The sequence below is a fragment of the Gossypium arboreum genome, chromosome 6 (genome assembly GCF_025698485.1).
Source record: "Gossypium arboreum isolate Shixiya-1 chromosome 6, ASM2569848v2, whole genome shotgun sequence".
Taxonomy (NCBI): domain Eukaryota; kingdom Viridiplantae; phylum Streptophyta; class Magnoliopsida; order Malvales; family Malvaceae; genus Gossypium; species Gossypium arboreum.
In genome coordinates this window covers 4,960,553-5,032,641 of record NC_069075.1, presented here as the reverse complement: position 1 = coordinate 5,032,641, position 72,089 = coordinate 4,960,553, and the positions used below count along the sequence as shown (strand labels likewise).

The following is a 72,089-nucleotide window of genomic DNA, read 5'->3' as shown; positions in this document are numbered from 1 at the left end:
CCTATTTTATTATTAGTACATGATTTGTTTTTATTTTGTAAATATCATTATTATTGTTATTCTAAATTCTAGTATTCCATGTTAATATTTTTCATTAATGATATCATTTTTTTGCATCCTTTATCTATTTTAATTTCTCACTTTAGGAATATTTTTCTCATGTTTTAATTAATTTTAAAAATAAGGCAATGTACCAATTTAATATTAAGCCATCGATTTCATCGCTATGTTGGGTGAAATTAAATTAACTTGTGTTAAAAAACGGACACCCTTTCTAAAAAATCGAAAACTAAAATTCTCATTTTCAATCGGATCACGATTAAATATTATATTGAACTCGTATTTTTGAAAATCAAGTCAACACATGTTTATGAGATACCAATTTTGGGCGTCGCGAGGGTGCTAATACCTTCCTCGCAAGAATCGACTCGAACCCCAATTTTTCTCTGGACTTTCACGTAGACCTAAATTTGGCCTTCTTTTTGTTTTAAAATAATTTTATTAGGTGTCCGATCACACCTATAAAAAGGATCGGTGGCGACTCCCTTTGTTAATAAAATCGAAAGTTGATTTTCAAATGTTTAATAAATTGCCACAATTAGCGACCAAGCGAAACTAAAAAAATTTTTTGCGTCGCTACATTGACCATGATCGATCTATTAATTAGTACCCACTTATCTAGTTTTAACAAATATAAGATGCTTTCTAATGCTCGTAGACTTATAATGTCAATTTTGTTGGATTATGAAGGTAATTTTTCATTTCTTCATCAATTACATGCAAATGAAAAGAAAACTAAACTCATAACTCAACAAAGTCAACATTAATTTGGCTCTCAATTAAGGATGAACTTTATTAGATAAACAAACTAAATTAGTTGAGAGTGACCTTGATCCATTTATTAATTAGTACCCATTAATCTAGTTTTAACAAATATAAGATGTTTTCCAATACTCTAGCCTTATAATGTCAACTTTACTAGATTATGAGTCTGGTTTATATTGTTGAGAGAGATAATCTAGCAAGGTCCACGTTTCCTTGGCTCTCAATGTCCATATTTACGGATTTACAAATTCCAATTCAATCATGTCAATATTTTTTCCATCTCAGAGACAAATATTAACTCTATCCATCTTCTCCATTATCTCTATCACTGCAACTTCTTAGCTTCAATCTAATCAAAAAATCATGATCAGGTTTAAATCAAAAATTATTGTTTAAATCAAGAATTAAATCAAACCGAGGATAATCAGGAAAAAGCCAAAATTGTCAAATAGTCCTTGAAAATTCAAAATTATTTATATTATATCAATATAATATTATAGACAAAAGTGTAAATCAATACTGTTATATAATAATACTATGTGCGCCTTCCGATTTAAGTTCAGGAAGGTTATGGGAAGAAGTAAATATTGTATAAAAAAAAATTATTCCATAGCTTTGTTTTAGTATAACAAAGTTATTTTTTTGTCTATTTTACGGTCTATAAAGATTAATCATTTCAGTGTTCATTGATGCTCTCTCCTAATAATATTGTCCTCAAGATTTGAGCTTAAGTTCTTTCTCTGAAGAGAAATCTATCAAGCTTTCACTCAAAAAAAAAAAAAGGAAAATTTGCACAAACTTAAAATAGAATACGTTTCTTACAAGTTTCTTACAGGTTTGAAAGATTGTTGATTTTTGCCTATTATTTATTATTTCAGATATTTATTAAGTTGAAACTGGATTAAGTCACTACGTTTAGATATTATATAATTTTCAGATATTTTTCTTTCCTTTTACATATTATATAATTTATAATATATTATTTTTGTTTAGAAATTTGATAAACATATATAATAGCAAAAGAAATATATTCTTTTTTTCTACTCGGTAATAAAATTTAGTTAATAAAAAATGGGTGGAGCAAAATGAAATTAAATTAATAATTTAGACAGAATCAAAAAATATAAAAATCATATATAAAATCGTACCATATTTAGAATCTGATATATGAAACCTCAAAGTGTGAGTTCATATCATCTTAGCTTTTAATCTTGGCCAATATCTCTGACGAATTCACAGATTTTGAACAAATAATATTTTAAACTCAATCATAAGTAATGGCGGAGGTAGAAAATTTTTTTGAGAGATGGATTTAAATTGTATATTTTATAATAGTAAACAGGTAATTTCATCATTTTTAAACGACTAAATTAAATTTTTATCATTTTTAGACTAAAGTATAATTTTGCCATTACTAATTTATAATTTTATAAATTATAAAAAGCTTGAATTTAAATTTTACTACTTTAAGAGGACCATGATTCCCAGTCTCTTAGTGGCTCCACCACTAATCATAAGTACTTGTTTATGATATTAAATTTATAAGATTAAATCCTTAAATTAAAAAATCGATAATAAGTCTAACATTTATCATTGAAGCTAAAACATGGATTTTATTTTATTTTATGAATAGAAAAAATTTGTCGAATTCATAAAATAGATAAAAACTCAAACAAAATTATGAAAATGTTTTAAACTAATTTATTTATAAAAAATAATTTTAAACTCTGAATTTATTTTAAAGTATGTACAATTTAATAAAATATATTCTTATTTTATATTTATTATACTAAATATATTCTAATATTTTTTAAAATTTAATAAAGTCTCCTGTGGAATTTTAAACAGAATTTGTTTGAGGAATAATTTTATCACATTGCTTAAAGTTTACAACAAAAAGAAGCTGACATCCTTAACATTGTTGGCCACCCAACAACCATATAAATAAATAAATACACATTCATAAAGTAGTACTTCTCCTGTTGAAACTATTTCGTCACAATTTTCATTTTTTATGGGATGAAATATATATTTAATGAAATTCGCTTATAATTTTCCATATATGATGGGAATAGAGAACAAAGGTTGAGCTAAAAATATATAGGAATGGATGGAGTCTTGGGTGGGATCCGATTAGATCGAATTTTTAGTTTTTAAATTTGAATAGATTTGAGACCTCATGTAGAGGTTTTGTACAAAAACTTATCAAAAAGTAGAGAGTGTAAATTTATGTTTGGGTTGTATCGTAATTCAAAATAGAAAATTTCAAAATTAAATGGATTTAAAGGTTTTAAATTTTAAAGAATTTTATTATTTATAACTAAATTTCAATAAAACTTATCTTTTATTATATAAATAATAATTCAGATTCAACAAGTTTTTACCTTATTTCAAACTTGAGGAAAGATAAAATTTGGAAGCAATCTTCCGATACTTGAAAGGCATCTAACATTACATTAAGAAAACAAAGGTTGCTTGAACTATTTTCCAAGTCAACTATCAAATTTCATTTACTATTTAATCCCAACCTCAAGCTTTCAGTTCTCACAACTTTTCGATATTCCATAATTACAATAACATTCGTTACATCTACAATCTTCCGTACTTTTTCTTCAACATCTTAACATCAATGGCCAAAGTTAACAAGAGATTGGCTGTTCTAGTGGGTTGCAATTACCCAAACACCCAATACGAATTGCACGGATGTATAAACGATGTGGTAGCCATGAAAGACGTGCTGGTTAAACGATTCGGGTTCGATCCAACAAATATCGAACTCTTGACCGATGCATCGGCGGCGACTGGAGAAGGGTCATCATCGGTGGTTTTGCCGACAGGGGAGAACATTAAGGCAGCATTGAGTAAGATGGTGAGACAGGCTGAAGCCGGTGATGTGTTGTATTTCCATTATAGTGGACATGGAACAAGAATTCCAAAACCTGCCCACCTTTTCGGACACGATGAGGCAATTGTGCCTTGTGATTTCAATCTCATTACAGGTAAACTTTTTCCCACTATACTTTTAATTTTATTTTATACGAATCTCGAAATATAAAATTCTTGACTTCACCTAATACGCATGTGTGATTGTTGTAGACGTGGATTTTAGACAATTAGTTAACCAATTACCAAAAGGAGCAAGTTTCACGATCTTGTCGGATTCATGTCACAGTGGTGGTCTCATTGATAAAGAAAAAGAACAAATTGGACCTTCTACCTATAGGGCAGCTTCATCACTTTCTTACAAGGCTAAGAACATCCCTTTTGAATCCATACTTGAGCACCTAACAACACTAACAGGGATCAACACATCAGACATTGGTACTCATTTGTTAGAATCCTTTGGTGCCAATGCCAGCCTCAAATTCCTCACACCTCAGCTCGAGTCCGAGTTATTCGACTTCTTGAAGGCTGATGAGGGGATTTTGTTAAGTGGGTGTCAAGCAGATGAGACATCGGCGGACATGAACCCGATGGAGAGCGGTGGAAAAGCGTACGGAGCCTTTAGCAATGCCGTCCAGATGGTATTGAAAGAGAACACCGGAAGATTAAGCAATAAAGAGGTTGTGATGATGGCTAGAAAAGTTTTAGAGGCTCAAGGAATTGATCAACACCCTTGCCTTTATTGCAGTGATGAGAACGCCGATGCTACTTTCTTATGCCAGGCTGAGGCCGAGCCTTACTGATACCGGTATCGACAATTTAAATATTGATTGCAACGTGATATTACGATCGTTATTTTACGAATTCGATTCTTCTAGTTACTAATGTTTAACAAAATTCACTATATCCGAAAATATGTTGGCAACAGCAATTTAAATTCCGATTTGAATATATGTATTTGCTTTGTGATTCATTTGCAATAATAAGATGTAATGTCAGCCTCTTGAATAATAAATTCTTAATCTATATTATCTATGAATTTGTGAAACATTTCTTGTTAAACTAATTGCTAAGGACCATTATTTATGTGTTCATTTCTTGACTATGATATAAGTAACAGAATGAATTTTATGGACAATTTTTAGCAGATCCGTGTCCGCCTAAATTCCAAGGAACTGCTTATGAGGAGGAAAAAAGATTTACCTTGCTTGGAACTGTTGCAGTTTAAAGTTCAATTCATGTTTCTGTGTCGACAGATTATATCGTGGTGGTGGTTTAGCTCTTCTCTGGAATTCTAAGTATAATATTTCAATGACCGGTTTTTGTGGAAATCATATTAACGTGGTTGTTGATGTTGATAACATGATTAAGTGGCGCCTTTCTAGGTTGTATGGGTACCCCGAGGCCGCTCATAAGCAATTGCTAGTTGGGAGTTACTTTGTTCTCTCGCTCGGGCTTCTAGGTTGTCGTGGGTTTGCATCGATGACTTCAACTATCTTCTTTCTTTGAATGATAAACGAGGTGGTGGTCACTACTCAACTGCTTGGTTAGACAGTGATAGAACCAAGGTTGTTCATCACTGATTCGATTTTTGTTCAACATTGTTTGTCAGTTTAAACACTGTTCACACAAGAATTTTAGGACAACCTATGTGAGATGTTGGTATTTTTAGTTGGGCCTTCACAAGTATTTTCTTTATAAGCAAATGAATTTCAAAACGCTTTTTATTTCACTCCAAATAATGGTGGTCAACTTTAGATGATTGAAAGAACTATGAAATTGACATGTCTTAAGGCTTATTCTTATCCTTATTTTTTAAGTTATTTATTTGGTAATTTATTTACTATTTCACTTGGTTAATAAAGATTTATTTTAAGTTTTTACCTTGTTAAGACTACCTAGAGAAGATGTCGATTTTAGCTTATAAATAAGCTATTGTGCCTCACATTTGGGTGTGTTTTTGGAGTGTTTTTGGCTTGTTATTTGTGTATCTTTTATTTTTTTTGCACTCTTATGTTAAGTTTTATTGGAGAATTTATATTTGATGAATTGTTATTTGCGTAACAATTGGGATCGGTGTTGGGGCTACAACTACTTCTTTATGTAATGGTAGGTTAGGCTTAAGCCAATAGACGGTATAGAAAATTATTGAATAAAAATCATTCACCAAATGGGACTTTACAGAATAGAATCGGTGAATCTGAATTGCGTTAAAAAATTTCTTGTGTTTATATCTCTCTTTTTTTATTTTACTTACTGTTTGTGTTTTCTTCGAACTCGTATCATTCTTCAAAAATAATTTAATTTTTGTAAAAAAATATTGTTTATAACTATATTATATAAATAATAAATCAGATTGGATTCTGTTATTGAGTTGGAGGGGTTATCATAGCCGGATAAGTTTAATCATCAGCAAAGATTGAATGTTTGAAGCAATCATATCCGACGCTTGAAAGGCATCTAACATTACATGAAAACAAAGGTTGCTTGAACTATTTTCCAAGTCATCTATCAAATTTCATTTACTAAATAATCCCAACCTCAAGTTTTCAGTTCTCACAACTTTTCGGTATTCGATAATCACAATAACATTCATTACATCTACAATCGTCCATACTTTTTCTTCAACATCTCAGCATCAATGGCCAAAGTTAACAAGAGATTGGCAGTTCTAGTGGGTTGCAATTACCCAAACACCGAATACGAATTGCATGGATGTATAAACGATGTGGTAGCCATGAAAGACGTGCTGGTTAAATGATTCGGGATCGATCCGACAAATATCGAGCTCTTGACCGATGCATCGGCGGCGACTGGAGAAGGGTTGTAATCGATCGTTTTGCCGACAGGGGAGAACATTGAGGCAGCATTGAGTAAGATGGTGAGCCAGGCTGAAGCCGGTGATGTGTTTTATTTCCATTATAGTGGACATGGAACAAGAATTCCAAAGCCTGCCCATCTTTTTGGACCAGATGAGGCAATCGTGCCTTGTGATTTCAATCTCATTACGGGTAAATTTTTTATACTAAACTTTTAATTTTAGTTGAAATACAAAATTCTTGACTTCGCATCTTTTAATTGTAGACGTGGATTTTAGACAATTAATTAATCAAAGGAGCAAGCTTCACAATCTTGTCGGATTCATGTCACAGTGGTGGTCTCATAGATAAAGAAAAAGAACAAATCGGACCTTCCACTTATAGGGCAACTTCACCACTTTCTTACAAGGCTAAGAACATCCCTTTTGAATCCATACTTGAGAACCTAACAACACTAACAGGGATAAACACTTCAGACGTTGGTACTCATTTGTTAGAATCCCTTTGGTGCCAATTCCAGCCTCAAATTCCTCACACCTCAGCTCGAGTCCGAGTTATTCGACTTCTTGAAGGCTGATGAGAGGATTTTGTTAAGTGGGTGTCAAGCAGATGAGACATCGGCGGACATGAACCCGATTGAGAGCGGTGGAAAAGCGTACGGAGCCTTTAGCAATGCCGTCCAGATGGTATTGAAAGAGAACTCCGGCTGATTAAGCAATAAAGAGGTGGTGATGATGGCTAGAAAGGTATTTCCTGAGGCCGAGCCTTATTGATATTGGTATCGACAAATTAAATATCAATTGCAACGTGATATTACGATCGTTATTTTACAAATTCGATTCTTCTAATTACTAATGTTTAACAAAATTCACTATATCCGAAAATACGTTCGTTGCTGCACTTTAGAATCTGATATGAATATATGTATTTGCTTTGTGATTCATTTCGGGTGAAATTGTGAAAGAAACTCTTAATGTATATTTTATATGAATTTGTGAAACATTTCGGGTTGAGATTTTTTAATTGTTATTAATAAATGTTGGGTATAATAATAAGTTATGTTGTATTTTTAATAAGAGAATTTAGATTCGAATATTAAATATAATATTATTGAAAAAGACAAGAAGTACAATCAGATAATAAGCCTGTAATAGCAAAAACCTTCACTAACTTTATTCAAAACATAATAATAATAACCCTAAACCCTAATAAAAATTAAAGCCTAAGGGTCAAATCGATTTCTGAATCATCATTGTGATTAGTTGCTGGCCTATTGGCTGCAACATTTGCCTGAGAATTACGAGCAAAGCTCGCAAGTGAACCACTTCCGGTAACCACTCTTGAAGAGGTTGAAGGCCCTGAGATTGCAATTCCACCATTGTTGTTGATGCTTAACCTGCCATTAAAACTTGGAGGAAGACGGTTCCTCATAGCTAGCCTAGGGTATCCATGACCGGAAAGATATCCACCGGATCCAAACAGTGTCCATGAATGTGAAGGCTTATGGATCATGGATCCTAGCCTAACCCCAAGGATTGATCTATTCAAAGATCCATGATAAGGGGTTGAAGATAAGGTTGGATAGGGGTAATGGGGATAGGTTGGAGGGGTAAAAGTTTGTGTTTGGATCTCTCGAAGCCTTTTGGCTAATGCACGCTCTTGCCTGTGGGCATTTTGGTGTCCCCCTAAGGCTTGAGGACTAGTGAACTTTGACCTGCAATAGTTGCAAGAGAAAGTCTTTTCGGGTTCAGGTTGGTTTTCGGAAGAAGTAATAATCGGGTTCGTAGGGGTGGAAAGATTGATTACAATCTCTGATTCGCGCAATGAACGATTATCGTTGGAGAGGTTGCTAGATTCAACTCTAGATGCATTGGCAGCTTCACTAGCCATGATTTTTGGTGTGAAGGTCATAAATGAGGGATGTTAAATTTATAGTGAAGTTGAGTTAGTAATATCGGTTCAATTATGGAAAGAAAATCTCATTTTGTAGTGTCAATGTGTATGAATTTTCCATCTTTGAGATTTTGTGACTTGGAATTTCTTGCCTATTAGGCACTAATTTACATACTTAGTAGGTAGATAAAAATCTCAAGTGGCAGATGCTGCAAATTCATGCATCACGTTTAACAAATTAATGTTTACACATATTCATTACCATAAAAATAAAGAAAAAAAATCCAGAATATGAAACTGTTATGGTAAATACAATTTTATACACTTATAGATAACTTTGAACTTCGCATAATTAACATTACTTACGCTAATTAGGCGTGTTCATAAATCGAGTTATTAATTTATCTTTTGTCTAGTTTGAGTTAAAATCGATTACGATCGTATTTTATAATTTATTTTAAGATAAATTTCAATTATACGTTATTTTAATTTATTATGAAATATGAAATATTAATTTGATTTTGTTCAATTGTATATAAATTTTGATTTAAATTCAATTTTTATAGATGATTAACACATTATCAATTTTTACTTAATACGTATTCAATTTAATTGTTATTCAAAATAAATATAATTAAATTAAAATCAAATTTTAATTATAATTGAATTAACTATGTCACATTATTTTATTTAAATTAACATGTCACATTGTTTATTAAATAAAAATAAAAATAAAAATATATAATTTTAGGATTTAACCGAATTACAAAAGTTTATTTGGATTCGATTTCAAACTAATTTTTGTTTTATAGTCATTCAAGTTTTAGCATGTTGTTTTTTAATCATCAAATATTTTTGAATTTAGTCGCTCTTATTAAATCAATTGCAATTCTTAATTACTTCACCAATAAAATGTCTTTTTGGTCACTAGGTGAAATGTTGATGTAGGTAGATATAATAATGAATTTAGTCCTTAATATTTTATACATTCTATCAATTTGGTCTTAATTCTAAAAATTTAGTTCAATATTTACACATTATGTCAATTCGATCTGATTTTAGAAATTCATAAAATTATTAATTAAAAAATACATAAAATTTTCAAAATTATAATTTTAATATTTTTGAAACTTTTTTTGTAATTATAATTTTATGAATTTCTAAAATAAAGATCGAATTGACATAATGTGTAAACATTGTAGGTTAAATTTATTGAATTTTTAAAATTAGGATCAAATTGACATAATGTGTAAAATATCAAAGATTAAATTTGTTATTATACCTAGCCACATCATCATTCTGTCTAGTGATAAATTTATTTTAATGGTGGAGTGACTAAAAGTTACAATTAATCTAACAGGAGAGACTAAATTAACCAAAAAAAAAACCTCTAGTGACCAAAATAGAAACACGTTAAAACTTAGGTGACTATTACACTAAAAAATAAATGAAGTAGTCAAATTTTGATTTAAAAACAATTATAACATTCGATATGGTTCGAGTACGCTAAAGCGCATTATCCTCATATTTATGGGTTGGGGAGGGGCTATGGGTAGTTCTAGACATTGTGTCAAAAAAGAACAGACATGATCAGAATCTATAATAATATTATTCAAAAAAATAAAAAAATAATTGTAACATTTACGATAAACTCTTTTTTTTTAAATATTTATGATAAACTTTGTTTCGATACTCGTATGGTTCTCACCCATGCTTCACATTGAGTTGATTATTTGTTTTTTTTTTATTATGGATTAGAATTTTGAAGTTTAAAATATGTTTTAAGTCCCCATATACTTCGTAAATTTGGAATTTAGTCTCCTTACTTTTATTTTTAAAATTTAGTCTCTCTAATTTTTTTAAATTTAAAAATTCAAGTTATATTGTTATCGCCATTAAAATTCTTTTATTAAATTCAGGGTTAATATTTGATACATTAACAGTGTAATTTTTTTCCACTAGCAATCTTAAAAAATTGTCATGTATCTCTCTTTTTTTTAATATTTGTTTCTTTAATAATTTACAGTACTCTTATAGGATACTTGTCAATCATTTGGCCCTTACAAGACACTTGTCAACTCATTGAAAATAATTTAAAAATCAATTGAGCCCTAGTTGAAAAATGTAATCGATTGTGTGTTTAAATGAAAGTTAACAATTAATTGAACCGTTATAGTTGTTATTTCCATTAAGGACCTCGCAGGTTGTTAACTCTTTATTTAATCTACACGGCGATATGTGATTGGATTAGAATTTATTTTAGTATTATGTTAATTAATGACATGAAAATTTAAAATTAAGGAAATAAAAATTACAAGCAAAAAATAAAATAAAATAAAAACATTTCCTTCTCGCTACTATTGACTCACATCACCTTGTCGTCACCACATCCTAGCATTTCGCGTCGACGCGCCATCGAGAATAAATAAATTATAATTGAATTATCGAGTAATGGAATAAAGTACATCAATATTAGTAGAGGAATGTATTGGATAATAGAGAAGATTCAAAAATAAATAAATAAATAAATTATAATATAATATAATAATATACAATTTAATAATATACAATATACAATATTATCATTACTTTAATTTATCATTACTTCCCAAGCAAGGATGGAGGTTAATTAATTTTCCGAATTCTTTGCTTGCTCATACGATGAAAGCTAAATATTATATGGATACTGATTTCTTAAGTGTAAGTTTAGGAAATATACCTTCCTATACCTTATAGAGTGTTTGGGCGTTAAGTGGCTCCTCCAAATCAGTCTGTGTTGGCGTGTTGGGACCGAAACAAAAATTTCAGTAAAGAAAGTTGCGTGGGTGCCGGGAGCTGTGGACTACAAAATTCAAAATGCGGAGAATTGCTCGGACACTATTGTGGTGGCAGATCTAATAAAGAATACCTACTGCGAAAGTGATGCAAGCAGAATCTTGAGTATTCCATTGGCGAAATTTTTGCATGAAGGCTATCAGGTGTGGTGAGGAGAGGCATCCGGGAAATATTCTGTCTGAAATGGCTACAAGCTTCTATTACAAGTGACTATGGATCCTTATCATCTGTACAACCAGACTGAACATATGTATTTTTACAAGAAATTATGGGGACTGAGCTTGCCCTCAAAACTGAAGATTATAGGATGTCATTTTTCCATGAATTTCCTTAGTAGTATAGGGGCAAAAACTAAAATTTGACTATTGTCTAATGTAAAGAAAAAACAGAATTAAGGCAAACCCAAAAAAAAGGGAAGTCAGTACATTGATCTTTAAGACTATTAAGATATTCAAATTATATATAATATGAAGTATTTTAATCAAATAGTTAATAATATTAATTATATAGACTGATTAATAATATTATAAAAATATTTATGTTAAAAATTAAAATATATATTAAATTTCAAATATTGAGAAAAGAATTTGAATTCCAAATTTGAGTATAACAAAAAACCAAAATTTAAATTTAAATATTTTTCATAATATAAAAAAGAGCACATAATGCTATATGGAAGGCCCTAAGGAATGTACTTTTATATATAGTTATATATAGTTATATAGAAAACAAAGGAAGTTCCCCAGGAATGTCCTGAGATTTCGATAGTTCGAATTCATATTTTATTATGCATAAATGTCATCTGATTTCTCTTTTAAATTATTATGGGTTTAAGTATCATCATATGTGGGTTCTGTCTATATTTATTCTAATCTAGATCTAAATTTATTTTGTTTATAAATTTATTGTATTTTGTAATGTGCTTGTATTTGTAAACTCCTTTTTAAAAAAAAACTTCTCAAACTTGTATCTTAATTGTTATCATAATTAAATATGTTCATGAGTCGGGCTAAGGTTAAACATGATACTAACGTATTTTATTCTTGTTTATGTCCGACCCGACCTGAAATATAGGTTCAAAATTTTGTTAAAATCTACCAATATTTATAAATGGTTAACCTAAACTCATTTTAGGTCTATTCATATTATTTTTCAGAAAAATATTAATTTTAATTTAATCTATTTTTATTCATTAAAATTTTATGCATAGCCAACTTAATAATTTTTAATGTTTACCTTATAGACTATAAAGAGATGTATGACATTTAATTTTAGTGTCATTTAAGATAAGAATGAAGCTAATTAAAATAAATTATAGTATGATTAAAAATGTTAACCAATGTCTAAGCACTAGTCGGCATTAGGTTGTTTTATAATTTAAGATTTTATATTAGTTTATCTATTCACGTGGAATTCAAGTGTAAGATTTTATTTTTAATCATCTCATTCGATTCATTATTAGAGGGCTCATGGAATGGATTGGATCAAATTCCGGTCGGATTTGAGTATGATATTAATATATTTTATTTTTATTTAAGTTCGATTCGACTCGAAATATGAGTTTAAAATTTTGTTTAAATTTATCCATATTTATAAAAAGTTAACACAAGCTCATTTTAGACCGGTCATATTATTTTTTAAAAAATTTAAAATTATATTATATTATTATAATATTTATTAATTTTAATACATTTTTATTTATTAAATTTTTATATAGTCATCTTAACATTATTTTAATGTTTACATTAGAGTAGTATTATATATTTAGTATAGATTTATTTTTTAATGTGTTCTAAATTACATAATATATAAAAATAATATAATATAAAGTATTATAAATTTAAAAATTGATTAGGCGGGTTGGGCTCGAGCCTTGAAGGTTTAAGCCCAAGCCTAACTCATATTTTAAACTGCCCTAATTTTTTTGCCCGAGCTCATTTTTGGAACCTAATATTTTTATCTAAACCCTCTCAAATTTGAACGAGCCTTGAATTTAAACGAATAACCCAACCCGTGAACAAATCTATTCATAACGATATATAGAATTATGTACTATTAATATATCAAATATTAGCTTTGATTTAAATTATTGGTGGGACCATAAGTCTAATCCAAATATTTTAATAAATAAAATATGTTTATTTAAACTTAATTATATAAATATATCTAAATATTAATATAACATTTTAAACTTTATTAATATTGATATGAACTTGAAGTCAAAAAAATATTTTAGAGGCACAAATTTGAGTTATAATTTTTTTTTTGAAAAATTTTCATTGTGTTAAGTTATAATTACATAATTTTTAAAAGATTAAATTAATATTTTATTAATATTTTTTTAGTTTCAATGCATTAATACTAAATATGATTTAATATTAATATTGTATAAGGTGTTGCTAATTGTATATATATTCATCTATTTTGTTGTGGTGATGTTATTTTTGAAGTTTTATATGTTTTAATTAATTATATGTTTTTTCTTGTTAATTTTTTTAGATATATATAATTTTCGTACATTAAAATTAATTGTATGTATATTTTGATAAATTGTACATGTGTGTCATGTTTATGTTACTTTCATTTTGTAATATATTTTGTATAGTTTATCATAATTATTCAATTTAGAGAAATTATTCTTTTATTTGTGTTATGTATCAATTTTATCATATTTTACGTAATTTGTCATACAGATTCAATTTGTAGAAAAAAAATTTATGTTCATATTGTATTCATGTTATGTAGATTTTAACACATGATATTTGTGTAATGTACATATACTTTTTATGACATCATGAACACGTGTTTTATCATTTTACATTATTTTATTATATCTTAAATTATGTCATACTTTTATGGTCTTTCATGATAATTTAATTTTAATTTTAAATTCATTAATTTAAAAAACATCGTAACACTTGTATATATTTGATTCAATCCTAAGTAAAACATCATCCCTCAATCCCTAAAGAGGAATAATATGCACTTAACCGTACTTGAATTCACATCCTCTAAGTTATTGTAATAATATTAATATAAATATTATATTTAAAACTTTCATTTGCTTTTTCAAAACCAAACGATGGTATACTCTAGAACTAATTATATTTATATTATTTTATTGTTATTATTTTTAAGTGCAATGGAAATTCCTCGATAATTTATACATTTGTGTATTGACGAGACCATTCACTATTTTTTGAAGCTTAATCTCTTCCCCTAAATGAATTATATAACCAAGAGAAACTATGAACTGGAATAGAAGAACTTGCCCTTCCTATGAATAAATATTTCATAGTAGACTCTTTAGACATACATAATTCTTGATGTATCTAGATAATAGGTAGGAGCATAACCTGAAACATTTTTTAACTACGAAGATAGTTATTAAATCATTAGCACCACATAAAAACATTTCTCTTAGAGTGACTATAGATATGAATAATAGAAACTCTGCTATAGTTATTTTTATACATTCAATATACCCTACAGGCAAAGGAATATATATATTGAACATAGTAAAAATAAGAAATTGAAAGATTTTACTGAAATTATTTGAAAATTTCCTCAAAAGCTAATCAAAGGTAGTCATAGGTTCTTTATCTTTAATAAAACAATAAGGTCATTTTGCTCGTTACTAAACTTATTGAAGAGAGGAAATATAATCAATATTTTTTTTATCATAAGTTGAATCAATCATAAGAAAAAAATTTAGGTAAAAAATTCAAATACATTACGAGGAAAATAAAGCTTCCATCAAAGAAAAGCAAATGAAAGCCTTTCATAAAATTTCTCATAAAACTGAGAATGAAGTTTTCATTCTATTGAGCATGACTCATATTTCAATCAAATTTGAGAAATAATCTTTCAGTTAAACTCTGTTTATTTGTTTCAATCAAACTTTGATTAGTCTATATTATTTTATTATTGTAACGCCCTAAATAATTTAAGTCTACTTTTGTGAAATTTGGCACAAATATGTATTTCCTTCAATGGTTAAGTGTTCTGGGTGTGTGTGTGAGGTCTTGGGTTTAAGCCCCACTTTTGGTTATTCTGTTATTTTTCATCCTAGCCTTATCCCTGTTGGGTAGGTTTTTGTAATATTGTTTGTAAACTCACATTAGAATGAGCCTGCTGGTTTGAGTGGTAAGGAGTTAGCTTGCTGAAGGTCTTGTGTTTGAATCCTTACGTAAGCGTGGATGATAATTTTTGTTTCGATCGTCTGTTAGAGGTTCAGTAGAATTAGGAGGCAGAAGTAAGTGGATAGTGGAGTAGCGGGAAGTAGAGAGATTATAGGATAATTTTTGCCAAAATAATCAAATGGTTATTTTTAATTTTTTATTTTTTATTTTCTTTTCCTCTTTCCTTCTGACGTTTTCTTCTCTACTCCACTGTCAACCTTTTTCTTTTTTTTTCCAATTCCGGTCATGTTCTTTTTCTGCAAATTGCCGATTCCTTCACGTGGTTTGTAGGTAAGATTTCACTGTGGGTTAAGGAGTTGTTGTCTAATGCTTTAATTTCTTTGGGTGTTTTTGAACTAATTTTGTTTTGCCGTTTCGGTAGGTGTTGCCCAATAAATTTGAAACCCTTTGATTGAGTAGTGAAGTTTAGAGGCTACCATTGTCGAGGGTAAGTTCTAAATCGTTTTAGTGCAATTTTTCTATTGTGGTTTTACGTTGTGCCTAAAAAGTGTCTCGTTTGGATTTGTGAATTAAGGTTAATTGGGGACTTTTTGTTTGATAATTGTAGGTTTTGTTCACTTCGGGGGTACGATTACTTTAAAAAATAATCAGATGTGTACCCTAAACACGAAAAATCACGGTTCGGTGAAAGTTGAAAAAGGGCATTGTCGACGTCACACGGGCATATGCCAGACCGTGTACGAGACATGGCCGTGCGCGAGACATGACCATGTAATAGCGAATGTGTGGCCGTGTGGGCCATATAGGCTAGGCCAGGTTGGGTGTATGGGCTACACGGACATGCCACACGGGCATGTAAGTTTTGGGCCAGGCCGTATGGGCCACATGGGCAATACCAATCTGGGCGTGTGGGCTCATACGGGCATGTAGGCTCAAAATTTTAAAATTTTTCCCTAAAGTTGCACGGGTCATTCTGATCGACTGTGGGCCTACCGTAGGGTCGGTAAGGGCTAACCAAAAACTTTTTCATATGATCTGATATTCTGATAGTCTGATCTGTGTAGGAAACTAATATGTATGTCTGACTGTTCTATTTGAGTATATATGTTATCTGTATACGAGCATGATAAGCATAATAATTCTGTTAATTCTGTCATCTGTATATGTTTGGGGTGGGATTTGTATATTCGGAGAAAGTGATCTGTACGGTAACCTTTCGCCTATATTCTGGCAACTTGACTGTATATTATTCTGTTATGTATCGCATCGACACTATATGGTGTGTAGGGATGGGTGAGTGTTTTTAACCCCACATGGTATGATGGGATAGTCAAAGATGGTATGTAGAGGATGGAGGTAGGATTTGTATATCTGTTTTGTTTATCTGATTCTGATATCTGTATTTGTTAAGGACTTAAGTCCAAATCTGTATTTGTCTATACATGTGATTCTATGTATGTTGCATGACTATCTTTACTAGGTTACACACTAAGTTTATGAAAACTCACATCTATTTGTCTGTTCTGTACAGGTAACCCTCGAACTTAGGAAGGTCGGTGCAACGAAGGCTCAACGGTGACCACTAGATAAAACTGCCTTTGAGTTTCGGTATTTTTAAAATTCTGGATTTATTTGAGAATTTGTAATTCTTTTTTGGGACTCTTTAGACTGTATGGTTTTAACTGTTGGTTTTGGTTTTGGTTTTGATTATTTTTTATCCTGTATTGTTGTTGAAATGATTTATGAAAATGATGGTTTCGATAATAAACAAGTAAATGAATATGTTTTGTAAAATTTAGACATTTTATAACAAGAAACTTTAAAAGATTTTTGTTGAAATAAAAACAGTTTCAAAACGCTTCTTCGCAACACTCTCGAATTTAGCCATAACGTTTAGGCTAGGTTTTGAGTGTTACAATTAGTGGTTTTAGAGCCAGGTTATTAAACTCGGGCTGTGAATTTTGATTTCCAAACTGGTGATTTGAAAAAAGACTAGTTTTCAAATAATTTGGATCATTTTGAATAAATATGTTGTACACAGAGTCTCCGGCGTCGATCCTGTAAGTATCTCTAAATTCAGAAAATATTGTAGTTATTACTTTCTGAAACTGTACTGAGTTAGTTAGAGATTAAAACCTTTGAAATACTTCTGAACTTCTAATAATTTAAGCATAAAATATCTATTAATAAACACTGGAAATGATGCATAAATTTTATAATGTAGACAAAACTGAAAATACGATTCGTGGGCTCAATGAGTACCATAGAGGGCTCAAGCTGAGTTTTCCTCTCTGGGCAGTATGCCAAATTTGGATACGAGTGAGACACTGGTTCACCTGCTACTGAGACTGGGTCTCAAAGCCGCTCGGCTGAGGACAACGCACTGTCTCAAGCTATGTTGAGGGTTTTAGATAGGGTCACTGGACCCCATTTTGGATCCGGAGGTTGTGAGTTGGTAACTAAGTGACTCTGGTCCAATTAAGCTGAATTTTTTAAAGGCGTCATTAAGGTCACCCCTACTGTAGCAGTGCATTGGTTGGAGGCCATCGAGAGGATTATGAATGACATTGACTACACTCTTGAGCGGAAACTAGAGGGTGTAGTCTTTTTGCTTCACGACGAAGCTTATTAGTAATGGTTGTCAGTTGAGGAGGGTACTCAACTGGATCGTCTGAACTGGGACTATTTTAAGACTGCCTTCTAGGGAAAATATGTGGACACGAGCTATGTTGATACTCATAGGCATGAATTTATGAATCTCACGTAAGGTGATAAGCCTGTGGTTGAGTATGAGGCCAAATTTTTTAAATTGAGCCGCTACACTCGAGGCATGGTAGCATCCGAGTATGAGAAATGTGCCTGTTTCGAGGACGGCTTGAGAGATAGTCTGAGGGTATTGATTGCTCCACAAAGGGAGAAAGAGTTTACTGTTTTGGTAGATAAGGGGAAGATCACCAAAGAGGTTAAGCGCATGGAGCGCCAGAACAGAAACCGAGAGAGAAGCAAGAATAGAGTAGGAGTTCCTATTGCCGCTACTGGGATTTAGCCTTGTTGTGATTGTAGTAGGCGCTATCTGGGCTAGTGTTAAAGGAGATTGGGGGCTTGTTTGTAATGTAGGTCATTAGAGCATCGGATTAAAGAATGTCCACATCATATTGATCAAATGCAAGGTGCAGAACCAAGTTTTGTTCAGCCTCAAAGGACAGTACAGTAGCTACTTAAGGGTGGTAATGGTATGGGCCGAGGACAAAGAGCATCGAGTGGATGTGCTAACCAACTGAGGTGAAGTAGCTTGCATTGGTTTATGCTGTTCAACATCGAGAGGACAGAAACGCCCCTAATATGATCACGAATACGTTTTTAATTTTTGATACTCTATATACTGCTTTAATAGACATATATTCTACGCACTCCTATGTAGCTAGTACTGTTTTCGAAAACTTAGGGATTTCTGTTGAGTGTACTTCAGGTGAGATCACTACACTGAATCCGTTGGGGCAATCTATTCGAGTAAATAGACTTTATAGGAATATTCCATTATAGGTACAAGGGATTGTGTTTTCGGTAAATTTGATAAAGCTACCGTTTAGGGTGTCTGACTTAATTTTTGGTATGGACTGGTTAGTTAAGCACCAAGTTAGTTTGGATTGCACGAATAAGATGGTTGTTCTGAGGACCAAGGATAATAAGGAGGTAGTTGTGATTGGTGAGCGTTGAGATTACCTGTCTAATGTGATCTCCACTTTAATGGCCAAGAAATTGGTTCAGAAAGGGTGTGAAGCGTATTTGGCTTCTGTCGGGGATATTAGAACAATGAGAAAATTTCTAAATATTTTTCCTGAGGAGTTACCAGGTTTACCTCTAAATCGGAAACTTAAGTTTGGTATTGAGCTTCTACTGGATACAACTCTGGTGTCCATTGCTCCTTAACGTATGGCACCAAAAGAGCTTACAGAGCTTAAGGCTCAACTTCAATATCGTGGTTTCATTCATCCTAGTGTGTCTCCGTGGGGGCCACCAATTCTGTTTGTAAAGAAAAAAGATGGTACCATAAGGATGTGCATCGACTACCGACAGTTAAATAAACTGACTGTGAAGAATAAGTACCCACTTCCGAGAATCGACGACCTGTTTGATCAATTTCGTGGGGCTTCAATATTTTTAAAAATATATCTTCATTTTGGGTAGCATCAGCTTAAGGTTAAGGAATCTGATATTCACAAAACGATATTTAAGACTCCTTATAGGATCTACGAGTTCCTAGTTATGCCCTTTGGTTTGACGAATGCTCCGACAGCATTCATGAATCTGATGAACCAAGCCTTTCAACCGTATCTGGATCATTTTATCAAGACTTCATCGATGATATTCTAGTGTACTCTAATACGGAGGATGAGTATGATGAGCATCTTAGAGTAGTGCTTTAAATACTCTGAGAGAAATAGCTCTATGCTAAGTTGAACAAGTGTGAGCTCTGGTTGCGAAAGGCAACTTTTCTAGGGAACGTGGTTTTTGCTGAGGGGATTCGAGTTGGTCTTAGGAAGATTGGGATTGTGCTTGATTGGAAACAGCTTAAAAACGTATCTGAGATCTGTAGTTTTCTAGGACTTGCGGGTTATTATCGGAGGTTTATTGAGGGGTTTTCACTGATTGTAGCTCATCTATCTAATCTTCTATGCAAGAATGTTCCTTTCGTCTGGACTGATACGCAGCAATCAAGTTTCGAGAAGCTTAAATCTATTCTGACTCAGGCTCATATTCTAATACAACCTGAATTTGGCAAGGAGTTTGTGGTGTATAGTGATGTGTCGTACGTCAGTTTGGGATGTATATTAATGTAGATGGTAAGGTTGTGGCTTATGTGTCCTAACAACTTAAGTCGCACGAGGGGAATTATCCGATGCAAGATCTCGAATTAGCTGTTATGGTGTTTGCATTAAAGATCTGGTGGTACTATCTATATGGTGAGAAGTGTATCATCTACACCGATTACAAGATCCTCAAGTACATTCTTACTCAAAAGGAGTTGAATCTTAAACAATGTCGATGGATTGAGTGCTCAAATACTATGAATGTACGATAGAGTATCATCCTAGTAAGCCCAATGTAGTGGCCGATACTCTCAGTCATAGAGCAATAACTGATTTGAGAGTGATATTTGCTTGTCTTAGTTTATTCGATGATGGGGATCTGTTAGCCAAGTTACAGGTTAAGTCGACTTAAATTGGGCAGATTCGGGAAAAAATAGCTAAGGGATGAGTCTTTGGTTCTACGGTTTCGTCAGGGTAAGAGTTACAGTACTTCTGATTTTGGACTGAACAAGGATAGGGTTCTGTGTTTCTGAGGATGGGTTTGTGGACCGAACGATTCTAATCTAAGACAGTCAATTCTGAGGGAAGCTCATAGTAGGCCTTATGCTATACATTCCGATGGTAATAAAGTGTATTATGATTTTCATGAGTTGTACTAGTGGCTGGGATTGAAACGTGAGGTAACGAATCTTGTTGCTTGTTATCTAACGTGCCAGCAAGTTAAGGTTGAGCAACAGTTGCCTTTAGGTTTGCTACAACCTGTTAAGGTTCTCTTGTGAAAAGAGAACAAGTGACGATGGACTTTATTAGTGGGTTGCCTTTGACACCCATTAAGAATGATTCTATTTAGGTCATCGTGGATTGGTTGACCAAGTCTGCCCATTTTATTCCAGTCCAGACGAGCTATTCTCTGCAAAAGTTAGCGAAGCTCTACATCTTCGAGATTGTAAGATTGTATGAGATACCGATTTTAATAATCTCTGATAGGGATCCTAGCTTTACTTCTCAATTCTAGAAGAAATTTCACGAAGCTCTAGGTTCGAGATTGGACTTTAGTACTGCGTTCCATCCTCAATCTAATGGTCAATCTGAGAGGGTGATTTAGAGATTGGAGGATATACTTCAGAGCTGTGTGATTGATTTTCGAGGTAGTTGGGAGAATTTTCTACCGTTTGCTGAGTTCGCCAACAACAATAGTTTCCAATCTAGCATCTAGATGGCACCTTACGAGGCTCTGTATGGTCATAAGTGTCGTACTCTACTATGTTGGATTGAGTTGGGTGAGCAATGAGTTTTGGGTCTTGAGTTGGTTTCTGAGATTGAAGATAAGGTTAGACTGATTCGGGATCATTTGAAGGCGACTTTTGATAGACAGAAGTCTTATGCGAATCTGAAAAGGAGATATATCGACTACTCTGTGGGTGACTTCGTATTCCTTAAGGTATCTTCATGAAAGAAAGTTCTGAGGTTCGGTCGTAAGGGCAAATTGAGCTCTTGGTTCATTGAGTCGTATCGGATTCTGAAGTGTGTGGGATCGATCGCTTATCAGTTAAAGCTACCTCTAGAATTGGATCGTATTCATAATGTGTTTCACGTCTCGATGTTGAGGCAGTATCAGTCTGATCTATCTCGCGTTATCTTTGTTGAGGAGATCGAGGTTAGACCAGATTTGACGTTTAAGGAGGATTCGGTTCAAATTTTGGATCGAGATATTAAGGTTCTGAGGAGGAAGTCCAATCCATTGGTAAATGTTCTGTGGTGGAATCACGGTACTGAGGAAGCCACGTGGGAACCTAAGGACTTGATGCGTCAACAGTATCCTCATCTATTTGGATCAGGTAAATTTCAAGGCCTAAATTTTTTTTAGGGGATAGAGTTGTAACGCCTTCAATAATTTAAATCTACTTTTGTAGAATTTGGCACGAATATGTATCTGCTTCAGTGGTTAAATGTTTTGGGTGTGTGTGTGAGGTCTTGGGTTCAAGCCCCACTTTTGGCCATTCTATTATTTTTTATCCTAGTCTTATCCCTACTGGGTAGGCTTTTGTAATCTTGTTTGTAAACTCACATCAGAATGAGCCTACTGGTTCGAGTGGTAAGGAGTTAGCTTGTTGGAGGTCTTATGTTCAAATCCTTACATGAGTGTGGACGATAATTTTTTTTTCCGGTTGTCTGTTAGAGGTACGGTGGAATTGGGATACTGAAGTAGTTGGATAGTGGAGTAGTGGGAAGTTAGAAAGATTATAGGATAATTTTTGTCAAAACAATCAAATGGTTATTTTTAATTTTTAATTTTCTTTTCCTCTTTCCTTCTGACGTTTTCTTCTTGCTCCAGTGTCAACATTTTTTTTCTTTTCCAATTCCGGTCTTATTCCATTTCTGCAAATTGTTGTTTCCTTCCTGTGGTTCGTAGGTAAGATTTCGCTGTGGGTTAAGGGAGGTGTTGTCTAATGCTTTAATTTTTGCTGGTGGTTTTGAACTGATTCTGTTTTGCCATTTCAGCAGATGTTGCCCAAGAAATTCGAAACCCTTTGGTTGAGTAGTGAAGTCTGGAGGCTACCATTGTCGAAGGTAAGTTCAAATCGTTTTAGTGCAATTTTTTCGTTGTGGTTTTGCATTGTGCTCGAAAAATATCTCGTTTGGATTTGTGAATTAAGGTTAATTGGGGACATTTTGTTTGACAATTGTAGGTTCTGTTCACTTCGAATGTGCGATTGCTTCGAAAACGAATCAAGCTTAAACAAGAAAAATCAAGGTTCGACGAAAGCCGAAAAAGGGCACTGTCAACGCCACACTGGCATATGTCAGGCCATTTGCGAGACACAACCGTGTGATTGTCATAGGTGTGGTCGTACGCGAGACACGGTTGTGTGATGGCGAATGTGTGGCCATGTGGGTCACATGGGCTAGGCCAGGTTGGATATATGGGCTCACAAGTTTATGTGGGCCCAAAATTCTGAAAATTTTTCTTAAGGTCGCACAGGTCGTTCCGATTGACTGTGGGCCTACTGTAGGGTGGTAAGGGCTAACCAAACCCTTTTTCATATGATTTGATAGTCTGATAGTCTAATCTGTGTAGAAAACTAATATGTATTTCTAACTGTTCTATTTGAGTATATATGTTATCTGTATACGAGCATGATAAGCATGATAATTCTGTTAATTCTATAATTTGTATCTGTGTTTGGGGTAGGATTTGTATATGTGGAGGAAGTGATCTGTACAGTGACCTTTCGCCTATATTCTGGCAGCTTGATTGCATATTATTCTGTTATGTGTCACATCAACACTATATGGTGTGTAGGGATAGGTAGGTGTTTTTAACCCTACATAGTATGATGGGATAGTCAGATATAGTGTGTAGAGGATGGGGGTAAGATTTTGTATATCTGTTCTGTTTATCTGATTCTGATATCTTTATCTGTTAAGGACTTAGGTCCAAATCTGTATCTGTCTGTACATGTGATTCTATGTATGTTCCATGACTATCTTTGTTAGGTTACACATTGAGTTTATGAAAACTCACATCTATTTGTTTGTTCTGTACAGGTAACCCTCGGACTTAGGCGGGTCAGTGTGATGGAGGCTCCGCTGTGACCATTGGATAAAACTGCCTTTGAGTTTCGGTATTTTTAAAATTCTGGATTTATTTGAGAGTTTGTAGTTTTTTTTTTTAGACTTTCTAGACTGTATGGTTTTAACTGTTGGTTTTGGTTTTGATTGCTTTCTATCCTGCATTGTTGTTGAAACGATTTACGAAAACGACGGTTTCGATAGTAAACAAGTAAATGAATATGTTTTGTAAAATTTGGACATTTTATAACAAGTAACTTTATAAGGTTTTTATCAAAATAAAAACAGTTTCAAAACCCTTCTTCGCAGCACTCTCGGATTAGGCCATAACATCTAGGCTGGGTTTGAGGTGTTACAATTATTTGACCTATTAATTTAGCCTATAAATAGGCTCTTTTACAACCTTAGAAAATACACCTATTAGAAATTAAAACTCATAACACTTTTAGAGAGTTTTGTGTTTACGTTTTGAGGGTTATTTGTTTTCGAGTTTTCAGGGTTTAGTTTTTATCTCTATCTTTTGTACTGTTCGTTCTTTTGTCATTATAGTAAAATTATATTTGCCTGTAGTTTTTTATCCTCTTTGGAAGGGTTTTTCACGTTAAATTTATGTGTTTAATTTCTCAATTTCTTCTACTATTTTTACTTGTTCGTTGCTTAATCAGGTCGATCCCCAACACATTCTGTATAAGTCAGTTCATGAATTAGTAACTACATCTAATCTCTAAAAAAACTCAATTGTTTCGAACTTTCTTTTATTTGGAATGAGAATATTTATGGAATTCCTATGAGTAAGATCAAACCTTATTCCGTAGTATTTACATAAGATTTCTCTTTCTTAATCTTAAGCAAATCTCTAAGAAGACTCAATTAATATATGATTTATGTTTTAGCTTCTGTTCCTTTTCGTATGTTTTGAAAAAAAAAATTATTGATCAATTCTAAATCTTTCTTTTCTATTGATTCTTTTCTGATCAAGATATGGATCTATGAATTTATGTGTTTACATCAAACTTTGTTCATGACTTAACAAAAATAAGAAAAAAACATTAATTAAATAATATAAAAAAGTGAAAAATATTTTCAATTTTTATTTTTGTCTATTCTATTATATATAATTTAATTTTAATATAATTTAATATTTAAACTTTTATAATATCATTAGTTAATTTAAATACTTCATTTTAATTTAAATGTTTATTTGAATTTTTAAAAATTAAACACGTTAAATCCAATTACATTATAATGTCATTTTTTATATAAATATTAAGCAAGTTTTTTATTTTAAAACGTGGTATCAATAAATTTAATAAAAAAATTTATCGTTGTTAATAAATAAACCTAAATTTTTAAATAAAATAAATGATAATAACATTTCATATTTATCTTCTAAACATCAATCATATATGTGTAATAACTAAGGTAAGATCTTATATAAAATTCAAAATAAATAAATAAATAAATAAGCAAAAAAAAATATCTGTAAATATCGTTGTCAGTTATGAAACATTAAAAACAGCCAAATAAAGTAATCACACGTGTCGCGAAACCATTTCTCTTCTTTAAATCAACTAATAAAGTCGACTGTTTAAACAAATAAATTAACCAACCTGTCAATTTATCAACCAATATCCACTTGACTTTATTTTTTTTTACTTTGGAATTTTCTTTTTGTCAAACTTGAACCTGTGTTCGGTTTTGAAACAAAAGACTTCTCTGTTCATGTTTTTGGTTTTTTTAGAACTAAAAAGAAAAAGAAAAAAAAACAGTCTTGGATCTGAAATGGTTTTTTCTTTTGGTTAGATTTTTATTTTTTTAAAATTTTTTTCATAATTTGAAATTATTAGAACAACATCGAATTTTTTTTCTGAACTTGTTTTTTTTTTAAATATATATATTTCGATTGTCTTTTTTCCCTTTTTATTTTTAATATTTTAATAATTTAATGTTCCAAATCTGACACCCAAATCATGAGGAAGAAGCTCGATACCCGTTTCCCAGCTGTAAGTTCTTTCTTCTTCTTCTTTTTCCTTTTATTTTTCACTGAATTTGTTTAATTTCCTTTTTTTTAATACGATGTTAATTTGATTTGGGTATTCGATTTTTGATTGATTCGATGGAAAATGAAATCTGGGTCTTTTTTATTATTATTAAAGTTTTTGATGTTGTGATTGCCTTTTGTTGTTGCGATTCCGATTTATACGATCTAGGTCATCATTAGTTTACGATAGAATAGTTGATTGTGTGTTCAATATTTAGGGTTATTGGATATTAGTTCATAATTGTTTTAACTATATGGATTTTTCATGGACGGTGTTGTTTGATTTGTGTTTTTTCCTTGTTCTATGAAAACCCAGGTTGGTTTAATAAATTTTTTTTTATTGTTTCTTCGGAATTGATCGATTTTTATGGAACTATGGAGGTTAAATTTCCAATTATTATTTGATAATTCTTAGGCTGCTGAATATCTTGCTTACTTGTAGAACTTTAGTTTCTTTTCAGTCCTCATGTTCTAGTTTAGTGTTGACATCCTTAGCATTTGTGTTATTCTGACTCTTGGCTTTTATTGAAGTACCCATACCCGGACATGGGTATGAGAATATGACCTTCCAACAATGTTAGAAATGGGGAAAAAGAAAAGAAACCTTGAAGAAATTGAACATACCTATGTCGAACAGTATCCACATCCGACACTTGCACATAAGTTTGAGTAACATAGATTCGCAGCATTCTACTACTCACACCGGAGTTGGCATGTGGCACTTGGAACTTGCATTATGTTGATCAGTTGATGGTATTAAATCAGCAACTTACAATGACATGTGTCACACGATGTCTCATTTGATAACAACATTGATGCGTCAAAGATCCCATCTTCTTGTCTTGATATACTCTATATTTAACAAACCTTGTCGGGTTTCTTACTTGTCATGGTGCTGCTGTTTTATATTAGGATAACCCAATATTAGTATATAAATTTGATTGCTTATACTTAAGATGCACAGTTTTGTGGTTCCACAATTCGACGTATCGTTGCATCTTTCAAGCCGTTTTTTATCTCAAAAAATTATGCATGTGATAAGGTGCTGAAACTTTCAAATGTTTTTGTTTTTTCAGGCTCGCATTAAAAAGATTATGCAAGCAGATGAAGATGTCGGGAAGATTGCATTAGCGGTGCCCGTTTTAGTTTGTGAGCAGCTATAACTTTTCACAATTTGCCGAAATAATTCTTTTATGCATGTATATTACTTGATCACGCTTCTTTCTGTTACTTTGCAGCAAAAGCATTGGAATTGTTTCTACAAGACCTTTGTGATCATACGTATGAGATTACTCTTCAGAGGGGAGCAAAGACCATGAATTCATTGCATTTGTAAGTGAATAATTAGTGTTTTCTTTTTGTACCGTGCAATATCTGTGGCCTACTTTAGGGTTTGATGTTCTTTTCTGCATTTATTGTGCATAAACGTTCTTTGAATGCTTTGTTTCACATTTCTTGATTAGTCTACATGTATTAGCGATATAGATAGGAACAAAACAAATACAAAATGCCTTAAACACTTTTGGAGTTTCACCTTAAATGCTTTAAATACAAGTTTTCCCACAACTTTTGTCGATTTCATTTCATTTATGTTGGACTTGGTCCGGATTTCCTCCTTTCGGGTCTGGAAGTATCATAAATCTGCTATGAGGTTAAAAATAATATATTTTTTCATCCTTCCTCGATCATGCTACATTTTTGGATTAACAAGCCTTGTAATCAGTACAGTTTCTTATTATGTGTCTCTGGATCTCATTCTTTGTTACCCTTAGTGTTACGTATTTTCAGTGTATTGTGCATTGTTCTAACAAAAGTTTTAAATAAACTGCAGAAAGCATTGTGTACAGAGCTACAACGTATTCGATTTTCTGAGGGACATTGTTAGCCGGGTTCCTGACTATGGTCATGGCCATTCTGATGCTACTGCTGCTGCTGCTGGTACTGATGATCGAACTATTTCGCGGAGAAGGTTAGTGAAACCCTGGCTTTTTCCTTGTTTCTCACTTCTCGAGTTGTAAAAAAGGTCTCTTATTTGGTGATATTTTTTCGTATCATTCTGCCAGGAAAGCTACTGGAGATGAGGTCAATGACAGTGATGAAGAATCAAAGAGAAGCAGAATGGTAAGATGGCTTACTTTCATATAAGAATTACTGGGTTTGTCTGATGCAGTGCGTGTTATACCACATGTAGTATAATGTCATTATCTGGAGCATGCCATTTATGTCTGTGAATTTAAGTACTTTCACTAACACCTTCCCTCACTTGTATTCAACGCAGCATGATATGGGTCATGCAGGCACCAGTGGCAGAGGGAGAGGCCGGGGACGAGGCAGGGGTCGTGGAAGAGGAGCTCGAAATGTGGAAAGAGATGCTCATCGTGAAATAGAACCAGAACCCTGCTCAACTCTTCAGCAAAACAACAAAAGTCATTCAACCTCAGGAATGGTGATAGATGATGGTTCCGAGTTGAAGGAACCGGTGAAAGAGAACACAGCTGCTGAAGATGCCAATCAAGCTGTTCGGAATTTTGATCTGAATGCCGAGGTAGATGAGAATGTGGATACAAAAGCCTCAGCAACTGCTGCTAAAGTTGCTGCACCTGCACCCCCAGTCGGTGTTGCTAGTGCCGCTGCTGCACCAGCAGCGCCAGCTGCAGCAGCTCAGCCTTCTACAGCAGAGCCTACAACAGAGGCCAAACATGAAGAATACCCAGGCTGGTCTCTTTCGGATATGGACAAGATAGCTATCGATCCTCTTCAACTTGCTCGGCTTGGTGGAAGGTTAGACGAGGATGAAGAAGATTATGATGAGGAAGGGTGAGTAGCTCGAAACTGGACTCCTAGAAAAAGTAGCGGTTGAGATCAGATTAGCAACCCAGTAGGAAAACCCGAAAATAGTCAGGATGACCTCATTGGAGTATGGAAGTATATCCCATGAGGTCTCTCAAGGGCTCAAATGGATTTCTCTTCTCTATATCTTTATTTATCTGTCACGGTTCGCTTTCTGTTATAGCATTTGCTAACATAACTTTAAAATGGTAGATTCTCACAGCCGAAAGACACTAGTCCACAAACCTACTTGTTATGCCACGAGAAATTTGCGGTTCCGTAGTGTAACTATGATCTTATTGCTCTTTCCATTTCGATTTAGCTCATTAACTTTAGTTTCATGATTGTCAAATGCATTAGCCCTGTCCATTTCTTCAATTTCATTAACCAAGTTAAGCAATGGGAAGAACATGTTTGCCGGCCCATGTTGCAAAAAGGAGCGATTCGGATCCCTCCCCATTGCCGGAACTAAAACTGGGTAGTCTTTGAAGCTTTTGAGCTTGTGATAGATCATAGATGCATGGATGAATTGCATCTTTCTTTCCATGCATGTGAATTATAATACAATATGTATACATATTTCGATGACATGAAACTAATAGTAGGATTAACAATTTAACAGCTTACTATATGTAACTATGTTGTCCTTGATCCTTATTTTCTTTAATTATACCCCAAAATTCAGTGCCTACCTGAGTACGTAATCCCCGAAAATCTTTCAAATGCATTACAGATATTAATATTCAACACTCACACACAACTCTTAAATAACATAGACTATTATATAGTAACATTAGCTTCTAGAGAGATGTGGCTCCATGCAATTGAGATGGAAAATTCTTTGCCTCTTATGGTGTACCTCCACCTTCAATTTCTCTTCCTCCTCTCCTCTCTTCACTATGAGAACCAATTCGATTCTCGCGTAATCTTCCACCACCTAAGTCTGAGATTCAAATGAAAACGAAATTACATATAAACTCGGATTCAATTCCAATAAAGCAATAAGAAAATAAAACCTACCCGTTTACAGCATACCTCGGCATTGGCATGAACGATTTCTTTAAGTTGATAAAGCACAAGGGAATTTGATCTCTGCTGAATGGTCTTCAGAGCATGAGTTGCAGCTTATTCAACAACAGGATCGTGCGCTGGAATACATTGCCAACCAGGGCCATGGCCATCTATTTTGGAGCAAATAATTAATTTGAGTTTGATATGAAACAATATATATATATATATATATACTCTTAGGTTTTCTTTCCACTCACTCATCGTATTTTTTCACTTTTTCATCCGATCAAACACACCCTCGAATTTTGGGTGTTATTTCAATACAACGATAGTTACCTTTAGTTTTCCATCTAGCAAACGAGTAATAATGAGATCCCATGCGCTTTGCTCTTCGCTTCTTTGCGTAAGAGCTCCTGCCTGTACCGGGTAAAAGCTGCACAACTGCAAAATAGGAAAGGAGATATTCTTCATATCGTATCCTTGTGCATGAGTATTCTTAATAAGATACAAACTCTTTTATTTTTTTTCTTTTCTTTTCTTAAATGCCGATAATTTCCTACAATAACTATTCGAAGAAAATTTGAGTAATGAAGAACCTTTGTTGACCACAAGATCGGAAGTAGTAGAAGAAGGGGAAGCGTGATCATCACCGGCATGTTTAAATTCCTGCAACTCCTTGAAGTTCGACCAAGGTTTGACCCCCACTTTGGCCTCATAAAGCTTCTTTTAGCCGGCATCAATGGCTTCCACCGTCAAATGGTGAAGCCTCCCGACTACCAGTTGCTCGGCTGCTTGATCTACCCTCACAAACACAACCGTACCGTTCTCTCTATTGTTGTGTGCTCATCGATAGCAAAGCGAGCGACGTTTTCGAGCTCCACGTTGATTGCCGAACCTCCGCCCAAAGTGACTGCGGTAGTGGTGGTCATTGGTTATAAGCTGAGGGTTAATTCCGCAGAGAGATTGATGAAGAAGAGAATTGAGATTGCCGTGGAAGATGAAAATGGAGAAGGCTTAAATGAATAATTGATTCTCACACTGTAGCTATTTTTTTTTCCTTTGCTTTAATTGATTCTCACACTGTAGCTATTTTTTTTTCTTTGGTTCTTTGTCCTAACTTTAACTACTCATGACGTAAAATTTTAGTTTTGTTTTTTAACTTTGACTCGAAAATTGAATTTAAATTTTTATTTAAATTTGATTCAAATAAAAAATTAAATTGAGCTTAATTTACGTGTATTAAATTTTTTATATTTTTATATAAAAATAAATTTAAAATTTTAATACATTAAAAAATTTATATTTAAATAATACAAACATAGTTACAATTTAATAATAATAATAATAATTATAATAAAATAAGAGTTAAATAATATTTAAAACAAAAATAATAATATAATAGTACAAAAGTAGTAAAACAACAGCAAACAGTAATAATAAATAATTACAAAAAAAATTAAACAAATTCAGACGGATCTAAAAGATAATTCTCAAGAACCGGCCTATTTAAAAATAAATTTTATTTTTATTCAAATCTATTTTCTGAATCTATAATTTTATTTAAATCTTCTTACTTTTTAAACTACGAGAGAATTTGATAACAATAAAAGAAAGCCAATAACTTTTTCATTAAAAGAAAAGTGATACAAGTTCATAATATTTTGGATAACATTAGGAATTTCCACTCTTTAATTTTTTTCAAGTATAAAAAGATATAATCTTCCAAGAATCCATCGCCAAACCAACACATATTTGCATCCAAATGGGTTCAAGAGTGATGTGGCTCAATGCGGTTGAGATGGAAAGTTCCATGGCTCAAATGGTGTACTTCCACCGTCAACTTCTCTTCCTTGTCTCCTCTCTTAACCTTCAGAACCATTTCAAGTTTGGTCAAATCTTCCACCACCTGTGTATTTCCACTTTCATGTCAAAACCAATTCACTTCAATAATATTATTAAATAGGATGACACACCATACCTCAGCATTGGCATGAAGGATTTCTTTGAGTTCATACGGCACAAGGGAATTTGATCTCTGCTGAATGGCTTTGAGAGCATGATTTGCAGCATCTTCAACTACAGGGTCATGTATTGGCACACCTTGCAATCCATGGCCATGCCCATCTATTTTCACCCAATAATTTATCTAAGTTTAATATCAGCAATCAAAGAAGATTTGAGTTATGAACAAACCTTTCTTGATACCAAGGTCCGAAGTCGTAAAAGAAGGGGAATCATCGGCATGTTTAAACTCCTGCAATTCCTTCACGTTCATCCATGGCTTGACCCACACTTTGGCTTCATAAACCTTCTTTTTTCCACCATCAATGGCTTCCACAGTCAAATGGTGAAGCGTCCCCGCCACAACTTGCTCCGTTGCTTTCACCACCCTCACAAACTCAACCATTCGCTTCTCTTTCTTGTTGTGCTCATCGACGGCGAAGCGAGCGAGGTTTTCGAGCTCCGCGCTGTTTTGGGATCCGCCGGACGGGCGAAATCCACCCAAATTGGCGGCGGTGGTTGCCATTGGTTCAGAGCTGAGGGTTGATTCCGCTAAGAAATTGTTGAAGAAGAGAATTGAAATTGGTATGGAGAATAAAAAAGAGATTGCGAAACTGGGATTTCGCATTTGGGTTTATATAGAAAATTTTCAGGATGAATCTGAAGAATTTTCTATTATGATTTTGAATCAAATTAAAGGTTTTTCTACTTTCGCCATTTTAACTTGAGCTAAGCAAAGAATATTGAAGCTTAAGTTGACATACAACTTTTAAGGTTAATTTCACAAAGGTCCTCTAACTATGACTTGAATTTTAAATTAATCTTTAAATTTTAAAATATTCTAATTAATTATCATAAGATTAATATTGTGTCAGTTAAATCCTTCCGTCAACTTAGCCATTAGCTTTGACATAAAATGCAACCTCAAATTTTATGTTAAGCATCTTTAAACATATAAATTAAATTGAAAATATATACTTACTATATTGACAATTTAGATCTAACATATTAAGAAAAAAATAGTTTTCTTAAATTTTAATGAAACTATTTTTATGATTTGTTCATAAATGCACATGTTTACAATTTGATCTATATGTTTTAAATATGTACAATATCAAATTCAAGCTAACTGAAAAATTTGATTGATATAATTTTAATATTTTAAAGATTCAATTATAAATTTTTCAAATTTAAGAACCATTTTGAAGCAATTAATCCAACTTTTCCTTAATTTGTAAGCAAAGCAAAACCCCTTTTATCACTATGAAAGAATTCTAAATATAATATTTATAGCATATGATTGTTGGAACTGAATAAGTTGATCGGATAGATTTAATTAAACAATAATTTAAAGAGAGACAATTGCCCAATTGATTTGAGAACCAATCTCAACCGAATTAAAAATTAAGAGTTTTTTTAATAATTTATATAATTAAACTAGATAAACTGATCAAATCGATAACTTACCAATAGTCTGGAAAACATATAAAATTAGATTAAGGTATCATTAACATGATCATATGCAAAAAGTTGGATTTATTTCATAGACCATAACAAGTTCAGAAATTATTATTACAAGATTCAGTGAATACATATTGTATATGATTCAATACAACACAAACTCCATTAAGGAGGAAAAAAACAAAGAGAGAATGATTAAAAAAGTTCAGAAGATGGGGAAAGACAAAAAGTATAGTTTTTTTTTTTTCACTGCAAATAGTGTCTCAAAGTGCTTCAAAAACAAATACTGCACTTTTTAAGACACTTTTAAAACCATGGAGGATTACATGAGATTTGAAATATGCCCCATGTGAGATTATCCATAGGTAAGAAGCAATGAATGAGCTTCTCCGATGATTTTCGGAGGAAAAAGAGGGTGAGAATCAGGATGTCTTTCTCCATCAAAAAGCTGTATGACGAAAAAACGAAAACCGGAAAACAAGAGCAAACTAAGGGTTTAAGGCTGACAGTATGTATGTTTGTTATGACTTTTCAGTTATTCCTTCTTGCGAAAACTAGCTCGGAACTCAGAAAATCTTGAGACATTGAGTAGTTTGTCGACGGTTTTGAGTCTGTCTTTGATCCTGAACGAAGCCTCACCTGTTATATTGATTCAACAGAACAATCATTAGTCCACTCTCGGTGCAGCAAACACCTAGTAGCTATGGTACTTGGATTTATGTTTTTCCGTGTATTTAGAGGACAAATTATAGGTAAGTTATTCGTAGGACAAACCTCGTATTGTTCGAGCAAGGAAGCAAACAACGTTGCAACTCCTTGAATGACAAATTTCTGGCAAACGCAAGCACGAGCACCAGAACCGAAGGGAAGAAAAGTCGGATTCTTATTCGGATCTTTCAAAACAAAAGTACATTTCCTTTGATCTTTATGTTCTTCAGTATGTCCTAAAGCAAAGAAAAGCAATTAGATAGTTAATCATATATTAGTATCCCGTGACACTGAACGCAAACTAAATCCAAAAGAACCGACATGATCATAACACACGAGTATTTATCGGAAAAATGTACGGTTTTATCTCCAGTAAGCTACATGGACAAGAAGAAGTCATTCCAGTGTATTAACATATAGCTTTGTGCCAAATCAGCAAGCAATACAAAGCATAAACAAATCCGACCTAATAGACAGACATTTTGGAAAAAGTAGAGTGAAACCTGCAATGGACGCATCCATGTTTTCTGAAGCGGATGTCTTTTCTGTCTTAGACAGAAAACGATATGGATTAAATTTACCAGCATCATTTCCCCAACTAGAATCATCGGTCTGCACCAACTGCATAGGTACGACAAGTATTGCTCCAGCCGGCACAATTACACCAGACTTAAGCCTCAAATCTTCAAAACACAGAAGGATAATATTCGTATCAGTGACCATAGAAGTACTAAATTTATCTGTTGCAAATTCCATGTCGATATTCAATGTAGTTCTCGTTTAATGACTCAAAAAACTACTTACCGTGTTTCAGAGAACACCTCTGTAGCAAAGGTCCGGCTGGCATAACACGAGCAGACTCATAGATAGTTGCCAACAATAAAGGCATCTTCTCTACAACAGGTTGAGCTTTGTCCTCCGAACCTTTCTTTGCCATGATTATCTCTGAGTATATCTGCAGAAGTTCAATTCCAAAGACATAAATCAACTGCAACCTGGGACCTTCAACTTCAAACTCGAATGTGCATATATATATATTGATGAAGGGTCTTTTAAGTTTTTAGTAAGTCCTAAGAATACCGGAGTTAACGATAACTGGAAAACACAGAAACCGGAATAGAGAATGCTTACCTTATGCTGTATTTCCGGATGTGTAACAAGCCTCATCAACATATTATTAATCAAACCTCCGGTTGTTAAGCATCCATGAAACAGCAAACTCATAATAGTGCAACAAGATTCATCTCTTACATTAAGACGGCCATTAATCTCTTGCAGGGAAATGTTATCTTGCAAAAAGACGCCGGCCTCCATTCCAAGGTTTGCGCTTGGTTCCACGTGATGGTACTGCCTGTATTTACTGTACTGTTGAAAAAGGTCTTGAGTTAGCCATTTCAACTCTGTACATAATCGTCGATACCTCCAAAATCCTTGTTTCCAAAAGGGAATGACACTATACGAAGCCCAAAAGCAAGCATCTTTAGCAACCATCATCAAGAGCTCCTCGTAAATAGTAGACTTCGACCAAGACAAGAATGTGTCACCAAATATTGTAGCACCAAGCAAAGTGAAGGCCATATGCTGAGAAGTCATTTTACAATTGATACTTCCTTTGGTCATGTGCTGGTGTAATTCAGCCATGATATGATCGACAGCCTTGGTCGGGATTAAATTTGCTCTATCAAGCAACCTTACATTCAATTCAGATGCCAAAGACTCTCTTCTACTTTCCACCTAAAGAGGAAAAAGAATCCATAGATTATCAGAAGGTCATTCGATCATGCCATCAAAGTACACATATATCGAGTATGAACACATTCTTATATATGATTGCTATTAAATAACCATTTCGTTGGAACAATTTGAAGAGCAAACAAAACATAGAACAGGTCTTGCATAGCACATGAGGAAAATTATCTTCTTGAGACTCGGGTGTCTGTGACAAAACCTAAAAGAGAATGACTAGAGGTGTTAGAACCAGTTCATGTTTTAAAAATCCGGTTAGAATTCGGTTTTTCCATATAGAAACCAAATTTCGCATTTTAGAACCAATCATGAAGACTCAAACTCAAATTTGGGCCCCAAATTTCGAGCAGGGCTCATCCGGATTGAGATCGGCTCAGCTCGATTACACCCCTATCCTTAAAAGAATAACAATTGTGTTACTGACTTGGATAAGCAGTGACCATCTTCTTCACAAGTTCAGCAACAACCATAACAGGTAAAAGAACTTATAATTTAAGTACCTTATCAAAAGATGAAGCAAAGAGGGTGGATCTTCCAAAGGCCAAATTGAAAGCCTTTCCAGTTAATGGCAATTTATCCTTAGCTTTCAACAACATCTCTTTAATAATTTCTGGTTCTTTTATTGAAACCAAAAGCTGTTTAGGACTCAACCATAACTTCACAATTGAACCATATTCCTCGTGTGAATCTGACAATACCTCTGCAAAAAAAAAAAAAACGACGGATTCCATATTTGATTAGTAAAATCAAAACCCAGATTTTAAAATTCAACCCCTGATCATTTGCAATTGAAAATTTATGTAAATCTTTATAGAAAGACTATTGGTTGAAAAGTCAAAAATAGTGAGATTTGGTAAATCCACGAACAACCCAGATTCCAAAAACTCACAGATTCATCATTCACATAAAAAAAAGGAGTTTTTTTTATTACCTGTGAGATTTTGTTTGGAGAGACTAGTGAAATGACCATAAAAGGAAGGAGGAGGAGGACCTGGGATTTTGCAAGCTTGATTCCATAACTTAAACAACTTAAAAAGCTTATAAGAAAGAAAATAAGTAATAGTTATAAGAGAAATCCAAAGAAAAGCATTGATTTCCCAAACAGCATAGTCTCTGAGAAAACGAGAAGTTTCCATGGAGGAAACTTGACAAGAGCTAGGATTCCATGCTTGTAAAACAAAGCAAAGGAAAGGGTTCATCTTTCTTTTTTCTTTTTTCTTTTTCAAACAGTTTGTTTCATAAGTAGGGAAATTGATGGAAAAGGTTTGGATTTTGATTGAAGGAATTGGATGAGATGAGATGAGATGGATGCAGTTCCTGTGAAAAGAGAAAAAGAAGGAAAAATTGAAGTTAAAAAGCTTTATGGTTGTGGGGGGGTGTGTTTTTATTTGACTTTGGGGTGTTTGATTGATGGGAAAATAATATGGGAAAAGCATGTGCCACTTGAAGGGGAGACGTGGCTCTCCATTGACATGTCACCATTACACCATAATTTAGGTCTTCCAATTTTCTTTGACATTCATCTGTCCTCTGCTGTATTTATTGTAAATTTTCATGTCTTGTTCTAAATTTATAATTTATATGAAATGTTTTAGCAATTTATATTTTCGGATAAATTATTAATTTTCGATTATATTTAATTTTAATTTTAAAATATTAATTTATTGTTAAATTAATTGAAAAATTGTACAAATAAATACATTTATTTGAAAATAATATAAGTACACGGTTATATATTAATTTAAAAAAACATTTTTTTATTGTATAATATTTTTATTTAATTATTTTTATTATATAAAATTATGGATTCTACGTGCATCTGGTCATAGTTAATTCAAAGAAAACGAAAGAAGTAAATGAGGTGATAATTAATTCGTCTGAAGGGCAACGGACCTAAAGTATTTGATGTTAGGTGTATTAGAAAAATGTATTTGGAAATAGGAAATGAAAACTTTAGTACCTGTCTCTGAGAATTACCTTCAGGTTTGTAATTATCTTTCTTAATAATGTTATTTTTTAGTTTAAATTTGAGTTTTCTTTTTAAAATATCTCGTGCAGTATTACTATACCTAACATTTGTTGGTTAAAATCGATCATGTTTGTTTAATACGATATCTTTTTCTTAATAGTATAAAGATTTAGGGTGAGAGTACTTGTGAAATCGATTTAATTCATGTACTATTAAAAAAATTAAATAAGTTAAATTGAAGCAGAGCTAACATATACTGTTCAAAAACAGGTGTAAAAATGATTAATTTTCATTTAGAGATTAACTCCAAACAAAATATTTCATCAGCAAAATCATATAAAAGCTTTCAAAATATACCTATGTTAAACAGTCAATGTTGGTTTTTTAAACAATAGATGTTAAATCTAATGAATTTTAGCCTTATTTGATTCCTTTTAATCCTATAAGGACTAAATTAATAGTAGAAAAAGTAATTTAATCTGGCCTTTATAATAGAGAGACCCGTCGGGTACAATCACCAAAGATTTAGTATGTATCATTTTTACCTATTTCGATTTCGTTGATAAGATTTAAAATTTTCACTAAAATTTTTGGTTTTTATACAATGTTTACTTCTACTTATAATCCCTTTACAACCTTTAAATTGGAGGAAAGATGCACTTAAACATGTTGGAACTCAATTCTCCTAGTTGCTACAATAGCAACCATGCCCACTGAGCGAAGGTTCAATTGACACTAAATTGAATTTTTGGTTAAAATATGTTGTTAGTCCTTATACAATTTGAGATTTATTCCTTGTACTTTAAAAGTTAAAATTTTAATCATTTTATTTTTTTCAATTTAAAAATCTCAATTCAATCATTATTGTTGTTGGTAGTTTTCATTAAAATTTATCAACTTAACATGTTCTTTTTTCATTAATTATATGCTACATCATATAACAACGACCTAATTAATATGTTAGATTGACAAATTTTGACAGAAAAATGCTTACGGTTTTAATGATTGGATTGAGATTTTCAAAAAATAAAAATAAAAAGACTTAATTTTAACTTGTTAAATATAAGGACTAAATCTCAAATTTTATCAAAGTAAAAATACTAACATCAAATTTTAACCAAAATTTGTTACAAGCAACATTAAGCAAGGGTCAGCATGAAATTTTGCAACCTGGAGATGTAATTTTGTTCAAATTTGAAATGATGCGAAAATCTGACATTTTGAGAAAACATTTAAGGAACTTTTACATCAATCATTTAAAATACTTCTAATTATTGGCCAACAGCATTCATTTCATTTTTTTAATAATTATTCACAAATTTGAGTGTTTAAGTTTTATTATATAGGAATTAAAAGAAGTTTAAAAAAATATAAAATATTCGTATTATAGATTTTGATCATATTTGTTCATTTTGACATAATATTTAAAATTAATTATAGTTTCTTAACCCATAAATAGGAGGATAATACGTTTCAGCGCACTCAAACCCACATCATCTTATATTAGCAACAATACCCATGTCAATTAAACTAAGACTCAATCAGCAAATATATATATATTATTTAAACACACTCTTGTGCTCTAAATATATAATCTCCAGTGATGAAATTTCTAATAAATAAATATAGATAACTAGTACAATACTCATGATACTATGTCGGGCATTAATATAATTAAAAGATACGTGTAAAAATTTTAAACTGAAATTCAACGAATATGATATTGTTTTTTTCAAAGTTAGATATTGATATTTGGGCTTTATCATTAGCAACCACTCATTGTGTGGATTGGATTCAAAATCACATGTTTCACTTTGCAAATCACATGTTTCCACACATCCTTCGTTTGCCCATAAATTGACCTTTCTTCAATTCTTTGTTTCATTCTTATGACTCAACTTCTATTCATTATTCATACCAAAGTTCATAAATCCATTAGATGTGTCACAAATTTGTTGAAATAAATTTTGGATTTGAAAAAAAATTAACTTTTTATTTGATTAGATGAAAAGAAAATAAATAAGATGAAAAATTGAAGAGAAAATGATAAAAAGAAAGAAAATAAAATATATATATCTTTTCTCCAATAATTTTTTCGTAATTTTATTTTTATTTTAATTTCAATTCACCATTATCGTGGTTTTATTAATGGTCTCATGACTTTATGCTGTCCATTGTTTCGTGGTTTTATTTGGTCCGCATTTTTTTTTGTGGGATTTGTTTTGTCCACTCTATTTTCCTTGAAAGTAGATGTGGTTTTATTTTTACTTTTAAATTTTAGTCATGTTCTAGTATATATATGTGAGATTTGTCAATATAAGGGTGTCGCCAGATCTATTAGAAACTATTTTTGAATGGATTTATCATGATATATCATTGTGATGGTGATAGATTTGAAATGATGAGAAGAATGATAAGTCATCTAAGACTTGATCTTTTATGCATTATTGATGTAGTGAGTCTTTTGGGGCTTTTGAAAGTTTCTTCTTAGTTGATCGGTGTTTTCCGTCAAGTTGATTTGATGATGGTAAAGCTAGGATGAAACTTTCATTGATTTGATTAAGTTTATGCGTCTCTGGTTTGTTTTTGAATTATTCTAACATTGCAGTTATTGTCAATTTGTCTCTTTCTTTTTTAGGTTACTTTGCATACATGACATTTGTGCATTTGTTTATAGTGATTTATTTATTGTTTATAAATATTTATTTATGTGCAATGTGTTTGTATTACTATTGTTTATGGTTTCTGTCGAGGCAAAGTAAGCTGAGAATTGCTGAGTATCACTCGATAGTGCTAACTGCAAACTGCCATTGAAGTGGTTTAATACTTCTCTTATTTGGTTTGACAATTTAATGAAGAAAATATTTGGACATGTTAATGTGTTGTGTTATTAAAAATACTTTGGTCCATCTATGAAAACCAATCCTTAGAGTTTGAAGATCAGGTTAGATTCGTGAGAATCAAATAAGTCCTTAGAATGTGGAGATTTGATTAAGATTAATTGTTGCTGATTTTGGAGAGCATATCTTCAGTTGATTGTGCTTTAATTATTATTAATGTAATAACTATTTTCAAGGAACTTTGTATTCACTTAGATTCTATGTTAGTATGGCGGACTTAATATATGTCTTAAAGTTTGTATAGGTTTTGTATGACAGCTATGAGTGCATTCTAATCTTTTCATTTGAGGAACTGTTTTGTGAAGGACTACAAACTAATATCGTAAACATTGTTGAGTGTTTATTGCCCAAGTTCTCAGGGGAGGATTTGGAGGCGAGGATTTTAGTATTTAGGTACAAATGTGAGATATCTATACTTGAAGAGCGATAGAGTGTGATTTACTTGTACTGTGGATTATAGATAGTAGAATTACTCACTGAGCTAAGCTCCACGAACATAGGAAAATTGAATTGTGTAAACAAACCTTGGTGATCTTTAAGTTTTTGTTTGCACAATTTACACAATATCAAACTGTAGTGGTCATTACAGTCTAACAATTCCATTACAATTTCTTTTCCCTTATCATGGCAAAGCCTCAATTATCTTGGTCCCTAGTTAAAATGAAACATGAGTAGTTTAAGTCTCACTCAATTATCAACCATTCAATTTAAACCTTTTTAAAATAAAATTTTTAATTTTAACCCTCTCAAAATTTTATAATTTTATTTTGATCCTAACACCAATTTTTTTTACTTCGCCTCTATCTCTAATTTTACCATTTGACACTCAAAATTTATTCTATTTTTAATTTTTATCATTTAAGAAAAATGAAAATTCAATTTCATGGTAAGTTATTACCAAATTTTATCTCATTTTCTTTCTCAAATATGTTTTAATTCTTGCTATAAACTCTAAATACTTTCAATTCATTGCCCCATTTTCTAATTCCTAACTCCTAATAAATATCTATACATTAGTGGTCGGCTTGTCTGTCTTTATTCTCAAAACCACTTGCAACAATTGATTAGGGCTGCTGTCCTTATATGAACAGCTAACTAATATTTGGACTAAATAATTAATGTTATAAATAATGCTAAAATTATTTAATTAGTATAGATATTTATTTTCATATTAGGTGTACCCTACTTAACTATACCTACACGAAATGAAAGAAATAATTAAAACATAATATAATAAAATAATAATATGAATATAATATACATATTTGTGGGGTGTACCTCGCATTTATTGGATGTTTTGCACGCACTTATCAGAAACAGACACGCGATATCACGATGAGGAGATATATATGTGATGTCACGATGATATCTAATGTAGCCACGTTTTAGATTTCAAGCAGGACTTATTCTCCCAGTCAAACTTTGATTATTCTAGGGATATCCTAGTACGATTAGAACTTTAATATAAGCTTATTTAAAGGGGTCATTGTATCCATATTTTGTGAAAATGTAGTCACATATGAGTTTTGATGATAGTTTTCATGGTAACTATAAAGAGAAATTTGTTCCCAAGTTAGAGTTTTGTTTTCGGAGTTTGGGTATGTATATTTGGTATATTTTTAAGTTTATTTTCTCTATATTATACTCATTTAATGAAAAGTCGAAGCCTCATTTACCCATTGTTTTTCCCTCTTTGAAGGTTTTCCACGTAAAATATTTATGTTCATTCTTCTTCACTTTTATTATCTCGTTATTTATACGGGTCAATCCTCAACAATATACAACTATATTCAAACTTATGTAGGAAATATTAATAACATATCAAAATTTATATAAATATATGTTATTTTAAACACGATTAGGACCCATAAAATTGTATGAGTTTTAGGATTCTCAAATTTATTCTATATTATTAAAAGAATTCAAATAAGATATACTCAATGTGTAAACAAAATTGAAATTGTTTTTATAGCTGATTTGCATGATATTTATTTAAATAGATAATCAAATAAGTCAGAATTCGATTAATTCAAACAGTTTAGTTGAATAAAATATAAAAATTATATATTAAAAATCAATTTAACTGACTTTTCATATTAATACCCTGATTGATTTTTCATCCGACCAACCAGTTTAGTCAGATTCAGATAACCATGTTTGATTTTGCTATTATTTTTTAAGTGAAAAGTGAAAAGAAAAAGTGATGATGTTAGAATAAGAAAACAAGTTGACGTTAACTATATTTTAAGATGGCACTGAAAATAATGATGATATTTCTATTTTTTTATTAGACCTATATTCCTTATTCGGTTGAAGTACTAATAATATGTCATCGTACCGAAAAAATAAAATAAAATATATATATATATATATATATATATTTAAAATTAGATCGAATCAATCAATTTATTGATACCGAGTTCGATTATAAATTATTAAAATTATAAAAATTATTAAAATATTAAAATTATAAAATTTGATTCAATTATAAAATTAGATTTTAAAAATATTGATTTATTCTATTGTTATGTTGTTTTATATTTTGGTTAATATAACTTCCGGTCTATTAATTTGTAAATTAGGTCTAATTTGATATTTGAATATGTTGATCAGGTTCATTTTGATTACTGAACTCAATAAATGTAAAAGTTCATTGCTGATCAAGTTCATTTTGAATCGTCTACCATAATTCGGTTCAGTTCAGATCGGTTCTCGATTTTTATATTAATTTTTAATTTAGATTTCTGGATTTATTTTGAAAAACATGAGCTTCGTTTTAATATTATTTTACAGTATTTTAAATTTTTTCTATAAATATTTCTAGAAAACAATAAATTTTCAAAAAATTAAATTATTTTCATTATTTTAAATATAAAATCCTTATTTTATATCATAAAAATTACCTCAACACTTCAATTTAAATCAATTTTTGCTCAGTGCTATCATCATGGAAATTGAGGGGTGGGGTTGGGGTGGAGGGAAATTGAGCGTATGGACCGGTACATAGATATCGGCATGTAGCCTTTGCTGCCTCATCATAAGCAAAGAGAACGTTCCAAGCCCAAGCCCGTTGTTTGCTTTACTTGCTTGCTAGACCAGCCCCAGATGATGGGTTGCAAAGTTTTTATTTAAAGATTTTAAATTTTCTTTTTTTTTTTCTTTTTTTTTAACGATGATGTCATCTGACATGTGAAAATTTATGATTTTTTAATCTCTAAATAATTGAACCATTGAACAACTGATATGAAGTACTATAAACAATTTAGCTCATTATGAACCAGCAAGTAACATAAAAAATTTTAATGATATGTTACTATGAGATTATGTCTAATTCAGTTAAGTTTATTAAAAATTTTGAATCGTCCATCATAATTTAGTTTAACTTAGTTTGGTTCTCGATTTTTATATTAATTTTGGTTTAAATTTCTAGACTTATTTTAGAAACATGAGCTTCGTTTTAATATTATTTGACAATATTTAAAAATTTTCCATAAATATTTCTAAAAACAAAAAAATTAAATTATTTTCATTATTTTAAATATAAAATCTTTACTTCTATATCATAAAATGAAAATTAATTATAAATTAAATAAAATTTATTTTAATTTTAAGTAACAATTATTTTTAAATTTATATCCTATAAATTATCTCAACACTTCGATATGAATCGATTTTTGCTCAACGTTATCATCAACGAAATTGAGGGGTGAGTTTGGGGTTGAGGGAAATTGAGCATATGGACCAAGAAGCAAAGAGAACGTTCCAAGCCCAAGCCTGTTGTTTGCTTTACATGCTTGTTAGACCAGCCCCAGTTGACGGGTTGCAAAGTTTTTATTTAAAGATTATTATTATTATTTTTTTAACGATGAGACACATGATAATTTATGTGTAATTGGATATTCCAATCGATTTTTTAATCTCTAAAGAATTGAACCATTGAACAATTGATATGAAGTAATATAAACAATTTAGCTCATTATGAACAAGCAAGTAACATAAAAGATACTGAGATGCAACGTAACAAAAGAGAAATAAATAAAACCGAGAAAAGCTTTAATGATAACTAAATTTCAAAATTGCTACTGTAATCCACAAGTGAAACGAGAGTTGAATACTTCAACGAATCTAAACTAAAGAAAAGGAAAAGTAAATATTCTAACTGTTTCTAATCTACTCTAGATCACAGTGACGGAGCCGCTAAGAGCCATGCCCCTAAAATGGTAGATTTTCAATTTAGGCCTTTTATAAGTTATAAAATTTTAAATTAATAACAGTAAAATTATATTTTAGCCCATCATAAAAGAATTCCTTAACTCTGCCACTGTTTATACAAGGTATTTCCAGGGTAAACCCACGAACTAGGGTGAAAAGATCAAAGCTATTTAAAAATCAAAAGAGAGAAATAAACTCTATTTTCAAATTTAAAAAAATTGGTTCTTTTTGTTAAAATCGTTAAAATTCTTTTATTAAACTTGTTGGTGTGAAATTTTGAAATTAAAAAATGACTCAGTATTCATGTAATAAAAGAATAATAACATTGTAATTTACTTGAATTTAATAGAGAATTTTAACGGTGCTAATAATTCTTAAAAATTCATATAAACATTTTAATCAGAATAAAGTATTTAAATTAATTAACTAAAATCATTCTAAAAGTTGAAGCACCAAATTATATCAAAATTAAAGTATATAAATTAAGTTTGATATTTTAGTAAAATATAAAAAGTAAAACTAAAATTTTATTGAAGTGGAATTAAATTGCATGCTTTTATGATAGTAAAATGTAATTTTACTATTTTAATAGACTATATCTTTATAACTTTTAAATAATTAAATCAAATTTTATTATTTTTAAGGGTCAAAATATAATTTCATTATTATTAATTTAAAATTTTATAAATTATAAACTACTTAAATATAAATTTTTCCTGCACACAGGGAATTGGCTCCACAACTGGAAATGTGCCATATAAGACCCTAATAGTAGTATAAATAGGATATGATCCATTCATTATTTCTTGTTTATTTAAAGCAGAAAAGAAGCATGAATGAGCTTGACAATATCATTAACTTCTCCTGTTTGTCCCCCTCTTTGAAATATCAATAATAATTAAGCATCACCATCATAATAATAACACATATTCAATAATGATTAAGCATCACCATCATAATAACAACACATAAATATGCTATAGATCTGATTTGGGAAAAGAAATATAGACAGGTTGAATTTGAATATAATAAATTTTTTTGATAGAATTAGTTTTATTTGTCAAATTTATTGACACGCTTCTTAAGAGAATAAAGTCTATATCCGTTATATTTTTCAAGATTATAATGCAATTATTAATTTCATGACTAAAGAAATTGGTATAAATTTTATTAGTCTATAGATATTTCTTGAACCTCTTCAAGTTGTGCGAGAATTAATCCAAAAATATATTATGAGATTTTAATTTTCTGTTTATTTCTATAATGCTTAATAATGTTTCTATCTACCAAAATAATAATAACACATAAATATGAAATTTATTTTCCAATTATGATAACGATGCTAAGAAGAAAAATTGCATGAATTTTAATAATTTATTTAATTAAATCGATTTGAAAATTATCCAATTTTAAAAATTTTATTGAATGGAAAATAAACATTTCTTTCAATGTTGGCATGCTAAACGTTTTTTCAAATAACCCACAAGATCAAATATATAATTATTAAAATGTTGACATACGTATAGAAAAGCAACACGCAACCAGAGCTTGACAACATCAATAAAAACTACGACCTTTTTCAATGCTTATTGATGAACACTTTGATTCCTTCAATAAGTTTACTTGTTTGTGCAGCAGTAACAGGGTCAGTATCAATGGCAATCTTGTTAAGATAAAAGCTATGACCCATTTCAGTGCTATGAAACAACTCCACATCTTTGTTGGCTTTTTTCAATAATTCATAGTACTCCATCTCAGTGTCTTTGATCAAGTCTTTCTCAGCTACACAATACATCAGCGGTGGTAAATTTAGGGTGTCAATTGGTGGGGCAAATGACCCCATAGGACAAGTAATGGGATGGTCCTTGGTGCATCCATTGGGCAATGCTAAGGCTAAGAACTTATCCACCATGTCTAAGGTTAAGAAAGGTGACTGGGGTTGTTCTAACTCGGACTTGCTTCGTTGAGCCCGAACGAACCCTGGGTGGATAGGGATAGCACCAGCGAGTCTTAGTGGGTTCAAATCAATGAACCCACTACGTTTAGCTACTTCATGCACGATGTTCCCTCCTGAGCTATCACCTATAAGGAAAACTCGGTTGAAATGACCATGGGTGTTGAGCCAAGGTTCGTTTGACTCACCTTTAGATAACGATTTAAGCCAAAGGAGAGCGGCGTAGCCATCGTCACAAGCGGCCGGCAGCTTGTTCTCCGGTGCTAGCCTGAGGTAAACCGAGACGACAATAGCTGGAATCGATTTGGCTAACCTAGTGTAAAACTGATAGTACATGAACCAATCAGCTTGGCTGATGCAAAAGCCACCGCCAGGGAAATGAAGTATGATCGGAAACTTGGGATTTTCCTCCTCCGGCAAGTAAATTCGAGCCCGGAGGCCTGAATTTTGATCGATGGTGACATCACGAGTGGCTATACCATCAATGAATTGTTCATGGGGTGAGACTGGTTCAGCCATGAACTTGACCTCAGGGGGACCAGTCCAGGTTCGGTCGACTGAGCCATCATCATAGACTCTTAGCCAACCAGATACCTCCTCAACTAGCTTCTTTTCTTGAATCATGGTTTTTGTTTAAGTAGGGGAGTTAAAGACTTGGAAGTGATGAGTAAAGGATGTATTGGTTGTGCCATTTTTATAGAAGAAAACAGGAGGTGTCGAAACAGGAAATCGCCTGCTTACTTAATATCGTCTTTAAATATTTATTTGCGTTTTTGGTGCTCCAAACTTCAATGGGTTTGCTTTTTGACTCAAAAAACGTGTTATATGGTTAAAACAATTTGATTGGACTTGACTAAATTGTAGTGAAGTCTTCCCATTCAACTTTATATTTATAAAAAATTAATTTAATTTTAGTTAAAAATTAAAAATCAAGAAAAGATAGAGGTTGAATTAGTTATGAATTTTTTATATTTTTATTTAATTATTATTGGTTAAATTAAGAATAGTTTATTTAAGCTGTTGTTGAGGTTGAAACTTCAAAGAAATTTAGTTGGAAGTGATCTAAATTGTAAATATAATTAATATGGAATATATATATATATATATATATATATATATGATAAATGATCGATTAGTCTTAGTTTAATTGACATGAACATTATTATTAATGTAAAAATATAAATTTAAATACATTGAAACGCATTATTTCCTTATGCATAAATTAAAAGGAACTATAAATAATTTTAAATATTATATAAACCAGAATAAATATTTTCGTAACATAACGAAACCGATATTAGTTTGGAGGTTGAATGGTCAGTTTCAAACATGTAAGAAAGCACTGAATATTGGACATGATAAATGGGAGACAAAGAGGTTTGACTAATCATGCAACCAAAGTTGTTGGGCTGCTTCCTTCAGTCCAAGGAAATTGGCAAGGTAATAACATGAAAGAAAAGTTATCTAATTATAAAAATATTAATATTTTATGTATTATCAAGTAAAAGTTTTAAATTTCATAAAAAAGAAATAATTTTGATTTTCTTTTAATTAAGGCCTAGTTTAGAAATATTTCTCAAAAAAACCTTTGAAAAAAAGAAAATCGAAAAGAAGCTTATTAAAAAAGTGATTTTGAGTCAATTTTTGACTTGAAAGAAATATTTTTTTTTGTCCCAAAAGTACTTTTGAGACACATTCCTAAATTAGGTCTAAGTGATATAATATTAACTTTAATCTTTAGTTATAAGGTATTCAATTAAAGGTTTTTTTTTTAATAAAATGAACTTTTTACCTTTTAGTACTAAATTTTTAAAAATTTTATTTTGAACCTTTAATACCGAATTCCTAATTTCTCCCCAAAAGGGTATCTATTTATGAAATTTCTAATAAGATTGAAATAAGAAAATATAGTAGGGCCTCCCAAAGACTTCCACTACACATTTTTTCCAAGCAGGCGTTTTTACTTTAGATAGTGGAGGGTCCACTCTTTTTGAATGCCTTTAGAACGTGAACTTGCTCTTGGGGTCTTCTCTCCACATATTGCCATTTTGCTACTATATTTGTCTCATTGTACACCGTGATTCCCCGTTTAGTTATTTTTGATTTGCTAAGCTACCCGTCACACTTCAAATGAGATCTACCACTCAAGCTGATGTAAATATATTTTCAATACAACAAGTCTATTTGACTTTAACTATGTCATATTGATAGAATTTCAATATAATTGTTTATGATTATATTTATACATTTAACGAAATTAGATATTTATTTAATTATATCATATCAGTGGATGAGGTAATGAGGTGACCTTTCATATAAATACATTGGAAAACTATGAACAAGAGATCAACCTATTTAGAACCCTGAAGTTACTCTAAGCACTTATCCTCTTAGTCAGTCTGTCATCTTATCCTTGTTTCAACTCTCGATCTTTATAGGTAAATTAGTCTCCATTGCACCACATTGATCTTCTCTTCGCTCCTCCTTATCTTGCTACTCTATATCAATAGTCTAGAAGCACATTTAATTAAATTGTCCTTGTTATATACAATTTGTTTTCTTAACAAGTTTAGATCTTTTAGTATTTTTTAGTCTCGATTTCTATAAAATTAAGATAAATTATTACAAGTCTTACTTTTTATTACAATTAATATATTAATAAGTAATTATATGATGTTGACATAAATTTATAAATCATAATTATATATAATTCATTAAAAGAATAGCATCACCAACTATAATTATGATTATAATTATAATCAATATACTAATGTTTTAAAGTATGAGATCTACTGTTTCACTGTTAAGAAAAAGATATTTTAAAGTACAAAGGTGAGGTGAGAGTATTATTGCAAGAGTGCCATTTTGATGGTAAAATTTTGTGTTGTAATTTTGTTTGCTGAATTCACTAGCAGTGAATTTAGTGGTGAGGATATTGTGTCTTCAAAGTACAAGGATAAAAGAAATTATCAGGGGTGTGTGATAGAGTAGTTTCACTTTGTAATTGTTGAAGAGAGTGCATATTTCTCACCGAGTTAGACTCCACAAACATAGGAAAATCGAACTGCATAAACAACTCTTTGTGTTTTGTATTTAGTACTTGAAAGAGTAGACGCCATCTTAAACACTTCACTTGTAACAACTAAATCATTTCACATAATATTATAACTTGATAAAAATTACTTTCAAAATTATTAAAGATTAAATAAAAATAAACATATTCTTTCAGTGAAATTATAATTTGAACAGGTCTAAACAATTAACTTATAGATTGGTTAAAATATGTTGTTATTTCCTATATTTTTGATAAAATTTGAGTTTTAGTCTCTATATTAAAAAAGTTAAAATTATGTCATCGTACTTTCTTGATGTAAAAGTTTCAATCCAATTATTAAAATTGTAAGTATTTTCTGTCAATATTTGTCAATTTCACATGTTGATTAGGTTGCCCTCAAGTGACATAGCATATGATTAACATGAAGCAAACATGTCACGTTGGCAAATTTTAACTGAAATTACTAAGGGTGATAATGATTGGACTAAAATTCTTAAACTGAAAAAGCAAGAAGATTGTGTTTTTAACTTTTAAAGGACATAAATTAAATCTCAAAATTATTCAAAGTATAGGACTAACAACATATTTTAACCTTATAAATTTGGATTTATTTGAATAAAATTCAAGAATCAAATAATAAACAAATATATATATATATATATATATATATATATATATAGCATGTATAATGGCCATGTACATGAAATGAAATTCTTTGGAAACTAAAGAGAAATTTGGTTGTAAAGTGTTCTCTGTGTACCACATGTTTTACTTGCCCTTAAGAAAATGCATCTCACATTGTTTCTCTTTTACAATAACATACAAATTAATATGACAATGACATGGTATTTGTTATTAAATAAATTTAGTTTTTTTAAGTAGAGATACGGGTGAGTAAAATTCGATTTAATTTGAAAAATAAAAAAAATTTTGAGTTAATCGAATCAAGTTATTTGAGTTTCGAGTTCAAGTTTGAGTCAAGTTAAATTTTACAATTCAAATAACTCGAATAATAGATTGATATAAATACCCCTTTGGTCTCTGTCAATTTTGTAAATGAACAAACTGGTCTTTCTCTCAACAAAGATTACAAAAAATTCAAAATATTTATAAAATTCCAAATTTATATATTTTAAAAAAAATTTTAAAAAATTCTAAAGAATATACAAAGAAAGCTACTTTTGGGGCTTAAATAAGTTAATTAATAATTTAAGTTAATTATACTAAAGTATTTTTTTTTACTTTGAAAAATTTTCAAATATATATGGTTTCAAATTTCGTGCTTTAACATAGAATTAGTTATATAGCAGCAAAATTTTAATTCGACATGTTTAATTTTTTAAATTTAACTTGAACAATTTCACTTAATTTAATTCGATTCGACTCAATTTCATTTCACTTACTTGGATTAGAAAAAATTTTACATTAGGAATTATTATAACTTACTTTTTGGTTATTAAAAAGAAAAGACAAAAGATTTGAACTACTTTAAAAGTAAAAATAACAATTTCATAAAATAAACAACTAAAAGTAACAACGTTTTGATCAAACAGGATACTTGAACATATATCTATATGACCCAATTGATGAATAAATTATAATTATTGAAGGAAATTATTTGGTACATTTTTAATGGAGAGTTTAGATTCTACAAATAGGGCTAGGGTTGATAAGTGTTTTATAAGGATATAATAAAATATTAAAAATAAATTCTTTAAAAAAGAAAACATAATAATTTTTAAGATTACTTGTTGAATAAAAAAATGCATTGCCACTGTACTAAATGCTAACCCATTACTGAATACAAAATTATATGAATATAATAGAAATACACATAAAAATAAGGCTTAATTGAATAGGTACCTAAACTATTGGGTTTGTGTAACACCCTTAATCCGTATCCGTCACCAAAATAGGGTTATGGGAATGCTACAGCAAGTTAACAGAAATAAACAAGTAAAATCATGATCATTTCAATATAATTTCTCAAATACCATAAAGTAATTGAATTACGATAATAACTTACATTTACAAGGCTTAAATCAAGTCTTAAGGACTAAAGAATTTATCTTAAAACCCTCGGGGACTAATTTGAAACAAATCAAGAAATTTCAGGAAAATATGAAAATTTTCAAAAACAGGGGACACACGGCTGTGTCCCAACCCGTGACAACCATGTTGCAGGCCGTGTGCTAGGCCGTGTAACACACTGACTTAATACACACGTCCGTGTCTCAGACCGTGTGTGGTACACAACCATGTGGCACAAGCATGTCCTATGCCGTATTGTAACGTCCCCTAACCCTATACCGTCACCAGAACAGGGTTACGAGACATTACCAGTCAGTACAGTCCAATTCCGGTCATTAATTAAAATAAATATTCACACACATCCTAGTTTTAAGATGTCGTCCCTTTAATGGGCCCTCGCGGTCAAATATAAACAGTAAATTCAATTCGGGACTAATTTAGAATCACTACGAATTCTTAGTAAATTTCAAAATTCATACTACATACCGTTGCCAACCATAATTTACTCATTTCATCAATACTTCTATAACCTAAATGACTCTCATAAAACGTCCTAGGTACATGCCATTTTCAATACTCAACATATTTTACCTTAATGAATTCGGGATTGTCTTGGGATGCTGATTCAACATACTATCTTTACTTAACTCACATGACGAAACAAACCGTCACGCTTGAGTATGGTATACTCAAGTGGTATTTCTATAACAATTAATAATATAACAAATACTTAAGATCATAATAATAATTACAATTATTCAATTATTTATTCATAGATAAATTTCAACTACTTACCATATAAATTTTATACAGTTCATATAATAAACACAATAACATAATTATTTAATTCTTAAATAAATCCATTACTATTTACTCCGTTCTTTCACTTACTATTCGGTATAGCTTTCCTTAATTTACTCACAATTCAATATCATTAAACTATATTCAACTATATACTTATCAATCATATTCCATTTTAATTCATTTCAATAACATCAATTTCATTTATATCGTATCAACTTACTATCCTCGATAGCTTTCAAGATATACATACGATTCATATATCTCAAATCACATTTCAATTCATCAAGTGGCATCATATATCATCAATTCGAACTCCAATCATTTCATGAACCTTTGGTTCATATTTTCAATTTCATATCTAAATTTTCAATTCTCAATTCAATTTCTCGTTTCATTTCAATAGCTTGATCAATCAAATTTATTCGATTTATCTTTCACTTATTTACCCCTATTAACAAACCCGGACTTTGACGGATACACGGATTCCAACCCAAACACACCAGTACGGCACATTGTGCCTAAAACGGTACATAGTACCTGATCAGTATATGACACATAAAGTGCCTAAAACGACACACGAGGTGCCTGATACGACACACGAGGTGCCTGATACGACACACGAGGTGCCTGATACGACACACGAGGTGCCTGAAATACAACACATAAAGTGCCTGATCGATAAAGCCGGCAAATCTCGTACACTTCCAGATCCTATGGCATGCCAATTATATCCGACTCAAATTTCGACTAGTTAATAGGGTATTTCATTCACTTTCTCAATTTAATAATTCTTTCATCAATATCTCATTCCGATAATTACACATATTTACCCATTTTCACAATTCATACAATTTCATTCAATTCAACAAATATATTTCAATTATGCACATTAATTCATAATTCAATACAATTCAATTTACTTTTCAATACCAAATATTCAAATATCACAATCTCATATATTCATATCAATTTCCTTATATTTCCAATCAATATATTTTTCAATATAACATTCATTCAATATTCAAATTTCTACATAAATCATATATATTATATAATTCAATCAATATAAATTCAATCAAAATAATTTCAATCAATATAAATTCAATAAATTCATCGCATACCAAAATCAATCCATTCCAATTGTAAAACATCATAATTTTAACACTAACAATTGCCATATGTATATAAATATAACAAATAATAACTAAGTTCGGATTATAGAAATACAAACCGTAATTTTCGAGCTAACTCCCGTTGACTTTGTCTTGTCCTTTCTTAGCCGAGATTTCCGGTACCACATTGACTACGAAATTAATACAATTCATAAATTAAGATCCGCTAATTTTTCCTGAAACTAGACTCACAAATCTTCTTACAATAAAATTTTCGGAATTTTTGGTTTAGCCATTAAGTACAGTTTATTCTTTAAATTCACCCCTATTCTGCTGTCTGACAGTTTCGTCCCTTCTTCACTAAAAATTAATTATCTCACAGTACAGAACTCGGATAATATTCCAGTTGATTTTTCCTGAGAATAGACTCATTAGGGATTCTAAACATATAACTTTAAGCCTCTAATTATTTTTCTTTAATTTTTGGTGATTTTCCAAAATCAGAACAGGGGAACCCAAATTCATTCTGACCTTGTCTCACAAAATTTATTATATCTCATAATTTACAATTCAATTTCTTATATAGTTTCTTCTATAATAAACTAGACTCAATAAGATTTAATTTCATATTTTATTCATCTTCTAATTCGATTTATATAATTTTTTATGATTTTTCAAAGTTAGACTACTACTGCTGTCTAAAACAGTTTTAGTGCAAAATGTTGATTTACTTTAATTTCAATTTAATCCTAACTAAATTCTCTTACTTTTCTATCTTAATTCATACTTTATTTCTATTCAAATTTTGTCCAAACTCATACTTAACTATTAAATTTCCAGCATATTTTCATAATTTCGAATTTATTTCCATTTAATCCCTAAAACTCAAAACTTATAGCTTAGTTTACGATTCAATCCTTTATTCAATTCCAATCAAAATTTCTATCAAATAAACCCCCAATTCCATCATTTTATTCAACATGAACCAAACTTAGAAATCTAATGACTTTCAAAATTTCTACTTAAAACAAGTACTATTTATCTCTAGGATTCCAAAAAACTCAAAAATTATAAGAAAAGGGGTTAAATTGACTTACCAAATTAACTTGGAACCTTTAAAACCTTATTTTCCCTTTTCTTTTCTTTCTTTCTTTCTCCCCTGTTTCTTCTCTGTTTCGTTTCCTGCTATTCTGTTTCCTTCCTTCTTTTTATTCTTTTGTTTCTTTCCTTTATTTCCTTTTTATTTACTTTACTTTTAATAATAATAATTTAATATATATTTTAACACATAAAAATCTCAGATTTTTATGTTTATGCCGCCTCACTTAGGAAAAATGGCATAATTGCCATTTTGGTCCTCTTCATTTTCTTTTAATCTACAATTTAACTTTCATCCTTTATTCAATTTAGTCCTTTTTCTTAATTACTCTTAATTAAATTAAATTCACTTAATTAAACTCTAATTAACCACTCATTTTACTTCGTAAATATTTTTAATAAATATTTATGAATCCGTTTTTCAGAAATAGAGACCCGAAAATACACTTTTTCAGTAACGGTAAAAGTCGGGTCGTTACACGTATGCACCTAAATGAACCTTAAACGTCAAGTTTACCATTTCAAGATTTCTTGGACACTAAGCAATCCATTTACCAGCCATTTAACCCATTTAAAATGCCATTAAACATGCTCAAATCATGCTAATTCAATTATCTTAAGTGCCTAACTAATGTACCCTCATTGGTACCACAAGTATACACACTTATACAACAATCTAAATAATCACTCAAACATACCAATTCACATAACTTAAGTCCTAACCAATATGCCTATTATAGGCACCTCAAGTCACAACAATTCAAGAGAGACCTTTTAGTCATACATTTACTACAACATAATATAAAAAACATCTTCCATCGTTATTCATAATTCATAGCAAGTCACTCACTAAACATTTGCCAAGTAAATATCAAGATCATGTAGTGATGCTCATGTTATTAACTTGCACTTAGGCTCACTCTTTATATATATACATACCAAAACAAAAGTAATGATAAAACAAGCGTATTACATGCCATATAATCCAAAAAAAAATTCAAAAATTTTCGAAAATGGATGGATAGTGTGACTCGAATGTTGATTTGATTGTCCAACCTTCAAAAGTATCTATGTAATGACCCAAAATTCACGGGCACCGGAAAAGTAAGTTATAGAACCTTCGTCTTAGTGAAATAAGTTTGAAAATAATTATTAAAAATATTTATGAGCAATATTTATGAGCCTAGTGGTGTGTCTAATTAGGTTTTAATTAGGTCAATTTAGCTCAATTTAGAGTAATTAGTAAAAAAAAAGACTAAATTGAATAAGGGTAAAAATTTAATTCTAAAGTAAAAGAAAATAAAAAGGATTAAAATGGTAATTAAATCATTTACAAAAGTTGAGGCGGCATATATGTATTAAAATGTATGATTTTATTTAGGTTGTATTTAAATATTATAATTATTAATTAACATTATGATTTTATATTAGATTATTATTAGTAGTAGTATTATTAAATAAATTATATAGTAAATAATTGTATAGTAATAAAAATATACATGTGTAAAAATTATATTGGTACATTTGTAATTTAAATACTCAAATTACTTATAATTTAAGTATAAAGATATTTCATAATAATTAATTGTATTAATTATATTATGAGATTTTATATAATAAATAAATTAAAGTTATGACAAATGTATGAGGAAGATAGGGTACAAATGTAATATATGTAATTGATATTAAAATAGATAATTATTAATTATTATTATTATGTTGAAGATATTAATTAAATTAAATAAATAAATTATGAGATTTGTTTTGAAAAACAAATTAGATAATGACATCTGTAATAATATAAATATGTACACTTGTTATATAATTATTAATTTATTTAATATTAAAGTAAAAGATATTTTAATATATGATATTAATATTATATTATGTTAATAAAATAATAAAGCATAAAAGAAATAAAGAAATAAAGAAACAAAACAAAAGAAACAGAGAGCATTTCGAAGGTAGCAGGAAAAAGAAAGAAAGAAAAGAAAAAGGAAAAACTAAGGGTTTAGGGTTTCAAGTTTTGATAGGTAAGTCAATCAAGCCCTTTTCTTTTAATTTTGATGTTTTAGAAGTCTTAAAACAAGATTTTGATAGAATTAAGTTGATATTTTGGAAGTTCATAAGTTTTTAAGTATAGTTTATGTTGAACAAAAAGAATAATTAGGGATTTAATTGAATGGATTTTAAGTTAGAATTGATTAAAGGATTAAATTGTAAACTAGGCTATAAGTTTTATGTTGTATGGATTAAGTTGAAGAAATTTCGAAATTAGGAAAAATGCTGAAAAATTAATAGTTAAATGTAAGTATGGAGGAAATTTGAATAGAAATAAAGTATGAATTGAATTAGAAAAGTAAGTAAAATTATTTAGGATTAAATTGGGAATAAGGTAGGAATTGAATAGAAATTCAATTATTTATTTTAACTAGTGTTGTAATTAATAGTATAATTATTTTAATTTTTGATAGCTAACAAAGAACCGAGATATCGGCTCAAAAGGGAAAGGAGAAGATTACCGAGGAGTAAATCAAGAATTTCGAGTTTGTATTACTATAATTCAAGTTATTTATTATTAAGTATTAATTTTAAATTTATTTATTTTATAGTAAGTAAATATTGAGGTAAGTAATTTTATTGAATTGAATTTAGAAAATTGAATTGAATGAGAAATACGTGTTAGTATTATTATAATTTGAATTTAATTATTATTAATTGTTGAATTTTAAGTTAATATCCATGGTAAGTATTAGTATTAAATTGTATGAAATAAAATTGAATTGTGATTATTTGTGAATAATTGAAATGCATATTAAATTGAGAAAGTGTATTGAATTATGAATATGTGAATTGAAAATTGATTGAAAAGTGGAAATTGATTGAATTGAAAATGTGAGAAATTGCGGCTGAATTTAATTGAGATTTATATGTGATCCGGAAACCCTATTAACTAGTCGGGCTAAGTCGGATATAGTTGGCGTGCCATAGGATTGGAAGTGTTCAGGGATGCTTCGACCTCGAGTCGATGAGACATTGGGTGTCACTATTTTACTTCGGATAGATTCGATGAGGTACTGGGTACCATTTTACTTCGGCTAGGCCGATGAGACACTGGGTGTCAACTTTGCTTTGAACTATCCGATGAGGAACTGGATGCCAAATTAGTGTGTTTGGTTGGATCTGTGTATCCGCCAAAGTCCGAATCTGTTAATAGGGGTAATTAAAAGAATAGTTAAGTTGAATAAAATGAATCGGTTGAGCCACTATAAGAAATGTAAAAATGGAACATGAATTGAAAATGTGATTTGAATGTGAGTGAGAATTGAAAGCATGAATTAATGGTTCATGGAATAGACATGGCTCAACATGAATGTTTATGATTTCAATTGACGAATAGCTAAATTCAATTGTATGAATATATTGAGAATGGCAAATTTATGTTTGAATTGGTTTAGTAAATATTAAAGTTAGATGATTTAATTTACATGATTATTATGTTTATAATTTGAATTGTGGTAATACCACTGAGTATAAAATACTCAGTGTACGGTTGTTTCGGTGCACAGGTTAATAGGTATTCAGAGTCTTGGTTCAGCATCCAGGCTATCCTGACTCCAGCGCAAAACTTGGTGATGTATTCTTCTTTTGGCAAAAGTGGCATGTAAGTAGGTGTTAATTTGGTCACTTTAAAATGCTATATAATTTTTGTTGTAAAGAATGGTATTTGATATTTTGGTATTTAAACTAATGAAATAGTATGAAAATTTATATGATATATTTGGTATAATTAATACTAACATGATCTTTTGATACTTGGTTTAATGAAATGGAAATATAATTATCATAACATATTTGGTATAGTTGGGAACAAGTTGAAATAGAATGAATGAAGTTTATTTAATTAAACAATATATGCGAATGTTTACTTAGTAAATTATTGAGTTGATGTTGAACTATGTTTAGGTGTATTTAAATATGAAATTGTATGGATTGTGATATTGGTTTTGAATTGGTTGCGATTTGAATTTGCAGGGAAGGTTAAATATTTATAAATGGGTTATATTGAATTTTTTTCTAAAAAAAATAAGAAGAAGAGTTAATTAGCAAAAGTTTTATATGAACTTATGATTATGTTATAATATGTTCAATAATTATTTGAATATTAATCGTAAATTATTCGATTATTCGGTAATACCTTATAACCCTGTTTCGGCGACGGTTTAGGGTTAAGGGGTGTTACAATCTATAAGAAACAAAAATTAACACAAGTAAGCTTATTGAAACTTAGTAAGTTTGACAGACATAATTAATAAATCTTACCGAAGTAACTATAACAATTTAATCAAACATAATTCAACAACAAATGTTTCCTGTCATCCACAACGTCAAACCGATGAATTGCATAGCTTAATTCAAATCTCAAATAATAATTTTCCAGGAAAACATACATATCCACAACAGAGTCAAGTCAGGATATCAAGTACATGTCATGCTATTCAAGTCATGAAACAGGTTATAATACAATAATTTATGACTTGATGAACGACTTATAGATATGAGTACACAAGCAATCCAAATGAAACATGCCAAACGCTCATATGAGCTAATCCAACTAATAACACGCCTAGGCACTAAGTGTCTAACTCGTAGGCTATACATCTGCCCCCATAACACTCCAGATTAGGGTAGTATAACACGAAAGTTCACAACAAATGCTGAACCTCGTTATACTCAGGAAAAATATATATAAAACATGTCACATCAATATCTACTCCAACCTTGCATAACATGCCATCATTTAGTTGTACTATATCTCGCGTTTATTCGACCTAAGTATTAAAATTCAACAATATTTTCTTAAACAACTTTGTATCATCAATAGAATAATTAATATCCACTATTTCATACCATACAATCATATAATTCACATAGATACTAAATTACAAACCGAACGAACTTATTTGGACTAAATTGTAACAGTTACAGAAGTTCAAGGACTATTTCACAAATTTTCTTTTTCCACATAAATCAACGAGGCCCTAATCTAAAATGTAAAATTTCTCAATTATTAGCTTACATTTCATATTCCAATTTATTCTACATTTTATATACTTTTATTTTCAAAATTTACACATTTACCCCAAAATTTTACAATTTATGCAATTTAGCCCCTTAACCCGAAAATCATCAAATTAACCATTTCTAAAGACTCAGAATACCAAACGAATGTTCAAGGCTTCCAAAAATTTCATAAAACACCTTTTATTCACCAATTAATCATGTGATTTTAACATTTAAACAATTTAATCCTTTAATTAAAAGCCAACTAAAATCACTTTACAAAACAACCAAAAATCACAATCAAAGCTTTAAACACATAATTATAATCAAGAAAATTTAATATTTGTCAATGGAAACTTCTAAAATTTTTAACAGATTTAAAAACGAAGGTACGGGCTAGCTGGACTTAATTGCAACAATCTCAAAAACATAAAATTTACTAAAAACGGATGAAAACCCCACTTACATGCAAGCATTAACATTGCCGAAGCTTCAAAGCCTTCAATGGAGGTTTCCCAACTTGGTTTTTAGATGGTATTTTCCACTAAAGAAGATGATCATCTTTTTACCATTATTTTACTTAAGTTTAATTTATTAAATTACAAATTCACCATTAATATAAACATACATTTTAACCCAATTCTATCCTTAAGCCGTCCAAAAATTAATAAAAACAGCTTAATTGCTACATAAGTCCTTCCTATTTTGATAATTAAGCTATTAAATAAACTAATTGCAATAATTAACAAGTTTTACGCCTTTTACAATTTAGTTCTTTTTCTTTAATTAGCTATCTATACGTTAAAATTTCTTAACCAAATTTTAGTACGACTCTAATGACTTCGTAACTATTCTATAAATAATATTTACGAGTTGACATGACGAAAATTTGTAGTCCTGAAACTATTGTTTTGTCACCACTGAAAGACGGGCTGCTACAGTTTGTTTGAGTTAGGAACCTAATCTATTTTTTGGTCTATCCAGGTAGGGGTGAGCTTTCGATCGAATCGAGTGAAAAATTTCACATAATATTATAACTTGATAAAAAGTACTTTTAAAATTATTAAATATTAAATAAAAATAAACATATTCTTTCAAGAAATTATAATTTGAACAGTGTCTAAACAATTAACTTATAGATTGGTTAAAATATGTTCTTATTTCCTATATTTTTGATAAAATTTGAGTTTTAGTCTCTATATTTAAAAAATTAAAATTATGTCATTGTACTTTCTTGATGTAAAAGTTTCAATCCAATCATTAAAATTGTAAGTATTTTCCGTCAATATTTGTCAATTTCGCATGTTGATTAGGTTGCCCTCGAGAGACATAGCATATGATTAACATGAAGTAAATATGTCACATTGGCAAATTTTAACTGAAACTACTAACGGTGATAATGATTGGACTAAAATTCTTAAACTGAAAAAGCAGGAAGATTGTGTTTTTAACTTTTAAAGTACATAAATTAAATCTCAAAATTATTCAAAGTACAGGGACTAACAACATATTTTAACCTTATAAATTTGGATTTATTTGAATAAAATTCAAGAATCAAATAATAAACAAATATATATATATATATATATATATATATATATAGCATGTATAATGGCCATGTACATGAAATGGAATTCTTTGGAAACTAAAGAGAAATTTGGTTGTAAAGTGTTCTCTATATACCACATGTTTTACTTGCCCTTAAGAAAATGCATTTCATATGCATCTCATATTGTTTCTCTTTTACAATAACATACAAATTAATATGACAATGACATGGTATTTGTTATTAAATAAATTTAGTTTTTTTAAGTAGAGACACGGGTGAGTAAAATTCGATTTAATTTAAAAAAATAAAAAAATTAAATTTCGAGTTAATCGAATCATGTTATTTGAGTTTCGAGTTCGAGTTCGAGTTTGAGTCAGAGTTAAATTTTACAAATCAAATAAATCGAATAATAGATTGATGTAAATACCCTTTTGGTCTCTGTCAATTTTAAAAGTGAACAAATTGGTCTCTCTGATCTCAACAAAGATTACAAAAAAATTCAAAATATTTATAAAAATTTCAAACCTATATATTTTTAAAAAAATTCTAAAGAATATACAAAGAAAGCTAATTGCTACATACGTCCTCCCACTTGTGATAATTAAGCTATTAAATCAACTAATTGCAATAATTAACAAGTTTTTATGCCTTTTACAATTTAGTTCTTTTTCTTTAATTAGCTATTTAAACGTTAAAATTTCTTAACCAAATTTTAGTACGACTCTAATGACTCCGTAACTATACTATAAATAATATTTACGAGTTGACATGACGAAAATTTGTGGTCCTGAAACTACTATTCCGTTACCACTGAAAGATGGACTGCTACAATTTGTTTGAGTTAGGAACCTAATCTATTTTTAGGTCGATCCAGGTAAGAGTGAGCGTTCGATTGAATCGAGTGAATAATTTTTAAGCTAATCCAGTTGACGAGTCTTATTTTATCATCCTAACTCGATTTAATTTTTTTTTTGAATTGAGTCGAGTTGAATCGAGTGAAATTGTTCAAGTTAAATTAAAAAAATTTTAACATTTCAAATTAAAATCATGTTACAACATAACTAATTCCATGATATAGCACATAAATTTAAAACCATATATATTTGAAGCTTTTTCCAAAACAAAATAAAAGATAATATACTTTAGTATGATAAACTTGAATCATTAAAATTATTATTTTAGAAAAAATAGCTTTCTTTATATTTTTTAGAATTTTTTATATAATTTTGTTGAAAGAAACCAATTTGCTAATTTTAAGATGACAGAGACCAAAATAGTATTTACACCAATTTGTTATTTGAATTATTTGAGTTATTCGAATTGTAAAATTTAACTCGACTCAAACTTGAAACTTGAATTACTTATTCAAGGTGACTCGAATAATTCGATTTAATTAACTTGAAATTCAATTTTTTTAACTCGAATCGAGTTTTGCTCACCCTTAGATTCAGATACCTAAACTTTGATTCTGTTACTGAGGTTGGCATATGTTGTAAGTGCTGTTAAAAAAGACATATCAGTCGATCAAATTTTCACCGCGTCATCATTTCATTAAAATATAATTAAATAAAAATATATATTAATAATTATATTAATATTAAATTAAATAAAAATTAATTAACTTACATATTTTTTCATCATCACTACCAACATATATCAATTTTAATAAGGAAATCAAAATTTAAATACTCGAATTAACCAAAAATAGTTTACACATAAACTAAACAAAATCGATAATTTATGTAAATTGTAAATCCCCAAAAGAACAAATTAGTCGATAATAGATGCCTGAATTCAGCATTTAATGTCATTGAATACTTCGATACCAACATATGCCTAAATGGAACCCTAAAATCTGCATTTTTTTGGTGCCGACAAACATGGACCACTTCTTTTTAATTTATTATAAATTAATGCACTTAATTTTAGATTTTTATATATTATTGCTCCGGCAAGTAAAATTTAATTTGGACCCACAAATTTCAAATTTAGCCTAAATAAATAAATAACCCCTTCTTTTTTTTAAAAAATTTGGACTGCCTTTATCCCAAGTTTGATACCTACTTCAAGTTATATTCGTTTAAAAATCGAGTAGGTTAATCAATTGAGTTTTAATTTAATTTGTATAAGTATTGTTATCAATGAAGGATGACGTAGGTTTAAATGCTTGAAACGTATTATTTTCTCATTTATGTTTTTGAGAAGAGATTATAAGTAGTTCTAAACATTATCTTAAAAACAAATATAATTAGAATTTTTAATGAAATTATTCAAAAAAATTCTCAAAATACAAAAATAAAATAAAAGACCCGAAAATTAAATCTAACTGAATTATCTAAAATAATTCGAAAATTTAAAAAAACCGGTTAAACCGAACCAAACTAACCCTACTTAAAAGCAACCCCAAAGTAGATGTAAATGCCTTGATTAAAAGTAAAGCAACCCTAACTATAACTAAATACCTTAATTAAAAAGTAAATCTTCGAATCTTTAAGACATATCACGTATCCCAAAGTTACACTTCAAAAGCAATCTCGATAGTTCCAAGTATAGTTTTTCTTTTTCTTTTCATAATTATTGGTATTAATTATACTAAAAAATCTTATAATTATATTTAATTTATGATATAATGATGAATTTAACCTTTAAAGTGTACATCATTCTTGTTAATTAATTTTGACATTTAACTTTTAGAAAGAGTCAATTTATTTTTTTAAATGAAAATTAATTAAAATTTTAAAATTTTAAATATGGTAGCTTGCCTTGACATTCCACGTGCATTTCATACTAATTTTCTTTTGAAATTTTATGAAATATATATATATATATATAATTTAAAATTTGAATTTTTAATATTATTTAATATTTTAAATTATTTATTAATGTGATATATAATAAATGGTGTCGTGTCAACATGCAATACGCATAGACTACCATGTAGATTGTTACGCTAATATTGTTAAAAAGCTAATGTTTTAGTCGGCTTTTCCTTTAAAAAAACAATATGAGTACTTTTTGATGGTGGAATTTAACTCAAAATGAATAAGGGTCAAATTGACAAAAATTATAAATATTGAGGATGCATTAAATTATTTCATATTCTTATAAATTTTGAGATCTATACTGTTGTAATGTTAATGATTGAATTGATATAACGAGTTAATCAAATATCAACTCAATTCGTAAAAATAATAAAAATAAGATTTTAAAAATAATAAATATTATAAATAATAAAATTTTTATACAAAATTTTTAAACACAAGAATTACAACCACTTAACATCGTATCTTATCCATGGCTTCTCTTGCATTACCGGGCATGAGTGGTTTTGTTGCAGAATTGATAGTCTTTTTTGGAATAATTACCAGCCAAAAATATTTTTTAATGCCAAAAATACTAATTACTTTCGTAATGGCAATTGAAATGATATTAACTCCTATTTATTCATTATCTATGTCACGTCAAATGTTCTATGGATACAAGCTATTTAATGCTCCAAGTTCTTATTTTTTTGATTCTGGACCACGAGAGTTATTTGTTTCGATCTCTATAAATTTTTAAACACAAGAATTACAACCACTTTTAATTCATTCAAAAATAACTATTTTATAAATATATTTTAAAATATTTATGTATTAACATTTTGTTGATTTACTCTATTATTTATATTATGTTGTATTTTTCATTTTGTGGCCTATAATTATATTATGTTTAAATCACTAAATTTAAAAACAATATATAGTTAATAATTCATATTATATTTAGGTACATTATGTGATATAATCATATTTAAAGCTTTGTAAACTTATACAAATTTTGATATAATAATAAAAAAACTATACAATTGGTTATCTAATTATGCATACGTTTCTATTTTAATCACTCAAATTTTTTTAAAAAATTCAATTTAGGCACTAACATTTGAACTTATTTCTGTTTTGGTTAATCCCTGAACTAAATTGATAACAGAAAACCTTTTTTCTAATTGGTATAAAAACACATTTAGTCTTCAATACTTATATATTCTATCAACTTGGTCCTAATTCTCAATAATTCAATAAATTTAACCTTTCACTTTTATAAATTCTATCAATTTGATCCTAAAATTCTTAACCAGAGCTTTCAACTTTTAAATAGAGGCATTCCACGTCTATAAATTTATAAAACCCAAAAAAGAAAACAAAAACTTCTATCAATTAACAAGTCGTTTTCTATCCAATTCTTGACACTAATGAATTTATCTTGAGACTTTATTTATTTTTATTTTTACATTAGTTTTCTTCTAAACATAATATTCTATAACCCTTTGATTGATAAATTTTTGCTAAAGAAAATAGAAAAATATTTAAAATAACAATTTAGATTTACTGTTGTTAACAATATAATATTTCTTTCGAGATACATAAATTAGTCCTTGAAGGTGCTCCTTGAAATTGGAAATTAAATACAAAGTTAAAAATATAGCTTTGAAAAATCCAAATGTTCGACCAATAATTATATAAGAAAAAAAGTATGAACATTTAATTTTTTTCATAAGAAAAAATATGAAAGAATTAATTGAATGTCTTTTTATTATATTGATATTGATATTGTTTTTATTTTATTTTATTTTATAAACTGATTAAGAGATTATTACATGTTCTATTTATTTTTAATTTTAAATCCAAAATAAGCAATACATATCACTAATAATTTGATTTAATGTCAAATCATTTACCAAATTAATTAAAACTAAAATTATGCTAGTCAAAATGAAAATTTATTTTTTACAAATACTATATTATTTATATATTTTTAAAATTTATATTTTTATTATTTTTAACCGTGTTTAGTTAATTTCTAACACTAACTTCTTAAAAATATAAACAAAAGGATTATGTACTGAATTGGATAATTTCAACCATAAATAAAACAAGTAATAGATGTGAAATACCTCAATTTTAAAACTTGAAAGCTTTGGTTAGAAAGTTTAAGGATCAAAATGATAGAATTTGTAAATGTAAAGGGTTAATTAAATTATTTAGAATTAAGATCAAATTAATAGACTCTATAAGTATTAAAGACTAAATATGTTATTATACCGGTTAAAAATAGACTTTCGATTATCAATTTAACAACGAGTGACCAAAATAAGAATAAGTTCAAACATTAGTACCTAAATTAAAATTTTTAAATTTGAGTGACTGAAATTGAAACACGAGCATAATCATTATATATACTTAATACTTTAAAATTATTATTGTTTTTTAAATTTTATGATATAATTAAATTGGGTTTAATGATACTAAATATAGAAAAAGACAAAACAAGGAAATTAAATTGTGTATAAAATTTTCATTAAATGGAACAAATATTATTTAATTTATTGTTATTACCACAAAATCAATCACCTACTATTGAAGGCTAAAGGCACCAACGCTGATAAAGGAGTAGTAGAAGGTGTGGGACCTTGCGAAGGAGCCGGTGAATTCCTACACAAAGGGCACGTGGCATTCATCCGTAGCCATTCGTCAATACAATCAACATGGAAACAATGTTGACAATCTGGGATGCACCGTATCTGATCCTTAGGCTGATATTCCGTCAAACAAATGCAACACGGCCCATTATTGGGCTTTGGCAGCCGGCGACTCTCGCCGACGATAATCTTCGGATACAACTCGATGATCGGACCGTCGAGACCTACCACCACCGTAGCAACTTCCATTGAGTCGTCCTCGGTAATGCCGCGATTCGTGCCGTTGCTATTGCCGCCGTTGCTATTCCGGCGACTTCGATTGCCGCTTCCACTAGCTTTAACTCTCACGCAAGCGTAGGAAGCGAGCATGATCGTGGAGATTAGTACAAGGATGCTAACGGCAATGGCTATGCCGTAACCAAGTCCGACGCCAGTTGTCGATACCGGCGGATCCGCCGTAGACATAACTAGGATTCGGCCGCCTAAGCTATGTGAAGAGAGGAAAGAGAAAGAGGGAGAGATATAGATTGTGGCTTTGAAGTAAGGCAAAGGAGCTTGAAGTGTGAGCTAAAAAATAGTGGTGGTTGATGGGGGCAGGTGAGCTGAGGCCCGCCGTGGTTCGCGGGAAAAATTTAATACCAGCTTTGGACTTCGAACTTTATTGTTTTAAATCCTTTTAAATAACTTAATATTTGATGGATTTAGATCACTTTTATGATATAAGTTTATTATAATAAAATTTGGAGGATGTGGTCCAACCTTTCTTTGATTCAAATTTTAAAGAAATTATCTTATACTTAAAATTTAATGTATTTAAATTTGGTAATTATTTTTAATTTAGTCCTTAAATATATTTTAGTTCATGTTAGTCACGAAACTTGACAGTTTTTCTCAATTTAATTTTAAAATTTGAATTTTGATGATAACGTGGCATGATATCAAAACACTATATCATTACACCTTATCGAAGGGAAAGTAACTAAATTTATGGTCTAAGTGTTGTTTTATCCCAAATTTAATCACCACATATTATACAAAATACTAAATAAGTTGAGAGTTGAGACATACTATGAAGATAGTATGAAAAAAATGTGAAAAAGACTATCTTTGTCTTTTAGGTCTCACCTTAGCATTTTAAAAGCTTAAGGTGTGATTTGTGTTTAAGTTGCGCTAGTCGCGTTGCTGCTAAGCCTTTACTCTCCTCTTGTAATTCATAAAAAAAAAAAACCCTTCAAACTTTAAAGCTTGGCTTTCAACGATACATTTCTTTCTAAATCTTTTGCCTCTCTACTGTAGCGACGTAAAAATTTTGGCTTAACTTGGTCGCTAATTGTATATATATAGAATAATATATAAAAGGGTATGTATATGATGTATTATTAAAATAAATACATAATGTAACCTAATATAAAAAAATATAAAAACTTACTAACAATATTATAAATATATTATAATATTTTAAAATGTACGTCATACATATATATATTAGAAATAATGACATTAGCTATAATAATACATTGATAATAAATAATAATAGGAATAATAAACAGTAATAATATAAAAAATAATAAAATGATATGAAAATGAATTTAAATATAAAAAGGACCCAATTTGAAACGAAAACGAAATCTTGGACGAATTTGAAAATAAAAAGAAAGGAGAGGGCTTATTTGAACATGCTAGAGATGTGAAGGGACCAAAATTGAAATATTACCCTTGGTCAAAACGCTGCGCGTTAACAGGGGTTAGATTGTAAAACAAGGAAACCTTCAGGGCCAAATTAAAAAAATACAAAAGATTTAATTGCAAATTATAACAAAAGCGGAGGGGTTAAACGCGCAAATAACCCCTCTTTTAAAAAAACACGAGGATCCTAGCGGGTCAGCTCGGGTCGGTCCGACCCAGGGCAAAATGACGTCGTTTTATGCCCTGGGTTTTAAACCCAAAACGGTGCCGTTTTCAAGGGCTATAAATAGCCTTTAAATCAGAAAAAAAAAAGTCATTTGGAGCTGGGAAAGAAAAAAAAGAAGAGGGAGTGAGGGCAGAGCGATTTTCGGTGGGACTCCGGCTAGGGGTCCGGTCACCGGAGCCTCGCCAGCGCCGGCCGCCGTACACGGTGGTTGGAGAGGTAAAATTTCTGATTTTTTCTTTTTATTTATTTTATATTTTTTTCTATATATGTTTGTAACGTTTTTAGTATTTATGTGTAGGAAAAAAAAAACAAAACAGTGATTAAAAATAAAGAATTACCTTGGTTTTTTCTTTTTGTTTCTTCAATCTCTGATTTGATGATGTTATTGTATTTAAATGCTGATGAATGTAATATTTGCTAAAAATCGAATGGTTTTTCTTTGTCTCTTTGATTGAACTTTTTATCTTGGAACCCTTTTTACATTTTCTTTTGATGGCTTTATAGCCGAATGAAATACAAACTTTTCCTATTTCGTGTTGTCTGCTGTTTCTTTTCTGCCTTCTTGCAGGTACAGAGGGATGGTGAAGGTGATAGTGGCAGAGGGTTGGTGCGGCGCTGGTCAGATGGTAGAAGGTTGGTGCGACGCCGAACATAGGGTTAGGTAAAGAAAGGCTAGGGTTTAGGGTCTTGGGCTTCTGTTGGGTGTTGGGTTTATTTGGGCTAATGAGTATTGGGTAGGTTTAGTTATTGAGTTTGTTGTATTGGATCTGATGGGTTAAGGTTGGGTTTATGTTGTATTTGGGTTTTGGGCATGGGGTTGTTAAATGGGTAGTTTTAGGTTTAATTTGGAAATGTAACTGGGCTGAGTAGTTTAAAACGGCCCAAAATTGGCCTATAACAGCTGCCCCTCTTTGCTCATTGTCGTGTAACGAGAATAGAGAAAAGACACAAAGAAAGGCCAATTTTGCCTAGTCTTGCTGAGTCTTGACTTCATTGGTGCTCTTCTTGTTCAGATAGTCTCCTTTCAGTCCACTGCATCTTGTAGCTTTGGTTCAACCCACTGCACCTTCTGATATACGCCTTGTAGCTTCGATCTTCTTCAGTGTAACTTCAAGAATATGATATTTGTAGCTTCGATCTGCTTCCATGCAGCTTCATAAAGATCAGGTCTACATCTTCGATCCGCTTCTCTATCGCTTCAGTGAGATAGGGTTTGTGGTCTTGCCTTCTGCTCCACTGCAACTTCAAAGAGGCCAAATCTGGCGTCTTCAATCAACTTCAATCTTTATTCTTTACTCAGCATGATCTTGAGCTCAACTCATTTCTCGCAATATGAATTGATTCTTTAAAACAAAAAGTAAAAATAGAAATTGAAAATAGCTCAACACATGAGCCAAAGCTTAACTCATCTCTCGTAATATGAGTTAGCTTTTGAAACTTAAAAGCAGATTTTGAAAATACCTCGACGTGTGACCCGAGGCTTAACTCACCTCTCGCAATATGAGTTGATTTAAAAACGGACATTTAAAAAAAAAATTGAAAGTGGCTCAGAACGTGAGCCAAGGCTTAACTCACCTCTCGCAATATGAGTTAATTTTTGACAAACAGAAATTTAAAATACCTCAGCGTGTCCTGAGACTCAACTCACCTCTCGCAATATGAGTTTGATTTTTGACAAGTAGAAATTAAAAATAGAATTTGAAAGTCAAAATTTGAAAATACCTTGGCATGTGGCCCAGGGCTCAACTCACCTCTCACAATATGAGTTGATTTTTGAAAAAAATATAAACTGAAAAAACAGAAATTGAAAATACCTCAGCGTGTCCTGAGGCTCAACTCACCTCTCGCAATATGAGTTGAAAACAGACCTTAAAAACGGAAATTGAAAGTAGCTCAACACGTGAGCCAAAGCTCAGCTCACCTCTCGCAATATGAGTTGATTTTTGAAAAATAAAAACTGAAAATACCTCAATATGTCTCGAGGCTCAACTCACCTCTCGCAATATGAGTTGATTTTTGAAAAACAAAAATTAAAAGGCTTAACTCACCTCTCGCAATATGAGTTGATTTTGAAAAATAAAAATTGAAAATACCTCAATATGTTTCGAGGCTCAACTCACCTCTCGTAATATGAGTTGATTTTTGAAAAACAGAAATTAAAACATCAAAATACCAAAACCTGTCATTTGGTAGAACTCAGGCGTCTTTTCCTTTGATTCAGTGCAGCTATTATCATATCTTCTTGCTCTGCTGGAGTACCTGTATATGTCATGCATGATGTTATCATGATATGCACATGTTTGTCTTAAATGCCTTTATGCCTACATGATTATGCAATGTGCCTTAGGCATGTTTGTCGTATGCCCTTTTTTCGTCACGATTTTTTTTGGATCTGCGTTTATTGCTTTGACTCTTGACTTTCTTTTTAGGCTTTGTACCCGTCTCCAAGTTTCACGAATAATCTACGTTTCTCAGATATCACTCTTTTGCCCCTGGTTGAACTCTGTCCTTGCTCTGAGGCTCTTGTACTTATCAAATTCTTATCCGGGTAATACTTAACATTTCTTTTGTTTAGAGTATGTCATTTCACTATTTATCATGTAAATGAAACACACAATGAGATGCATGAAAATAGTCAGGTAGGGATAAAAAGGATACCTCACATTCATTTATTTCAACGGTAACAAATAAAGAAAGTTAACTACGAATAGTAAAAAGTGTCATAAAGAGAGAAGGGGTCGCATTTCAACGAATACAAATGCTCTAGATATTCAATGCATGAATTCTTCCACGTTCCTTCATCAAGAATCTTTTCGAGCATGGCTTCTTGCGTAGAAGATTTCGAGCTTTCATAAATGCTTCAAATACCGTAATCTCGTTATTTGCCCCACTGTTCAAAACGCCTTGCTTTTTTAAGCCCGGGTTTCCTTTATTAGAACGCCCTTTCAGGTTTTCATCCTAATCTTTTGTGTTAATCAAGACGCCCTTTTCGGGTTTTCACCTTGATCATCTTTTTTTTTAGATGCCCTTTTCGGGTTTTCATCTTGATTTTTTTTTAAGCATAATATTTCTTCACAGCATCTGAGTTCACTGGATTCGGTAACTCTTTCCCACCCATCTCTGTGAGAATCAAAGCTCTACCCGAGAATACTTTCTTCACGATGTATGGTCCTTCCCAATTTGGTGCCCATTTTCCTCGCAGATCTTTTTGTATTGGGAGAATCTTTCTTAGCACGAGTTCTCCTTCATGGAATTCTCTTGGCCGTACTTTCTTATCATGGGCTGCGATCATTCTCTTCTGGTACATCTGTCCATGACAGATTGCCTTTAAACGTTTTTCTTCAATGAGGTTTAACTGGTCATATCGAGCTCGAACCCATTCTGCTTCTTCTA

General features: G+C 30.7%; 7 protein-coding genes, 1 long non-coding RNA gene and 1 pseudogene across 8 annotated transcripts; 3 read left to right on the top strand and 6 right to left on the bottom strand.

Moving 5' to 3' along the window:
• The first annotated feature begins 3,346 nt into the window (after positions 1 to 3,346).
• LOC108485663 (metacaspase-9-like) lies at positions 3,347 to 4,756 on the top strand. The gene is made up of 2 exons (XM_017789515.2): positions 3,347 to 3,824; positions 3,922 to 4,756. The coding sequence occupies exons 1-2, from the start codon at positions 3,455 to 3,457 to the stop codon at positions 4,509 to 4,511; spliced, it is 960 nt and encodes a 319-aa protein (XP_017645004.1). The 5' UTR covers positions 3,347 to 3,454; the 3' UTR covers positions 4,512 to 4,756.
• A 1,513-nt stretch (positions 4,757 to 6,269) lies between these two features.
• Positions 6,270 to 7,527, top strand: LOC108485089 (metacaspase-9-like; annotated as a pseudogene).
• A 215-nt stretch (positions 7,528 to 7,742) lies between these two features.
• Positions 7,743 to 8,417, bottom strand: LOC108485090 (zinc finger protein 1-like). The gene has a single exon (XM_017788944.1). It carries the CDS (start codon positions 8,415 to 8,417, stop codon positions 7,743 to 7,745), a length of 675 nt encoding a protein of 224 aa, XP_017644433.1.
• A 16,960-nt stretch (positions 8,418 to 25,377) lies between these two features.
• On the top strand, positions 25,378 to 28,939 carry LOC108483903 (uncharacterized). The gene is made up of 6 exons (XM_017787437.2): positions 25,378 to 25,784; positions 26,899 to 26,971; positions 27,061 to 27,154; positions 27,654 to 27,791; positions 27,886 to 27,943; positions 28,101 to 28,939. Exons 1-6 carry the CDS (start codon positions 25,752 to 25,754, stop codon positions 28,641 to 28,643), a joined length of 939 nt encoding a protein of 312 aa, XP_017642926.2. The 5' UTR covers positions 25,378 to 25,751; the 3' UTR covers positions 28,644 to 28,939.
• A 2,316-nt stretch (positions 28,940 to 31,255) lies between these two features.
• On the bottom strand, positions 31,256 to 32,424 carry LOC108485590 (cysteine proteinase inhibitor 12-like). Its single transcript, XM_017789448.2, has 3 exons — positions 31,856 to 32,424; positions 31,641 to 31,786; positions 31,256 to 31,568 (listed from the first exon to the last, which is right to left on the bottom strand). The coding sequence occupies exons 1-3, from the start codon at positions 32,289 to 32,291 to the stop codon at positions 31,431 to 31,433; spliced, it is 720 nt and encodes a 239-aa protein (XP_017644937.1). The 5' UTR covers positions 32,292 to 32,424; the 3' UTR covers positions 31,256 to 31,430.
• Positions 32,425 to 33,198: 774 nt separating this feature from the next.
• LOC108486774 (11-oxo-beta-amyrin 30-oxidase-like) lies at positions 33,199 to 37,109 on the bottom strand. Its single transcript, XM_017790991.2, has 7 exons — positions 36,510 to 37,109; positions 36,079 to 36,278; positions 34,964 to 35,566; positions 34,637 to 34,787; positions 34,336 to 34,515; positions 33,899 to 34,068; positions 33,199 to 33,763 (listed from the first exon to the last, which is right to left on the bottom strand). Exons 1-7 carry the CDS (start codon positions 37,012 to 37,014, stop codon positions 33,656 to 33,658), a joined length of 1,917 nt encoding a protein of 638 aa, XP_017646480.2. The 5' UTR covers positions 37,015 to 37,109; the 3' UTR covers positions 33,199 to 33,655.
• Positions 37,110 to 45,968: 8,859 nt separating this feature from the next.
• LOC108485602 (probable carboxylesterase 15) lies at positions 45,969 to 47,538 on the bottom strand. The gene has a single exon (XM_017789460.2). The coding sequence runs from the start codon at positions 47,235 to 47,237 to the stop codon at positions 46,239 to 46,241; it is 999 nt and encodes a 332-aa protein (XP_017644949.1). The 5' UTR covers positions 47,238 to 47,538; the 3' UTR covers positions 45,969 to 46,238.
• Positions 47,539 to 53,599: 6,061 nt separating this feature from the next.
• LOC128294124 (uncharacterized) lies at positions 53,600 to 54,886 on the bottom strand. The gene is made up of 2 exons (XR_008284387.1): positions 54,713 to 54,886; positions 53,600 to 53,806 (listed from the first exon to the last, which is right to left on the bottom strand). It is a non-coding gene; the product is annotated as an uncharacterized LOC128294124 (long non-coding RNA).
• Positions 54,887 to 66,657: 11,771 nt separating this feature from the next.
• On the bottom strand, positions 66,658 to 67,469 carry LOC108485814 (putative RING-H2 finger protein ATL69). The gene has a single exon (XM_017789662.2). It carries the CDS (start codon positions 67,247 to 67,249, stop codon positions 66,713 to 66,715), a length of 537 nt encoding a protein of 178 aa, XP_017645151.1. The 5' UTR covers positions 67,250 to 67,469; the 3' UTR covers positions 66,658 to 66,712.
• Positions 67,470 to 72,089: the final 4,620 nt, after the last annotated feature.

Coding starts and splice junctions, on each gene's coding strand:
- LOC108485663 (XM_017789515.2), top strand. CDS start 3,455: ATGGCCAAAGTTAACAAGAGATTGGCTGTTCTAGTGGGTTGCAATTAC. Junction 3,825..3,921: donor TGATTTCAATCTCATTACAG/GTAAACTTTTTC, acceptor TGATTGTTGTAG/ACGTGGATTTTAGACAATTA.
- LOC108485090 (XM_017788944.1), bottom strand. CDS start 8,417: ATGGCTAGTGAAGCTGCCAATGCATCTAGAGTTGAATCTAGCAACCTC.
- LOC108483903 (XM_017787437.2), top strand. CDS start 25,752: ATGAGGAAGAAGCTCGATACCCGTTTCCCAGCT. Junction 27,155..27,653: donor ACCATGAATTCATTGCATTT/GTAAGTGAATAA, acceptor AATAAACTGCAG/AAAGCATTGTGTACAGAGCT. Junction 27,944..28,100: donor AATCAAAGAGAAGCAGAATG/GTAAGATGGCTT, acceptor TATTCAACGCAG/CATGATATGGGTCATGCAGG.
- LOC108485590 (XM_017789448.2), bottom strand. CDS start 32,291: ATGCGAAATCCCAGTTTCGCAATCTCTTTTTTATTCTCCATACCAATT. Junction 31,787..31,855: donor GGACCTTGGTATCAAGAAAG/GTTTGTTCATAA, acceptor GGGTGAAAATAG/ATGGGCATGGCCATGGATTG. Junction 31,569..31,640: donor TCCTTCATGCCAATGCTGAG/GTATGGTGTGTC, acceptor GGAAATACACAG/GTGGTGGAAGATTTGACCAA.
- LOC108486774 (XM_017790991.2), bottom strand. CDS start 37,014: ATGCTTTTCCCATATTATTTTCCCATCAATCAAACACCCCAAAGTCAA. Junction 36,279..36,509: donor CTCCAAACAAAATCTCACAG/GTAATAAAAAAA, acceptor TTTTTTTTGCAG/AGGTATTGTCAGATTCACAC. Junction 34,788..34,963: donor ATCCGGAAATACAGCATAAG/GTAAGCATTCTC, acceptor GAACTTCTGCAG/ATATACTCAGAGATAATCAT.
- LOC108485602 (XM_017789460.2), bottom strand. CDS start 47,237: ATGATTCAAGAAAAGAAGCTAGTTGAGGAGGTATCTGGTTGGCTAAGA.
- LOC108485814 (XM_017789662.2), bottom strand. CDS start 67,249: ATGTCTACGGCGGATCCGCCGGTATCGACAACTGGCGTCGGACTTGGT.